We start from the raw sequence: 72,089 nt of genomic DNA, 5'->3' as shown, positions 1-72,089 counted from the left end.
ATAAAATATCTAGAGCTAATTAAGCACTCCGTTGGGTTTGTTGGACTTTTAATGGATCTAAGTAATAAATGAGTGACCAAAATGAAGGAAGGGATGAAATGGGCTTGAACATAGGTTGGTTTTGTGCTTGCCTCTCCTCAAGACAAGGTTTTGGGCTCCACACTTCATGTAGGGCCGAATTTAACAAGTGATGAGGTTAGACTTGGTATTGTTCTATTGGTCTTGATTGGATTGCACTTGATGGAGTCTTGGATGGACTATGGACTGAGCATGGACCTTTCATTGGATTTGGGTTTGGATCATCCCCCCCCCCCCCCCCCCCTCCCCCCCGAAAAGGATTTGCCCTTAAATCCTCTAATGCCATGTCTTCAAGATATGGGGATAAATCTCCCACATTGAATGTAGCGACATAACCCCAAATTCATCTGGTAGTGCAATTTTGTAGGCATTGTCATTCACCTTTGCAATCACCTCAAAAGGACCATCGGCTCTTGGTGTAAGCTTACTCTTTTATTTTGATGGAAACCTCTCCTTCCTCAAATGCAGCCATACTAAGTCACCAGGTTGGAAAAGTGTTAGCCTCCTATGCTTATTAGCTTTCTTTTTGTAGGCTTCATTTGCTTTCTCTATTTACACCTTTATGCTTTCATGGAACTTCTTCATAGCCTTCACCTTTTCTTGTGCATCCTTATGAACTTGCAAATCAATAGGTAATGATGTTAGCTCAATAGGAGTAAGAGGGTTAAGACCATATACCACTTCAAATGGAGAATGCCAGGTTGTTACACTTGGCACCCTATTGTAAGCAAATTCAGCATGAGGGAGCTTCAAATCCCAATCTCTTAGATGTCGATTCACTATTGTTCTTAAGAGAGTCCCCAATGTATGGTTGTTTACTTCTGTTTGCCCATCAGTTTGAAGGTGATGGGAGGTGCTAAGCATTAGTTTTGTCCCTAGTTTTCCCCAAAGTGTCTTCCAAAAGTAGCTAAGGAACTTGGTGTCCCTATCCGAAACAATGGTTCTTGGAACTCTATGAAGCCGAACCACCTCCTTGAAGAAAAGATCTGCTACTTTGCTTGCATCATCGGTTTTGTTGCATGGAATGAAATGTGCCATTTTGGAGAACCTATCAACAACCACAATGATGGAATCTCTCCCTCTTTGTGTCCTTGGCAATGCCATAATAAAGGCCAAGCTCAAGTCTTCCCATGGGTGATCCAAAATAGGAAGAGGGGTGTAAGGCCCCGGTTTAAAGTGAGACTTTGCTCTTTGACATGCTTCACACCTAGAAATAATGGCTTGAACATCTCCCAACATCCGTGGCCAATAAAAGTGATCTTTGAGTACCTCTAACGTCTTATGGATGCCAAAGTGCCCAGCCAAGCCGCCACTATGAGCTTCCCTAATTAAGAGCTCCCTAAAGTTGCCTTGTGGAATACATATTTTACTCCCCTTGAAAAGAAAACCATCTTGTAAAACATAGTCACCTTGAGTTCCTCTTGTGCATTCATTGATAATGCTGGACATTTCTTCATCTCCATCATAGTGTTCCTTCATTAATTGGAATCCAAGTACCCTAGCATCAAGGATGGAAAGTAACAAATGCCTTCTTGACAAAGCATCAACAACCATATTAGTAACCCCTTGTTTGTAAGAAGAAACAAATGAAAAAGATTGAAGAAATTCTACCCATTTAGCACGTCTTGGATTGATTTTATGCTGCCCATTTAGAAACTTCGAGGCTTGATGGTCTGAGTGCAACACAAATTGCTTAGGCCTCAAATAATGGCTCCAATGGTCAAGGGCCCTTACAATAGCATAGAATTCCTTATCATAGGTGGAATACCTCCTCCTTGTTTCATTAAGCTTCTCACTGAAATAAGCAATTGGTTTCTTGGATTGAGTCAATACAACACCTATCCCAACCCCACTTGCATCACATTCAACCTCAAATAATTGATCAAAATTCGGTAAGGCCAAAATGGGTACTTCACAAAGTCTTTGCTTGATCTTTTCAAATGCATCATTAGCTGCCTTTGTCCACTCAAAATTCCTTTTCTTCATGCACTCGGTGATGGGTGCCATAATTTAGTTGAAGTTTGGAACAAAACGCCTATAAAAGGAGGCAAGACCGTGGAATCTCCTAGCTTCGGTGATTGTCTTTGGTTGCGGCCAGGTCTTGATGGCTTCAACCTTGGTTTGGTCTACCATGACTCCCTCACTTGATATTACATAGCCAAGGAATACCACACTTTCTTTGAAGAACTCACACTTCTTATGCTTAGCAAAGAGTTTCTGTTTTCTCAACACTTTAAAAACTGCCCCCAAGTGTTCCAAATGATCTTTATGATTTTTGCTATACACAAGGATGTCATCAAAATAAACAACCACAAATTTACCAAGAAAGGATTTGAGTACCTCATTCATTAGCCTCATAAAAATGCTTGGTGCATTGGAGAGTCCAAAAGGCATGACCATCCATTCATAGAGTCCACTCTTGGTTTTAAATGTTGTCTTCCATTCATCTCCTTCCCTCATTCGAATTTGGTGATAACCACTTCGGAGATCAATCTTTGAAAAGGTTGTGGCACCATGGAGTTCATCAAGCATGTCATCTAATCTTGGGATGGGGTACCTATATTTGATGGTGACGTTGTTAATTGCCCTACTATCAACACACATTCTATATGTCCCATCTTTTTTTGGTACTAATAAGGCTGGAACAGAACATGGACTCATACTCTCCCTTACAAACCCTCAACAATTAGTTCCTCCATTTTTTTTTGGTAAGTAATGATTTTATACCAATAGAAAAGAATGTATAAATGGCTTATCTAGGACAAAGCCCCTAGATTAAGCCTAACACAAGCATTCCATAGAATAAGCCTCTAGGTTATGCCAAAAATGCCATGTAAACACTTGAAATACTCAAATTGGAACAAAGGAACCAAAGCTACAACACAATTACAAACTTACTAAAAGGAGTACAATCACAAGAAAACTAAATCCATCATATTACAATCTGAAAACTGAAACTAAGACACCATACTAGCATGAACTAGAAACAAGAATCACATATGACACACCACATACATATTTGGCAATTTTGAAGTGCTAATGGAAGATTGATCTTGGCAAGTCCCATATCGAAGCAATGAAGTCATTTATGTATGAACTTGGGATGTTTGTTAAGGGCGAAATTCTAGCCTTCACACAATCCTTTATAGAGGCAATGATTCTTTCTTGCGGAGATTTACTTCTACCAAAGAGAACATGGTTTCGCTCACACCAAATGTGGTACATAGTGACCCCAAAACATAACTTGCAAATGATGTGGAGTAGAGTATCACCCTTCCATTTGTTTGCACAATAAGGAACAAGAAAGCCCTAATGTTGAGGGGCATTATCCAAATGGCAAAGATTGGCAACATAATTCCAAATGGGGGCAGAATAGAAGCATTGAAAGAATAGGTGGTCCATGCTTTCCGGAGCCAAATTGCAAAGACCACATATATTGTTTGGAATGATGCCGAGGTTATGAAGTTTATCCTTGGTTTTCATACCACCCTTAATACCCATCCATGCAATGAATGAGTGTCTAGGGAAGTGTCTTTTGAACCAAATGATATTATACCATGGAACTTTAGCTTTTGACTCCCTTATACTGTTCCAAGCCGATTTGATAGAGAATTTACCATTAGTGCTTGGTTTCCACCATAGGATATCTTCATCAAATGAAGGGGCTGGAATTATGGTATTTTTGATCTCCAAAAGGGTTGTGGAATTTATCAATGGCCATTTCCAAGCATCTTCCTCAATCACCTCCTTTACCTTGCAATGCAACGGTAGTCTTGAGTCATATACCACCCTAGGACCATATTTGTCAAAGAGGGGTCCTAAAGGATGCCAATTGTCATGCCAAAGATGAGTATTCTACCCATTCCCCACAATTTTCTGGATTTTACCTCTTATGCTTTTCCTAAGCAAAAGCAATTTTCTCCAAACCCAAAGTTCCTCCATTTGCCTTTGAAGTTCTTTGGTCTCCATTGGGTTACACGTATAGGTAGCTCTATTAGCTCTATTAGGAAGTTCTTTGGTCTCAATATGGTGTTCAATACCCCTAAGTGGTGGCAAACCAGGTGGAAGATCACTAGGGAAGACATCCTCAAATTCGGCTAATAAGGGTTTCACCTTAGGACTTGGTTCACTCACCCTTTTTTCTTCTCTCCTCTCAACCATCAATAAGGCTAGCACTGGTTTTTGAATGGCCAAGGCTCTCTCAATTCTATTTCTATTCAAAAACAAGTTATCTTTCTTCTTCTCATGTTCAGGTGGTATGGAAGCTAGTTGACTAGGCTTAAGAGGTGTCAAGATAATGAGTTTGTTCTGAAATTTAAAAGAATAGGTATTCTTCCTACCATCATGTCTAACATTTCTATCATATTGCCATGGCCTTCCCAAAAGTAAATGACATGCATCCATAGGAATAACATCACAAAGCACCTCATCAATATAATGGTTGCCAATTGAAAAGGAAATAAGTACTTGCCTAGTAACTTGAAGGCTGGTTCCATTGCTCAACCATTGCAACTTGTAAGGTTGAGGATATGGTATGGAAGATAACTTGAGTTTGTCCACCAATGTCGTTGAGGCAACATTGGCACAACTCCCACTATCAATTATCAAAGAACATACTCTCCCACTAATGGTACACCTTGTTTGGAAAATGTTGAGTCTTTGGTCTTTATAGGGCAAATTCTTGGCATGTAAAGTTCTCCTAATGACCATCAAGTTCCCCTCATCGGCATCTTGAATGATCTCTTCATCTTCGGCCTCATCATCTCCATGGCAAAGAACCTCATCTTGTTCCTCCTCTTCTTGATCTTGAATAGCTTCTTCAATGGCTTAGATCTCCTCGATAGTCATAACCCTCTTATTGGGGCAATTTGCTTGGAAGTGACCATAACCATGGCACTTGAAACATTTCTTCTCCATCGGTGCATTCTTTCCCGGCGTAGGTCTTTCTCTAGGAAATTCGCTCAATTTTTCCTTGCCCTTATCCTTGTAAGTGGGCACAGATTTGGTGAAAGAAGGAGAACCTTTGGTAAAGGAGGTTCCCTTATTGAATGGTTTGGTGGATAAGGGTTTCATGTTCTTTCCTTGCCATTCCACCTTGATGGCTAATTTACATACATCTTCAAATGAGCAATATGGCTGGAGATCAACCATATTGGCTATATCTTGCCTTAGGCCCCCAAGGAACCTAGCAATAGTTTGCTCCTTAAGTTCGGGAAGTTCACTCCTCATCATGAGTTTCTCAAACTCCTTAATGTATACCTCTACATTATTGTCTCCTTGTTTGAGTGTGTGAAGTTTGAGGTAGAGATCTTGCTTGTGGTTCTCCAGCAAAAATCTCTTTTTGAGGAGTTTCTTTAACTTCTCCCATGTCTTCACTCTACTCTTACCCTCCCGATCTCTTTGTTTTCTCAAATTTTCCCACCAAAGAGATGCATAATCCTTAAACTTTAAAATAGCTACCTTGCACTTCTTCTCTTCAGAATACCCTTTATAATCAAATACCCTCTCAATAGCATGTAACCAATCCATGAAGTCATCCGGACTAAGGCTGCCTTCAAACTCCGGTATGTCTATTTTAAGTCCTTGGTCATCATCAAAGTTTCTTCTCCGAGTTGTAAATCGCTCCCCTTCACTAGAATCACTATCAATTATCAACTCTTCTCCATGGTGTACGGGTGGAGGGGGTTGTCTTAAGTGTCTTCGTGGTGGGGGTTGTGGGATGGCTGGAGGTGTGGTAGTTCGGTTTTGGTGTGGATGTTGGTTTTGGGTTACAGCAAGGTTGCTAAGTATTTGCGTTAGTCGGGTCATTTGATCTTTAAGTTCTTGGATCTCCCCTTCAAGTTTTTGGTGCCCAAATACCCATGGGTGAGGTGGTGAGGATCAGCCACTTTCTCTAGACATGACGAAATGGTTCAATGAGCGATAGGTATTTAGTGTGCGGTGTTTGGATTTTGGAGTAGTGTTTAAGGTGTAAACTAAGTTTAAGGTTTTGTTTTGGGTGCTAGAAGTTTATAAAGGTAAGAAATGTAGGAGAAGAGCCTTACTCACACAAAGAGTTCAACAACAACCACCGGCCTTTGCATCCGGGAACAACCAAGTAAAAGAAAACTCACCTTGCTCCAACCTAGTGCTCTGATACCAAATGATATGGTTTTAGTTCAAGTTCAACTAATAGGTGAGTTATATTAGGATGATCAAGCAAGTTCAATCCCAAGCACAACTTTAAACTACCAAACTCAATAGAAAAAGAATAAGTTCCAGCCAAATAGAATTCAAGAGAGATTTTGGCCAAGGAAGAAAATAATAATCAATGAGATTAAGAACAAACAAACAACAATCTAACCAATAAACCAAGGCCTAAAGGGAAACCCACCAGCCTTGAATCACCACCAACCCCTTGGTCAAGAGTTGGATAAAGAGAAATTGCAACAATTGCAAGAAAGACTTTCTTTAATATTCAAGCTAAGTGAAAAAACGTACATCAACCAAGGATAGTTTAAATAGGTTTCAAACTATAATTAAATGAAACCTAAATGAAGCTACATTACATTCCAAGCTCATTTCAAAGACATTTGGCTCTAATCTTCATGTTAATCCCAAAGAAGAATGTAAGGCAAGGGAAGGCCAAATTGTCATTAATTGTCTTGCCAAAAGAAGTAATTCCTAGAGCCATGTGATATGTCAACTCTTGCCTCTTTCTTTGAGCTTCTTTGACTTGCTTAGCTTCACCCAAGGCAACTAACAAACTGAATTAAACATAATCTAGCACAAACAATAAGTAAAGTGCATAATTAGACAATAAAATATCTAGAGCTAATTAAGCACTCCATTGGGTTTGTTGGACTTTTAATGGATCTAAGTGATAAATGAGTGACCAAAATAAAGGAAGGGATGAAATGGGCTTGAACATAGGTTGGTTTTGTGCTTGCCTCTCCTCAAGACAAGGTTTTGGGCTCTACACTTCATGTAGGGCCGAATTTAACAAGTGATGAGGTTGGACTTGGTATTGTTCTATTGGTCTTGATTGGATTGCACTTGATGGAGTCTTGGATGGACTATGGACTGAGCATGGACCTTCCATTGGATTTGGGTTTGGATCATCCCCCCCCCCCCCCCCCCCTTGAAAAGGATTTGCCCTCAAATCCTCTAATGCCATGTCTTCAAGATATGGGGATAAATCTCCCACATTGAATGTAGCGACACAGCCCCAAATTCATCTGGTAGTGCAATTTTGTAGGCATTGTCATTCATCTTTGCAATCACCTCAAAAGGACCATCGGCTCTTGGTGCAAGCTTACTCTTTTGTTTTGATGGAAACCTCTCCTTCCTCAAATGCAGCCATACTAAGTCACCGGGTTGGAAAAGTGTTAGCCTCCTATGTTGTTAGCTTTCTTTTTGTAGGCTTCATTTGCTTTCTCTATTTACACCTTTATGCTTTCATGGAACTTCTTCATAGCCTTCACCTTTTCTTGTGTATCCTTATGAACTTGCAAATCAATAGGTAATGATATTAGCTCAATAGGAGTAAGAGGGTTAAGACCATATGCCACTTCAAATGGAGAATGTCAGGTTGTTACGCTTGGCACCCTATTGTAGGCAAATTCAGCATGAGGGAGCTTCAAATCCCAATCTCTTAGATGCCAATTCACCATTGTTCTTAAGAGAGTCCCCAATGTACGGTTGGTTACTTCCGTTTGCCCATCGGTTTGAGGGTGATGGGAGGTGCTAAACATTAGTTTTATTCCTAGTTTTCCCCAAAGTGTCTTCCAAAAGTAGCTAAGGAACTTGGTGTCCCTATCCGAAACAATGGTTCATGGAAGTCCATGAAGCCGAACCACCTCCTTGAAGAAAAGATCTGCTACTTTGCTTGCATCATCGGTTTTATTGTATGGAATGAAATGTGCCTTTTTGGAGAACCTATCAACAATCACCATGATGGAATCTCTCCCTCTTTATGTCCTTGGCAATGCCATAATAAAGTACAAGCTCAAGTCTTCCCATGGGTGATCCAGAATAGGAAGAGGGGTGTAAGGCCCCGGTTTGAAGTGAGACTTTGCTCCTTGACATGCTCCACACCTAGAAATGATGGCTTGAACATCTGCCAACATTCGTGGCTAATAAAAGTGATCTTTGAGTACCTCCAATGTCTTGTGGATGCCAAAGTGCCCAGCCAAGCCGCCACTATGAGCTTCCCTAATTAAGAGCTCCCTAAAGTTGCCTTGTGGAATACATAGTTGATGTATTTTCGGCTACCTCTCCAACCCTAGCTTCCAAGTCTCTATCAAATCTCCATTTGGCTCAAGCCACCATTGAGAATGAAGAATTAGCTCCATGCAAGCCCAAAGATTCATTGCTTTTTCCACCTTGGCTCAACTTTACTTTTGGGTGCAATCTCATTACTTGCATCCAAGGCCTTAATGAAACAGAAACTTAAATGAGTCCAAGAAGCCAACTACAAGCCCACTTGAAGCCCAAGCAGATGAGGCAACCCTTCATCACTTAAATGGAGCCCAAGATGCCATGAAGCCCATTTAGTTGGATTGCAACTAAAAGGGAAGCAAGTAACTTTAGTTGGTGGACATAGTTCCACCTTTTAGGGAAAAGTTGTTCCCTTTTGTTGTTTTCTTCAATTAATATGGTATGGCCTTAGTATTGAATGAATGGTTAAGCTTAAATGAAGGGAAAAGCTTCCATGTCAAATTAATGCCCAATTTTTGCCACCACTTGCTCTTGTATATGAAAGTGGATTTTCACTTGTAAAGGCCTAGACTTCTTTGATAATGAAATATTCAAGTAAAGCTTTGTAGCTTTTCTTTAGTTGCTTTTTCCTTTATCCAATTCATCTTGGAGGAAGAATTGGTGGTGGAAGACCCCAAGGTTGGTGGAAATTTCCTTTATGCCTTGGTTAACTTTCTTGTTACCCTTGAAATTCAAAGTGTGAATATGTGTTGTATGTCCGGATACTGTTCACAGTGTGTGATTTTGCCATCAAACTTTGAAACAAGTTTTGAATGTCTTGTTGATTGAGTTGTGATTGCTATAATATACCATTAGAAAGCTCTTTGAATACCCTTTTCCAATGAACTATAATTTATATGTTTTAGAGGTCATTTGATTGGTTAAATGAGAAGACAAAGTGCTATTGTGCCATATGAACAATAATTTCCAGATTTGAGTTTGTGACTTGCTGCATTGCCTTGAAGAATATGCACCATTTGGTATCAGAGCCTAGGTTGTTTGTGTGATTTTTTGAGTGATTTCTATCTCCCGGAGCTACTGTTCACCTCCCGGAAAATACTGTTCACAGAACCTTATTTTGCCTTAAACACAAACCTTCCTTAACCTAAACACTTACCAATACTCACCCCAACCCTTAAACACTTATAACCATTAACCTTTACCTACTAGCCAGTACCACAAATGTCCCATAAAAGAACTTCATCCTCATCCTTGGGAATTTGCCCACATGGCATTAAAAGAAGAGGTCAAAGGAGAACTTAAGGCCATTAAGGACCAAATGAATCAAATGATGCAAATGATGAGGGACTTGACCCTCACTCAAAGTCGGGCACCCTTATCACAGCCCCAAACTTCAACACAAAGACCAATACCCCCTCCTCCACCTCACCCAACCCAACTACATCAACCAAGAAGACATATTAGACCTTTCCCTCCTCCTAGACATCATAGGGAGGAATTGATGTTTCATGATTATTCAAGTGAGGAAGAACAAGAGAGGCCACCTAGGAGAGAAAAGGATGATGATAGGGGTTTAAGGATTGAAATTCTGGAATTCGAAGGGAGCATGAGTCCGGATGATTTTGTTGATTGGTTACATGCTATAGAGAGAGTTTTTGAATATAAAGGCTATTCGGATGAGAAGAAATGTAAACTTGCCATCTTGAAATTCAAGGATTATGCATCCTTGTGGTGGGAAAATCTTAAGAAGCAAAGGGAAAGGGATGGTAAAGAAAGAGTGAGATCTTGGGAGAAACTAAAGAAGCAAAAGAAGGCCATGAAGTCTACGGTTGCCAAGCCATTTACCAAGGGGACTTCATTCTACAAAAGTCCTCCTTTCAACAAGGGAACCACCTTTCAAAAGGGTTCCCCATCCAACTAAAAGGCTGTCGAAATCACTTCCAAGGAGAAAGGGAAAGAAAAGGTGGTAGAACCTAGCAAGAACAAACCAATTATGGGAAGACTTGATCTCTCCAATAAAAAGTGCTTCAAATGCCAAGGCTATGGACACTTCCAAGCCAAATGCCCAAATAGAAGAACTTTGTCATTGATGGAGATTCAAGCTATTGAAGAATCTCTTCAAGAAGATGAAGAAAATGTAGATTATGGCCATGAAGATGGAGTTGCCGAAGAAGAAGAAGAGGAGGTCATATAAAGGGCTGATGAAGGAGAGATGTTAGTGATTAGAAGAGCATTGCATTCTAAGTCCTTTCCACATGAGGAACAAAGGCTCCAAATTTTCTAATCAAGATGCACCATTGGAGGTAAGGTGTGTTCTTTGATTATAGATAGTGGAAGTTGTGCAAATGTGGCTTCATCTACATTAGTGGAGAAACTTGGATTGTCTACCATACCTCATCCTCAACCATATAAGCTCCAATGGTTGAGCAATAGGACCAGCCTCCAAGTAGCCAAACAAGTACTTGTTTCCTTCTCCATTGGCAAGCATTACTAAGATGAGATTGTGTGTGATGTAGTTCCCATGGATGCATGCCATTTGTTGCTAGGGAGACCTTAGCAATTTGATAGAGAAGTAACTCATAATGGTGAAAAGAACACTTATTCCTTCAAATTCAAGGGGAAGACCATTACTTTGCTATCTCTTAGTCCCCAAGAAGCTAACAAGGCTATCAAAGGGAAAGAAGCTAAAAGGGAGAGTATGTATATGAATGGGCAGCAAGTAGAAAGGGCTCTTTTAAGTTTGCAACCTATCTTTGCATTACTTATACTTGAAGGGGAGCTCAAACATGAGAAGAAAGAAGCTCATCCCTTAGTTCAATCTCTCTTGGCTGAATTTGAAGATGTGTTCCCATTAGAGCTTCCATCCGGCCTCCCTCCTTTAAGAGGCATTGAGCATCAAATTGACTTGGTTCCAGGTGCACCATTGCCTAATAAGCCAGCCTATAGATGCAATCCCATGGAGACTAAAGAGTTGCAAAGGCAAGTGGAAGAATTGATTGAAAAGGGCTTTGTAAAGCCTAGCATGAGTCCATGTTCCGTTCCAGCCTTACTTGTTCCTAAGAAAGATGGCTCATATAGGATGTGTGTGGATGGTAGAGCCATTAACAATATAACCATCAAGTATAGGTATCCCATCCCTAGACTTAATGACATGCTTGATGAGTTACATGGTGCTTGTGTCTTCTCCAAAATTGATCTAAGGAGTGGCTACCATCAAATAAGGATGAAAGAAGGCGATGAATGGAAGACAGCCTTCAAGACTAAAGGAGGCTTATATGAATGGTTGGTTATGCCCTTTGGCCTTTCAAATGCTCCAAGCACTTTCATGAGGCTTATGAATGAGGTACTCAAACCTTACATTGGTGCATTTGTTGTTGTTTATTTTGATGACATATTAGTATATAGCAAAACTCTTGATGATCATGTCTTGCATTTGAGAAGTGTTTTTGATGTGCTGAGGAAAAATAAGTTATATGCAAAAGAAGAGAAGTGTGAATTCTTTGTAGACCAAGTTGTGTTCCTTGGATAGGTAGTTTCTAAGGATGACATTCAAGTAGATCAATCCAAGGTAGATGCCACTAAAACTTGGCCCCAACCAAAGACTCTCACTGAAGTTAGGAGCTTCCACGGCCTTGCTTCTTTTTATAGGCGTTTTGTGCCTAATTTTAGCACTCTCATGGCTCCCATCACTGAATGTATGAAGAAAAATGGGTTTGAATGGTCCACGGTAGACTCCAAAGCATTTGAAGAGGTTAAAAAGAAGTTATGTGAAACCCTCATTCTACCTGATTTTGATGAGGTATTTGAAGTGGAATGTGATGCAAGTGGAGTTGGCATTGGGGCAGTCCTAACTCAAGCCAAAAGGCCCATTGCTTACTTTAGTGAGAAGCTCAATGAGTCCAAGAGAAGATACTCCAACTATAACAAAGAATTCTATGCAATTGTTGGAGCCCTTGATCATTGGAGTCATTACCTAAGGCCTAAACAATTTGTGCTTCATTCCGATCACCAAGCCTTAAAGTTTCTTAGTAGCCAACATAAGATAAGTTCAAGGCATGTTAAATGGGTAGAATTCCTTCAGTCTTTCTCCTTTGTTTCAGCATATAAACAAGGTTCTTCCAATGTAGTTGTCGATGCTCTTTCAAGAAGGCATTACTTGTTATCCGTTCTTAATGCAAGAGTTCTAGGTTTCCAGCTTATGAGACAATATTACACTGAAGATGATAAGCTTTGGGAGATCATGAAGAAGTGTTCTAGAGGGGCATATGAAGACTATTCTGTCCATAATGGTTTTCTTTTCAAAGGAGCTAAATTATGCATCCCTAAGAGCTCTTTTAGGGAACTTCTCATTAGGGAGACACATGGTGGTGGATTAGCAGGTCATTTTGGCATAAATAAGACCTTAGACATGCTTAAAGAGCATTTCTATTGGCCTAAGATGGTGAGTGACATCCAAGCCATTATTGCAAGGTGTGGCACATGTCAAAGGTCCAAGTCTCATTTCAAACCTGGTCTTTACATGCCTTTACCTATTCCGGAGCAGCCATGGGAGGATCTTAGCATGAATTTTATTGTGGCTCTTCCAAGAACTCAAAGAGGAAAGGATGCTATAATGGTGGTAGTAGATAGATTCTCTAAAATGGTCCACTTCATCCCTCGTTCCAAGACTGAAGATGCTAGCAAGGTGGCTGAATTGTTCTTCAAGCAAGTGGTGAAGCTACATGGAATTCCAAGAACCATAGTTTCAGATCGAGACACCAAGTTCTTGAGCCACTTTTGGAGGACATTATGAAGCAAAATGGGAACCAAGCTCATGTTTAGCACCTCTCATCACCCTCAAACTGATGGTCAAACCAAAGTAACTAATAGGACTTTGGGAACAATCTTGAGGACTTTGGTTAACAAGCACTTAAGGGATTGGGACTTAAAGATTGCTCAAGCTGAATTTTCCTACAATAAGAGTCCAAGCGCAACAACCGATCACTCTCCGTTTGAGGTAGTCTATGGCCTTAATCCCTTAACTCCTTTGGATCTAACTTCCTTACCTCTTGATGTGCAAGTTCACAAGGATGCCAAGGAGAAAGCTGCTACCATGAAGAAGCTCCATGAAACCATCAAATGTCAAATCATGAAGGCCAATGAAGCTCACAAGAGGAAGATCAACAAGCATAGGAAGCCATCCATTTTCAAACCGAGTGACTTGGTTTGGGTGCATTTGAGAAAAGAGAGATTTCCAAGCAAAAGGAGAAGCCACCATTGAGAATGAAGAATTAGCTCCATGCAAGCCCAAAGATTCATTGCTTTTTCCACCTTGGCTCAACTTTACTTTTGGGTGCAATCTCATTACTTGCATCCAAGGCCTTAATGAAACAGAAACTTAAATGAGTCCAAGAAGCCAACTACAAGCCCACTTGAAGCCCAAGTAGATGAGGCAGCCCTCCATCACTTAAATGGAGCCCAAGATGCCATGAAGCCCATTTAGTTGGATTGCAACTAAAAGGGAAGCAAGTAACTTTAGTTGGTGGACATAGTTCCACCTTTTAGGGAAAAGTTGTTCCCTTTTGTTGTTTTCTTCAATTAATATGGTATGGCCTTAGTATTGAATGAATGGTTAAGCTTAAATGAAGGGAAAAGCTTCCATGTCAAATTAATGCCCAATTTTTGCCACCACTTGCTCTTGTATATGAAAGTGGATTTTCACTTGTAAAGGCCTAGACTTCTTTGATAATGAAATATTCAAGTAAAGCTTTGTAGCTTTTCTTTAGTTGCTTTTTCCTTTATCCAATTCATCTTGGAGGAAGAATTGGTGGTGGAAGACCCCAAGGTTGGTGGAAATTTCCTTTATGCCTTGGTTAACTTTCTTGTTACCCTTGAAATTCAAAGTGTGAATATGTGTTGTATGTCCGGATACTGTTCACAGTGTGTGATTTTGCCATCAAACTTTGAAACAAGTTTTGAATGTCTTGTTGATTGAGTTGTGATTGCTATAATATACCATTAGAAAGCTCTTTGAATACCCTTTTCCAATGAACTATAATTTATATGTTTTAGAGGTCATTTGATTGGTTAAATGAGAAGACAAAGTGCTATTGTGCCATATGAACAATAATTTCCAGATTTGAGTTTGTGACTTGCTGCATTGCCTTGAAGAATATGCACCATTTGGTATCAGAGCCTAGGTTGTTTGTGTGATTTTTTGAGTGATTTCTATCTCCCGGAGCTACTGTTCACCTCCCGGAAAATACTGTTCACAGAACCTTATTTTGCCTTAAACACAAACCTTCCTTAACCTAAACACTTACCAATACTCACCCCAACCCTTAAACACTTATAACCATTAACCTTTACCTACTAGCCAGTACCACAAATGTCCCATAAAAGAACTTCATCCTCATCCTTGGGAATTTACCCACATGGCATTAAAAGAAGAGGTCAAAGGAGAACTTAAGGCCATTAAGGACCAAATGAATCAAATGATGCAAATGATGAGGGACTTGACCCTCACTCAAAGTCGGGCACCCTTATCACAGCCCCAAACTTCAACACAAAGCCCAATACCCCCTCCTCCACCTCACCCAACCCAACTACATCAACCAAGAAGACATATTAGACCTTTCCCTCCTCCTAGACATCATAGGGAGGAATTGATGTTTCATGATTATTCAAGTGAGGAAGAACAAGAGAGGCCACCTAGGAGAGAAAAGGATGATGATAGGGGTTTAAGGATTGAAATTCTGGAATTCGAAGGGAGCATGAGTCCGGATGATTTTGTTGATTGGTTACATGCTATAGAGAGAGTTTTTGAATATAAAGGCTATTCGGATGAGAAGAAATGTAAACTTGCCATCTTGAAATTCAAGGATTATGCATCCTTGTGGTGGGAAAATCTTAAGAAGCAAAGGGAAAGGGATGGTAAAGAAAGAGTGAGATCTTGGGAGAAACTAAAGAAGCAAAAGAAGGCCATGAAGTCTACGGTTGCCAAGCCATTTACCAAGGGGACTTCATTCTACAAAAGTCCTCCTTTCAACAAGGGAACCACCTTTCAAAAGGGTTCCCCATCCAACTAAAAGGCTGTCGAAATCACTTCCAAGGAGAAAGGGAAAGAAAAGGTGGTAGAACCTAGCAAGAACAAACCAATTATGGGAAGACTTGATCTCTCTAATAAAAAGTGCTTCAAATGCCAAGGCTATGGACACTTCCAAGCCAAATGCCCAAATAGAAGAACTTTGTCATTGATGGAGATTCAAGCTATTGAAGAATCTCTTCAAGAAGATGAAGAAAATGTAGATTATGGCCATGAAGATGGAGTTGCCGAAGAAGAAGAAGAGGAGGTCATATAAAGGGCTGATGAAGGAGAGATGTTAGTGATTAGAAGAGCATTGCATTCTAAGTCCTTTCCACATGAGGAACAAAGGCTCCAAATTTTCTAATCAAGATGCACCATTGGAGGTAAGGTGTGTTCTTTGATTATAGATAGTGGAAGTTGTGCAAATGTGGCTTCATCTACATTAGTGGAGAAACTTGGATTGTCTACCATACCTCATCCTCAACCATATAAGCTCCAATGGTTGAGCAATGGGACCAGCCTCCAAGTAGCCAAACAAGTACTTGTTTCCTTCTCCATTGGCAAGCATTACTAAGATGAGATTGTGTGTGATGTAGTTCCCATGGATGCATGCCATTTGTTGCTAGGGAGACCTTAGCAATTTGATAGAGAAGTAACTCATAATGGTGAAAAGAACACTTATTCCTTCAAATTCAAGGGGAAGACCATTACTTTGCTATCTCTTAGTCCCCAAGAAGCTAACAAGGCTATCAAAGGGAAAGAAGCTAAAAGGGAGAGTATGTATATGAATGGGCAGCAAGTAGAAAGGGCTCTTTTAAGTTTGCAACCTATCTTTGCATTACTTATACTTGAAGGGGAGCTCAAACATGAGAAGAAAGAAGCCCATCCCTTAGTTCAATCTCTCTTGGCTGAATTTGAAGATGTGTTCCCATTAGAGCTTCCATCCGGCCTCCCTCCTTTAAGAGGCATTGAGCATCAAATTGACTTGGTTCCAGGTGCACCATTGCCTAATAAGCCAGCCTATAGATGCAATCCCATGGAGACTAAAGAGTTGCAAAGGCAAGTGGAAGAATTGATTGAAAAGGGCTTTGTAAAGCCTAGCATGAGTCCATGTTCCGTTCCAGCCTTACTTGTTCCTAAGAAAGATGGCTCATATAGGATGTGTGTGGATGGTAGAGCCATTAACAATATAACCATCAAGTATAGGTATCCCATCCCTAGACTTAATGACATGCTTGATGAGTTACATGGTGCTTGTGTCTTCTCCAAAATTGATCTAAGGAGTGGCTACCATCAAATAAGGATGAAAGAAGGCGATGAATGGAAGACAGCCTTCAAGACTAAAGGAGGCTTATATGAATGGTTGGTTATGCCCTTTGGCCTTTCAAATGCTCCAAGCACTTTCATGAGGCTTATGAATGAGGTACTCAAACCTTACATTGGTGCATTTGTTGTTGTTTATTTTGATGACATATTAGTATATAGCAAAACTCTTGATGATCATGTCTTGCATTTGAGAAGTGTTTTTGATGTGCTGAGGAAAAATAAGTTATATGCAAAAGAAGAGAAGTGTGAATTCTTTGTAGACCAAGTTGTGTTCCTTGGATAGGTAGTTTCTAAGGATGACATTCAAGTAGATCAATCCAAGGTAGATGCCATTAAAACTTGGCCCCAACCAAAGACTCTCACTGAAGTTAGGAGCTTCCACGGCCTTGCTTCTTTTTATAGGCGTTTTGTGCCTAATTTTAGCACTCTCATGGCTCCCATCACTGAATGTATGAAGAAAAATGGGTTTGAATGGTCCACGGTAGACTCCAAAGCATTTGAAGAGGTTAAAAAGAAGTTATGTGAAACCCTCATTCTACCTGATTTTGATGAGGTATTTGAAGTGGAATGTGATGCAAGTGGAGTTGGCATTGGGGCAGTCCTAACTCAAGCCAAAAGGCCCATTGCTTACTTTAGTGAGAAGCTCAATGAGTCCAAGAGAAGATACTCCACCTATAACAAAGAATTCTATGCAATTGTTGGAGCCCTTGATCATTGGAGTCATTACCTAAGGCCTAAACAATTTGTGCTTCATTCCGATCACCAAGCCTTAAAGTTTCTTAGTAGCCAACATAAGATAAGTTCAAGGCATGTTAAATGGGTAGAATTCCTTCAGTCTTTCTCCTTTGTTTCAGCATATAAACAAGGTTCTTCCAATGTAGTTGTCGATGCTCTTTCAAGAAGGCATTACTTGTTATCCGTTCTTAATGCAAGAGTTCTAGGTTTCCAGCTTATGAGACAATATTACACTGAAGATGATAAGCTTTGGGAGATCATGAAGAAGTGTTCTAGAGGGGCATATGAAGACTATTCTGTCCATAATGGTTTTCTTTTCAAAGGAGCTAAATTATGCATCCCTAAGAGCTCTTTTAGGAAACTTCTCATTAGGGAGACACATGGTGGTGGATTAGCAGGTCATTTTGGCATAAATAAGACCTTAGACATGCTTAAAGAGCATTTCTATTGGCCTAAGATGGTGAGTGACATCCAAGCCATTATTGCAAGGTGTGGCACATGTCAAAGGTCCAAGTCTCATTTCAAACCTGGTCTTTACATGCCTTTACCTATTCCGGAGCAGCCATGGGAGGATCTTAGCATGAATTTTATTGTGGCTCTTCCAAGAACTCAAAGGGGAAAGGATGCTATAATGGTGGTAGTAGATAGATTCTCTAAAATGGTCCACTTCATCCCTCGTTCCAAGACTGAAGATGCTAGCAAGGTGGCTGAATTGTTCTTCAAGCAAGTGGTGAAGCTACATGGAATTCCAAGAACCATAGTTTCGGATCGAGACACCAAGTTCTTGAGCCACTTTTGGAGGACATTATGAAGCAAAATGGGAACCAAGCTCATGTTTAGCACCTCTCATCACCCTCAAACTGATGGTCAAACCAAAGTAACTAATAGGACTTTGGGAACAATCTTGAGGACTTTGGTTAACAAGCACTTAAGGGATTGGGACTTAAAGATTGCTCAAGCTGAATTTTCCTACAATAAGAGTCCAAGCGCAACAACCGATCACTCTCCGTTTGAGGTAGTCTATGGCCTTAATCCCTTAACTCCTTTGGATCTAACTTCCTTACCTCTTGATGTGCAAGTTCACAAGGATGCCAAGGAGAAAGCTGCTACCATGAAGAAGCTCCATGAAACCATCAAATGTCAAATCATGAAGGCCAATGAAGCTCACAAGAGGAAGATCAACAAGCATAGGAAGCCATCCATTTTCAAACCGAGTGACTTGGTTTGGGTGCATTTGAGAAAAGAGAGATTTCTAAGCAAAAGGAGGAGTAAGCTAGCTCCAAGGGCTGATGGACCATTTGAAGTGCTTGAGAGGGTGAATGACAATGCATACAAGGTGAATCTTTCGGATGAAATGGGAGGAGTCTTGGCCACCTTCAACATTGGAGATCTTTCACCATACATGGAGGATAGCCACCCTGAGGACTTGAGGGCAAGTCCTTCCCAACCCAGGTATTTTCGGCTACCTCTCCAACCCTAGCTTCCAAGTCTCTATCAAATCTCCATTTGGCTCAAGCCACCATTGAGAATGAAGAATTAGCTCCATGCAAGCCCAAAGATTCATTGCTTTTTCCACCTTGGCTCAACTTTACTTTTGGGTGCAATCTCATTACTTGCATCCAAGGCCTTAATGAAACAGAAACTTAAATGAGTCCAAGAAGCCAACTACAAGCCCACTTGAAGCCCAAGTAGATGAGGCAGCCCTCCATCACTTAAATGGAGCCCAAGATGCCATGAAGCCCATTTAGTTGGATTGCAACTAAAAGGAAAGCAAGTAACTTTAGTTGGTGGACATAGTTCCACCTTTTAGGGAAAAGTTGTTCCCTTTTGTTGTTTTCTTCAATTAATATGGTATGGCCTTAGTATTGAATGAATGGTTAAGCTTAAATGAAGGGAAAAGCTTCCATGTCAAATTAATGCCCAATTTTTGCCACCACTTGCTCTTGTATATGAAAGTGGATTTTCACTTGTAAAGGCCTAGACTTCTTTGATAATGAAATATTCAAGTAAAGCTTTGTAGCTTTTCTTTAGTTGCTTTTTCCTTTATCCAATTCATCTTGGAGGAAGAATTGGTGGTGGAAGACCCCAAGGTTGGTGGAAATTTCCTTTATGCCTTGGTTAACTTTCTTGTTACCCTTGAAATTCAAAGTGTGAATATGTGTTGTATGTCCGGATACTGTTCACAGTGTGTGATTTTGCCATCAAACTTTGAAACAAGTTTTGAATGTCTTGTTGATTGAGTTGTGATTGCTATAATATACCATTAGAAAGCTCTTTGAATACCCTTTTCCAATGAACTATAATTTATATGTTTTAGAGGTCATTTGATTGGTTAAATGAGAAGACAAAGTGCTATTGTGCCATATGAACAATAATTTCCAGATTTGAGTTTGTGACTTGCTGCATTGCCTTGAAGAATATGCACCATTTGGTATCAGAGCCTAGGTTGTTTGTGTGATTTTTTGAGTGATTTCTATCTCCCGGAGCTACTGTTCACCTCCCGGAAAATACTGTTCACAGAACCTTATTTTGCCTTAAACACAAACCTTCCTTAACCTAAACACTTACCAATACTCACCCCAACCCTTAAACACTTATAACCATTAACCTTTACCTACTAGCCAGTACCACAAATGTCCCATAAAAGAACTTCATCCTCATCCTTGGGAATTTGCCCACATGGCATTAAAAGAAGAGGTCAAAGGAGAACTTAAGGCCATTAAGGACCAAATGAATCAAATGATGCAAATGATGAGGGACTTGACCCTCACTCAAAGTCGGGCACCCTTATCACAGCCCCAAACTTCAACACAAAGCCCAATACCCCCTCCTCCACCTCACCCAACCCAACTACATCAACCAAGAAGACATATTAGACCTTTCCCTCCTCCTAGACATCATAGGGAGGAATTGATGTTTCATGATTATTCAAGTGAGGAAGAACAAGAGAGGCCACCTAGGAGAGAAAAGGATGATGATAGGGGTTTAAGGATTGAAATTCTGGAATTCGAAGGGAGCATGAGTCCGGATGATTTTGTTGATTGGTTACATGCTATAGAGAGAGTTTTTGAATATAAAGGCTATTCGGATGAGAAGAAATGTAAACTTGCCATCTTGAAATTCAAGGATTATGCATCCTTGTGGTGGGAAAATCTTAAGAAGCAAAGGGAAAGGGATGGTAAAGAAAGAGTGAGATCTTGGGAGAAACTAAAGAAGCAAAAGAAGGCCATGAAGTCTACGGTTGCCAAGCCATTTACCAAGGGGACTTCATTCTACAAAAGTCCTCCTTTCAACAAGGGAACCACCTTTCAAAAGGGTTCCCCATCCAACTAAAAGGCTGTCGAAATCACTTCCAAGGAGAAAGGGAAAGAAAAGGTGGTAGAACCTAGCAAGAACAAACCAATTATGGGAAGACTTGATCTCTGGAAGAAAGTATAGATCCCTAAAAAAACCCGGGTAGCTACCAAAGAGAGAGAAAATGCTCTCCCTTCTCTCTAGGATCTCTACCACCTTTTGTTAATTTTCAATCTGCCACCTTCTTCCTCCACTGGTTGGTGTCCCTTCCGGCACAACCTCCAGCCCGGAGACCCCTTGGTCACCGGTTTTCCTCCTTTCATGGCAGTCCTCTCCTTGCTTCCACCCTCTCGGTTTTTGTTTTCCTAATCTAGTTGTAGTCTCTTCTGTTTTGTGTCCTTGCATTTAGTTTTCAGTTTCGGTCCAGCTTGTTCTTATCATTTCTATTCTATTTGCATCTTCTGGTTGTTTATCTTGGTCCTCCGAAATTTCTTTGTTCATCCTCTTGGCGGTTTACTCATTTTCAGTGTTCAAATTCAAAATTTCAGCTTTCTCTTTCCTCTGTGGTGTTTCTTTCCTTTTTGGTGTTTACAGCAGTCCTTCTTTCTTGTTTCAGAGTGGTCTTTGCCATTTTTGGTGAATTTAGACTGCTGTGCTTTCTTCTTGTCTCCCATTGGCTGTCAAAGTTATGTCTAAAAAGGAAAGCTCCTTACCCTCTCACGTTTCCTCTTGCTTGAACCACCATGAGAGCCTTTCTCACATGTCTAGTAATGCTTCTGAAAATTCCTCTTTTCCCTCCTTAAAAGAGTCTTGCGTTAAAGGTTCTGCTCCTGTGCTCTCCCCCTCCAAGCCTTCTGAACCGTCTATTCCGGCATCCACCTCCCCAGCTCCGGTGAATGATGGTAAACGCCCTTGGAATGTTCTATTCAAGGCGAAACAAAATTCCAACCTTAAGCTGGAATACTTTCCTCCCTCGGATAGCATGGATGGAGGGAAATACTCCATTTCTCCTCCCCTGAAGTTGCGGATGATGGTGCAAAGAGATGGGAGAGGTGTGCTATTGGTTTTTTCATTGGAAGAAGAATGTCGTTCCTCCTTGTGAAAAGGTATGCTTTCCGTCATTGGTCCAACTTTGGGCTTATTGACTTTATATCTACTGGAATGGGAGTTTATCTCCTGAAATTCAAGGATGAGGAAGGTATGTTGAAAGTTCTGGAAGAGGAATCATGGATGATAGGTGGGCAGCCCCTTTTTGTAAGAAGATGGGAAAAGAACCTCTCAATGGTGGCGGAAAACATAAAAAAGATTGCGGTATGGATAAAATTTTATGGTGTTCCCCTGGAATATTGGAGCTTAAAGGGTTTTAGCCATATTGCAAGTGTCCTAGGCCGACCCCTCTATGTCGATTCTGTCACGGAGGAAGGTAGTAGATTGGAGTATGCCCGTATTTGTGTGGAGATCAATGTAAACCATGATTTCCCGGAGAAGTTGGAGCTTGTGCTTCCATCAAAAGAAAGAGTTGAAATTCGGCTGGAGTATGCATGGAAACCTGTCAAATGCAGCTTGTGTAATATATTTGGCCATGGAAATGAAGAGTGTAAAAGGAGAAGTGAAAGAGGAGAAGCTGGAAGAGGAAAACATGTTTCACATAAAGGAAAAAAGGTGAATAACATGGAGGAGGCTTCGGATACAAAAGTGGGGATGGTTACTTCTGAAATTCAGCATACGGCTAGGAACAGCAAGGGGAATGGGCGACTAAACTTAATATTCCCTAGTAATGTGAAGGAGGGAAAGGAAACTCTTGTCAATAGTATGGGGATTATGAATAAAAACAAGTTTGCTGCCTTAGCAAGTAATGAAAACATGGTGACTAATGAAACTCAAACCGAAGGGGAGAATACATTGGTAGATAAAACATATGAGGAGTTAGGCCCTTCAAATAGAGTGGAATCTGTTAGTGGTGCCTCTTCTAGCACTATGACACCAATTGTGGCCGAACTTTCAAAGGTGGAAAAGGTGGGGGGAATTCTCTCTAAAGAGGGTAATTCAGACCTGGAACATTGTGAATCTCCAGCAATTAGTCACTTTGGAGGCAAAATTATGGTTGATGAGGTGGATTTCATAAGGGAGAAAGGTGATACTCTTAGCAAAACTCAACGGAGGAGATTAATGAAGCAAAAGCGAAGTGCTTCCCCCATCAATTCCATCAAATGACCAATATAGCCTGCTAGAATATTAGGGGCCTTAATGCTCCTATTAAGCAAAAGGAGGTTAGTAGATTTATTTTGCAAAATAAGATTGATGTTATGTCCATCCTTGAAACAAAAGTTCGAAGTACAAATATCAATAGAGTGTGTTCTAGCATTTGGGAAGGTTGGGAGCATTGTAGTAATGTGAGTAATGGTTCTATAGGCAGAATTTTGATTGGTTGGAATAAAGCTACTATTAGACTTAATGTTATTGCGGAAGATAGCCAATATATGGCCTATGGCAAACTCTTGTCACCTTATGGAAATAAAGGATAATCTCCCTTGCTGCCCCATTGGTGGAGAGGACTCATTAATTTGGTCCCCCAAATCTAGCGGCATTTTCTCCATCAAATCGGCTTGGGAGGTTATTCGGGTTAGGAAGGAGAAGGTTTCTTGGCACAAGCTTGTATGGTTTAAAAGGCACTTTCTAAGACACTCCTTTATAGTTTGGTTGGGTATTAAAGGTAAAATTATGACAAAGGATAAATTATTGAGATATGGTGTTATAACTCACAATTCGTGCCCTTTGTGCAATGAGGAGTCGGAATGCATGGATCATCTCTTCTTTAGGTGTGTATTTAGTGCCCAAATCTGGAATGAAGTGCTACACCTTTGTAATCAACACTTCAATCTCATGCCGTGGACCAATTTGATTGAGGAATTGGCTAGCAATTGGAAGGAAGACAATTTCAAGAATATTGTGAATAAGGTGTGTTTTGGTGCAACCATTTATCACATTTGGAAGGCTAGGAATGATATTTGTTTTGGAAGAGGAGGTGTGCCAAAGGAGAGAGTCATAATTCTTATTAAAGATTGTGTTAGAGTAAGGACAAGTTGTTTGAAGAGAGTGATTAAGTCTAGTGAGAATGTGTCAATTGCAAATAATTGGGGTGTCTCTAATTCAATATTTGAGTAGGCAAAGTATGGTGTTTTCATTTTGTGATTGTTTGTGAGTTGTATGCTTGGATCAATGAGATCCTTTGTTTGTTTTTGAGATTTCGTTTTTTTTTGTGATGGCATGACCTAGGGCATGTCCTAGGAATGCTTGTGTAAAGCTTAGCTAGGGGTTTGTCCTAGATAAGCATTTGTATATTCTTTATTTGGTATAAATTCATTATTACTTACCAAAAAAAAAAAGATAGCCAATATATGCATTGTGATGTAAAGCTTGTAAAGGAGAACTCTAGCATTGGCTTGACAATAGTCTATGGCAGCAATAATCCTATGGAGAGGAAGGTTCTTTGGCGTAATCTCATAAATCTAGCCCATATGATGCAAAATTCACCTTGGATCATAATGGGAGATTTCAACACCATCAAACACCCACTAGAAAAGATTGGGGGGGCTGCTTGGGGAAATTCCTACTGTGAGGACCTTAGTAATTGTATGAGAGATGCTGAATTGGATGATCTAAGGTACATGGGTCATCTCCTAACTTGGAGCAATTGTAGTGAAGGAGGGAGAAGGATTGCATGCAAACTTGATAGGGCTCTTATCAATGATTCTTGGAAAGATATATTCCCTAATGCCATGGCCCAATTCTTCAACCCCTCCATTTCCGATCATTCTCCATGTTTGGTGAGAATTGGTGCCATTGAGGATAGTAGGAAAGTTCCATTCAAATTCTACAATATGTGGACTCACCATGAAAACTTTCTCAATGTTGTTGCTGAAGTTTGGAACCAAGAAGCACAAGGCAGCCCCATGTTCAATGTGACAAGCAAACTTAAAAAACTGAAAATTGAATTAAGGAAGTTCAATAAGGAGCATTTTGGTCACATATCCGAAAGAGTTTTAGAAGCTAGAAAGCAACTTGAAAATGTCCAAGAGCTTCTCCGGAGAAACCCCTTGGATGAGGATCTTGCTAGGGAGGAAAAAATAAGTCTAGAATGCTATAGATCCATCTCTTTAGCTGAGGAATCTTTGGCTAGACAAAAATCAAGAGTCCATTGGCTTAAGGAAGGTGATCAAAACACTAAATATTTCTTCAAAAGCATTAAAGGCAGAAGAAATAGAAACTCTATCTATGGGATCCAAAGGGAGAATGGCACCTTTGTTTATGGCATGGAGGAGGTGAAGGCGGAATTTGTAGATCACTTCAAATCTTTCCTAAATGTAAAGGAGCATTCAAATGTGAACCTTGAGCAGCTCAAAAAGGTAGTCAAATTCCGGCTTGGTGATGAGGAAAAAGGAATGCTTATCAAAGAAGTTTCAGCGGAGGAAATCAAAGAAACCATCTTTGCCATGGATAATAACAAGGCTCCGGGTCCGGATGGATATGGTGCATGTTTTTTCAAGTCGGCATGGAACATCATTGGTGATGATATTATAAGGGCCATCAAACTCTTCTTCAAAACAGGCCACCTTTTAAAAGAGGTAAATTGCACTATTCTTGCTCTTGTTCCTAAAGTTGCTAACCCTACTTTTTGCAAGGATTTCAGACCTATTGCTTGCTGCAATACAATGTACAAATGCATCACTAAAATCATGGCAAACCACCTCAAGGTCCTTCTTCCGCAGTTCATAAACAAAGCTCAAGGAGCCTTTGTGGGAGGCCGTAGCATTGGTGAAAACATCCTTCTATGCCAAGAGCTTATGCAAGGATACCATAAGGACACTCTTGAAAAGAAATGTGCCATAAAGATTGATATTATGAAAGCTTATGACTCTTTGAATTGGGATTTCTTATTTGCTGCTCTTAATACCATTGACATACCGCAAACTTTCATAACTTGGATAAGGAGTTGCATCACTAGTCCTAAGTTTTCAGTGGGCTTAAATGGTGAACTTGTGGGCTTCTTCAAAAGTACTAGGGGGCTAAGGCAAGGGGATCCGCTCTCTCCTCACCTTTTTGTCATTGCTATGGAGGTGCTCTCTTGCATGCTTAGTGACCTAAAGGAGAATGCTTAGTTTAGCCATCATTGGAAGTGCAAAAAGAATAATATCACCCACTTATGTTTTGCGGATGATCTCATGATTTTTTGTAGGGCGGATGTCTATTCCATATCCCTTATAAAAGAGGTATTAGATTGCTTCCACTCTTGGTCCGGGCTAAAATCAAATCTGTCCAAGAGCAATATTTACCTATCGGGAGTCAATAATGCTGAAGCGGAACACCTAAAATCAATCCTTGGCATTGATTTTGGCTCTCTCCCTTTTAAATACCTTGGTGTCCCTATGATCTCTTCAAAACTAAGGATTGATGATTGCAAACCCCTTATTGATAAGATTGTGGCAAGGATCTCTTCTTGGAAAAGCAAGTTCCTTTCTTATGCTGGAAGACTTATCCTTATCAAGGCTATCCTCTTTAGCATCCAAGTATATTGGTCTTCTACTTTTATCCTCCCTGCAAAGGTGCATAAGGTAATTGATAGCTACCTTAGAAATTTCCTTTGGAGTGGAGACATATCCTGTAGCAAGAAGGCAAAAGTTGCTTGGGATGACATTTGTCTCCCAAAGGAGGAAGGAGGATTGGGCATTATGAAAAGCAAATCTTGGAACAAGGCTGCCATGATGAAGCATATATGGAAGCTCCTTCAAAATGCTGGAACTTCCTTATGGGCCGATTGGATCTATGACAATCACTTGAGAAATAAAAGCTTTTGGGGGATTAATTCAAGTAGCAATTGTTCTTGGGTTTGGAGGAAATTGCTTTCTCTAAGGGAAAGCATCAAGGGAAAAATCAAAAGAATTGTAGGTAATGGGCAGAATACTCACCTTTGGTATGACAATTGGCACCCTCTAGGCCCTCTCATAGACAAATATGGCCATAGAGTGGTATATGATTCAAGACTTCCGTTGTATTGTAAAGTAAAGGAGGTGATTGAAGAAGAAGCATGGAAGTGGCCTTTGACAAATTCCACAGCTCTTTTGGAACTAAAAAATACCATCATTCCTCCTCCTTCTCATGGTGATGATATCCTTTGGTGGAAACCAAGCTCCAATGGTTTATTCTCCATCAAATCGGCTTGGAATAGCATTAGAGGATCCAAAGCCAAAGTGCCATGGTATAGTATCATTTGGTTCAAAAGACATTTCCCAAGGCACTCATTCATCGCATGGATGGGGATCAAGGGTGGTATGAAGACCAAAGATAAGCTTTATGACCTCGGCATCATTCCAAGCAATATGTGTGGTCTTTGCAATGGGGATCCGGAAAGCATGGATCATCTCTTTTTCAAATGCCCTTATTCTGCCGCCATTTGGAGTCATTTTGCTAATCTTTGCTGGTTTGATATTCCCCCCCTTCCTTGGGGCACTCTTGTTCTCTACTATGCCGACAAATGGAAGGGAGATAAACTTCTACACATCATTTGTAAGCTTTGCTTTGGTGCCACTTTATACTACATATGGGTTGAACGCAACAATGTATACTTTGGTAGGAACAAATCTCCGCAAGAAAGGATCATTGCCGCCATCAAGGATTGTGTGAAAGCTAGAACATTGTCCTTATCAAACATTCAAAGATCTTCCGTAAATGACTCCATTGCATTGATATGGGACTTGCCGAGATCCATATTTTGTTAACTTGCTGATTTCCGGATATTGGAATTGTAATGTCTTGTTTTCTTATAGCTAGTTTTATGCTTATGTGATTTCGTATGACTTGTAGTTTTGGTTGTTTGCTTTCCTTATCCGTAGCTTTGAGTTTTTGGTTGTACTTAGCTTGAGCCTATTTGCTTCTTGTTTGTACTCTTGTGTTACTTGCATGATTGTTGGCATAACCTGGGGGCATGTCCTAGGTATGCTTGTGTTAGGTTTAATCTAGGGACATTGTCCTAGATAAACCAATATGTACATTTTGTCTTTGGTATAAAAATCATTAATTACTTACCAAAAAAAAAAAAAGACTTGATCTCTCCAATAAAAAGTGCTTCAAATGCCAAGGCTATGGACACTTCCAAGCCAAATGCCCAAATAGAAGAACTTTGTCATTGATGGAGATTCAAGCTATTGAAGAATCTCTTCAAGAAGATGAAGAAAATGTAGATTATGGCCATGAAGATGGAGTTGCCGAAGAAGAAGAAGAGGAGGTCATATAAAGGGCTGATGAAGGAGAGATGTTAGTGATTAGAAGAGCATTGCATTCTAAGTCCTTTCCACATGAGGAACAAAGGCTCCAAATTTTCTAATCAAGATGCACCATTGGAGGTAAGGTGTGTTCTTTGATTATAGATAGTGGAAGTTGTGCAAATGTGGCTTCATCTATATTAGTGGAGAAACTTGGATTGTCTACCATACCTCATCCTCAACCATATAAGCTCCAATGGTTGAGCAATGAGACCAGCCTCCAAGTAGCCAAACAAGTACTTGTTTCCTTCTCCATTGGCAAGCATTACTAAGATAAGATTGTGTGTGATGTAGTTCCCATGGATGCATGCCATTTGTTGCTAGGGAGACCTTAGCAATTTGATAGAGAAGTAACTCATAATGGTGAAAAGAACACTTATTCCTTCAAATTCAAGGGGAAGACCATTACTTTGCTATCTCTTAGTCCCCAAGAAGCTAACAAGGCTATCAAAGGGAAAGAAGCTAAAAGGGAGAGTATGTATATGAATGGGCAGCAAGTAGAAAGGGCTCTTTTAAGTTTGCAACCTATCTTTGCATTACTTATACTTGAAGGGGAGCTCAAACATGAGAAGAAAGAAGCCCATCCCTTAGTTCAATCTCTCTTGGCTGAATTTGAAGATGTGTTCCCATTAGAGCTTCCATCCGGCCTCCCTCCTTTAAGAGGCATTGAGCATCAAATTGACTTGGTTCCAGGTGCACCATTGCCTAATAAGCCAGCCTATAGATGCAATCCCATGGAGACTAAAGAGTTGCAAAGGCAAGTGGAAGAATTGATTGAAAAGGGCTTTGTAAAGCCTAGCATGAGTCCATGTTCCGTTCCAGCCTTACTTGTTCCTAAGAAAGATGGCTCATATAGGATGTGTGTGGATGGTAGAGCCATTAACAATATAACCATCAAGTATAGGTATCCCATCCCTAGACTTAATGACATGCTTGATGAGTTACATGGTGCTTGTGTCTTCTCCAAAATTGATCTAAGGAGTGGCTACCATCAAATAAGGATGAAAGAAGGCGATGAATGGAAGACAGCCTTCAAGACTAAAGGAGGCTTATATGAATGGTTGGTTATGCCCTTTGGCCTTTCAAATGCTCCAAGCACTTTCATGAGGCTTATGAATGAGGTACTCAAACCTTACATTGGTGCATTTGTTATTGTTTATTTTGATGACATATTAGTATATAGCAAAACTCTTGATGATCATGTCTTGCATTTGAGAAGTGTTTTTGATGTGCTGAGGAAAAATAAGTTATATGCAAAAGAAGAGAAGTGTGAATTCTTTGTAGACCAAGTTGTGTTCCTTGGATAGGTAGTTTCTAAGGATGACATTCAAGTAGATCAATCCAAGGTAGATGCCATTAAAACTTGGCCCCAACCAAAGACTCTCACTGAAGTTAGGAGCTTCCACGGCCTTGCTTCTTTTTATAGGCGTTTTGTGCCTAATTTTAGCACTCTCATGGCTCCCATCACTGAATGTATGAAGAAAAATGGGTTTGAATGGTCCACGGTAGACTCCAAAGCATTTGAAGAGGTTAAAAAGAAGTTATGTGAAACCCTCATTCTACCTGATTTTGATGAGGTATTTGAAGTGGAATGTGATGCAAGTGGAGTTGGCATTGGGGCAGTCCTAACTCAAGCCAAAAGGCCCATTGCTTACTTTAGTGAGAAGCTCAATGAGTCCAAGAGAAGATACTCCACCTATAACAAAGAATTCTATGCAATTGTTGGAGCCCTTGATCATTGGAGTCATTACCTAAGGCCTAAACAATTTGTGCTTCATTCCGATCACCAAGCCTTAAAGTTTCTTAGTAGCCAACATAAGATAAGTTCAAGGCATGTTAAATGGGTAGAATTCCTTCAGTCTTTCTCCTTTGTTTCAGCATATAAACAAGGTTCTTCCAATGTAGTTGTCGATGCTCTTTCAAGAAGGCATTACTTGTTATCCGTTCTTAATGCAAGAGTTCTAGGTTTCCAGCTTATGAGACAATATTACACTGAAGATGATAAGCTTTGGGAGATCATGAAGAAGTGTTCTAGAGGGGCATATGAAGACTATTCTGTCCATAATGGTTTTCTTTTCAAAGGAGCTAAATTATGCATCCCTAAGAGCTCTTTTAGGGAACTTCTCATTAGGGAGACACATGGTGGTGGATTAGCAGGTCATTTTGGCATAAATAAGACCTTAGACATGCTTAAAGAGCATTTCTATTGGCCTAAGATGGTGAGTGACATCCAAGCCATTATTGCAAGGTGTGGCACATGTCAAAGGTCCAAGTCTCATTTCAAACCTGGTCTTTACATGCCTTTACCTATTCCGGAGCAGCCATGGGAGGATCTTAGCATGAATTTTAATGTGGCTCTTCCAAGAACTCAAAGGGGAAAGGATGCTATAATGGTGGTAGTAGATAGATTCTCTAAAATGGTCCACTTCATCCCTCGTTCCAAGACTGAAGATGCTAGCAAGGTGGCTGAATTGTTCTTCAAGCAAGTGGTGAAGCTACATGGAATTCCAAGAACCATAGTTTCGGATCGAGACACCAAGTTCTTGAGCCACTTTTGGAGGACATTATGAAGCAAAATGGGAACCAAGCTCATGTTTAGCACCTCTCATCACCCTCAAACTGATGGTCAAACCAAAGTAACTAATAGGACTTTGGGAACAATCTTGAGGACTTTGGTTAACAAGCACTTAAGGGATTGGGACTTAAAGATTGCTCAAGCTGAATTTTCCTACAATAAGAGTCCAAGCGCAACAACCGATCACTCTCCGTTTGAGGTAGTCTATGGCCTTAATCCCTTAACTCCTTTGGATCTAACTTCCTTACCTCTTGATGTGCAAGTTCACAAGGATGCCAAGGAGAAAGCTGCTACCATGAAGAAGCTCCATGAAACCATCAAATGTCAAATCATGAAGGCCAATGAAGCTCACAAGAGGAAGATCAACAAGCATAGGAAGCCATCCATTTTCAAACCGAGTGACTTGGTTTGGGTGCTTTTGAGAAAAGAGAGATTTCCAAGCAAAAGGAGGAGTAAGCTAGCTCCAAGGGCTGATGGACCATTTGAAGTGCTTGAGAGGGTGAATGACAATGCATACAAGGTGAATCTTTCGGATGAAATGGGAGGAGTCTTGGCCACCTTCAACATTGGAGATCTTTCACCATACATGGAGGATAGCCACCGTGAGGACTTGAGGGCAAGTCCTTCCCAACCCAGGTATTTTCGGCTACCTCTCCAACCCTAGCTTCCAAGTCTCTATCAAATCTCCATTTGGCTCAAGCCACCATTGAGAATGAAGAATTAGCTCCATGCAAGCCCAAAGATTCATTGCTTTTTCCACCTTGGCTCAACTTTACTTTTGGGTGCAATCTCATTACTTGCATCCAAGGCCTTAATGAAACAGAAACTTAAATGAGTCCAAGAAGCCAACTACAAGCCCACTTGAAGCCCAAGTAGATGAGGCAGCCCTCCATCACTTAAATGGAGCCCAAGATGCCATGAAGCCCATTTAGTTGGATTGCAACTAAAAGGGAAGCAAGTAACTTTAGTTGGTGGACATAGTTCCACCTTTTAGGGAAAAGTTGTTCCCTTTTGTTGTTTTCTTCAATTAATATGGTATGGCCTTAGTATTGAATGAATGGTTAAGCTTAAATGAAGGGAAAAGCTTCCATGTCAAATTAATGCCCAATTTTTGCCACCACTTGCTCTTGTATATGAAAGTGGATTTTCACTTGTAAAGGCCTAGACTTCTTTGATAATGAAATATTCAAGTAAAGCTTTGTAGCTTTTCTTTAGTTGCTTTTTCCTTTATCCAATTCATCTTGGAGGAAGAATTGGTGGTGGAAGACCCCAAGGTTGGTGGAAATTTCCTTTATGCCTTGGTTAACTTTCTTGTTACCCTTGAAATTCAAAGTGTGAATATGTGTTGTATGTCCGGATACTGTTCACAGTGTGTGATTTTGCCATCAAACTTTGAAACAAGTTTTGAATGTCTTGTTGATTGAGTTGTGATTGCTATAATATACCATTAGAAAGCTCTTTGAATACCCTTTCCAATGAACTATAATTTATATGTTTTAGAGGTCATTTGATTGGTTAAATGAGAAGACAAAGTGCTATTGTGCCATATGAACAATAATTTCCAGATTTGAGTTTGTGACTTGCTGCATTGCCTTGAAGAATATGCACCATTTGGTATCAGAGCCTAGGTTGTTTGTGTGATTTTTTGAGTGATTTCTATCTCCCGGAGCTACTGTTCACCTCCCGGAAATTACTGTTCACAGAACCTTATTTTGCCTTAAACACAAACCTTCCTTAACCTAAACACTTACCAATACTCACCCCAACCCTTAAACACTTATAACCATTAACCTTTACCTACTAGCCAGTACCACAAATGTCCCATAAAAGAACTTCATCCTCATCCTTGGGAATTTGCCCACATGGCATTAAAAGAAGAGGTCAAAGGAGAACTTAAGGCCATTAAGGACCAAATGAATCAAATGATGCAAATGATGAGGGACTTGACCCTCACTCAAAGTCGGGCACCCTTATCACAGCCCCAAACTTCAACACAAAGCCCAATACCCCCTCCTCCACCTCACCCAACCCAACTACATCAACCAAGAAGACATATTAGACCTTTCCCTCCTCCTAGACATCATAGGGAGGAATTGATGTTTCATGATTATTCAAGTGAGGAAGAACAAGAGAGGCCACCTAGGAGAGAAAAGGATGATGATAGGGGTTTAAGGATTGAAATTCTGGAATTCGAAGGGAGCATGAGTCCGGATGATTTTGTTGATTGGTTACATGCTATAGAGAGAGTTTTTGAATATAAAGGCTATTCGGATGAGAAGAAATGTAAACTTGCCATCTTGAAATTCAAGGATTATGCATCCTTGTGGTGGGAAAATCTTAAGAAGCAAAGGGAAAGGGATGGTAAAGAAAGAGTGAGATCTTGGGAGAAACTAAAGAAGCAAAAGAAGGCCATGAAGTCTACGGTTGCCAAGCCATTTACCAAGGGGACTTCATTCTACAAAAGTCCTCCTTTCAACAAGGGAACCACCTTTCAAAAGGGTTCCCCATCCAACTAAAAGGCTGTCGAAATCACTTCCAAGGAGAAAGGGAAAGAAAAGGTGGTAGAACCTAGCAAGAACAAACCAATTATGGGAAGACTTGATCTCTCCAATAAAAAGTGCTTCAAATGCCAAGGCTATGGACACTTCCAAGCCAAATGCCCAAATAGAAGAACTTTGTCATTGATGGAGATTCAAGCTATTGAAGAATCTCTTCAAGAAGATGAAGAAAATGTAGATTATGGCCATGAAGATGGAGTTGCCGAAGAAGAAGAAGAGGAGGTCATATAAAGGGCTGATGAAGGAGAGATGTTAGTGATTAGAAGAGCATTGCATTCTAAGTCCTTTCCACATGAGGAACAAAGGCTCCAAATTTTCTAATCAAGATGCACCATTGGAGGTAAGGTGTGTTCTTTGATTATAGATAGTGGAAGTTGTGCAAATGTGGCTTCATCTACATTAGTGGAGAAACTTGGATTGTCTACCATACCTCATCCTCAACCATATAAGCTCCAATGGTTGAGCAATGGGACCAGCCTCCAAGTAGCCAAACAAGTACTTGTTTCCTTCTCCATTGGCAAGCATTACTAAGATGAGATTGTGTGTGATGTAGTTCCCATGGATGCATGCCATTTGTTGCTAGGGAGACCTTAGCAATTTGATAGAGAAGTAACTCATAATGGTGAAAAGAACACTTATTCCTTCAAATTCAAGGGGAAGACCATTACTTTGCTATCTCTTAGTCCCCAAGAAGCTAACAAGGCTATCAAAGGGAAAGAAGCTAAAAGGGAGAGTATGTATATGAATGGGCAGCAAGTAGAAAGGGCTCTTTTAAGTTTGCAACCTATCTTTGCATTACTTATACTTGAAGGGGAGCTCAAACATGAGAAGAAAGAAGCCCATCCCTTAGTTCAATCTCTCTTGGCTGAATTTGAAGATGTGTTCCCATTAGAGCTTCCATCCGGCCTCCCTCCTTTAAGAGGCATTGAGCATCAAATTGACTTGGTTCCAGGTGCACCATTGCCTAATAAGCCAGCCTATAGATGCAATCCCATGGAGACTAAAGAGTTGCAAAGGCAAGTGGAAGAATTGATTGAAAAGGGCTTTGTAAAGCCTAGCATGAGTCCATGTTCCGTTCCAGCCTTACTTGTTCCTAAGAAAGATGGCTCATATAGGATGTGTGTGGATGGTAGAGCCATTAACAATATAACCATCAAGTATAGGTATCCCATCCCTAGACTTAATGACATGCTTGATGAGTTACATGGTGCTTGTGTCTTCTCCAAAATTGATCTAAGGAGTGGCTACCATCAAATAAGGATGAAAGAAGGCGATGAATGGAAGACAGCCTTCAAGACTAAAGGAGGCTTATATGAATGGTTGGTTATGCCCTTTGGCCTTTCAAATGCTCCAAGCACTTTCATGAGGCTTATGAATGAGGTACTCAAACCTTACATTGGTGCATTTGTTGTTGTTTATTTTGATGACATATTAGTATATAGCAAAACTCTTGATGATCATGTCTTGCATTTGAGAAGTGTTTTTGATGTGCTGAGGAAAAATAAGTTATATGCAAAAGAAGAGAAGTGTGAATTCTTTGTAGACCAAGTTGTGTTCCTTGGATAGGTAGTTTCTAAGGATGACATTCAAGTAGATCAATCCAAGGTAGATGCCATTAAAACTTGGCCCCAACCAAAGACTCTCACTGAAGTTAGGAGCTTCCACGGCCTTGCTTCTTTTTATAGGCGTTTTGTGCCTAATTTTAGCACTCTCATGGCTCCCATCACTGAATGTATGAAGAAAAATGGGTTTGAATGGTCCACGGTAGACTCCAAAGCATTTGAAGAGGTTAAAAAGAAGTTATGTGAAACCCTCATTCTACCTGATTTTGATGAGGTATTTGAAGTGGAATGTGATGCAAGTGGAGTTGGCATTGGGGCAGTCCTAACTCAAGCCAAAAGGCCCATTGCTTACTTTAGTGAGAAGCTCAATGAGTCCAAGAGAAGATACTCCACCTATAACAAAGAATTCTATGCAATTGTTGGAGCCCTTGATCATTGGAGTCATTACCTAAGGCCTAAACAATTTGTGCTTCATTCCGATCACCAAGCCTTAAAGTTTCTTAGTAGCCAACATAAGATAAGTTCAAGGCATGTTAAATGGGTAGAATTCCTTCAGTCTTTCTCCTTTGTTTCAGCATATAAACAAGGTTCTTCCAATGTAGTTGTCGATGCTCTTTCAAGAAGGCATTACTTGTTATCCGTTCTTAATGCAAGAGTTCTAGGTTTCCAGCTTATGAGACAATATTACACTGAAGATGATAAGCTTTGGGAGATCATGAAGAAGTGTTCTAGAGGGGCATATGAAGACTATTCTGTCCATAATGGTTTTCTTTTCAAAGGAGCTAAATTATGCATCCCTAAGAGCTCTTTTAGGGAACTTCTCATTAGGGAGACACATGGTGGTGGATTAGCAGGTCATTTTGGCATAAATAAGACCTTAGACATGCTTAAAGAGCATTTCTATTGGCCTAAGATGGTGAGTGACATCCAAGCCATTATTGCAAGGTGTGGCACATGTCAAAGGTCCAAGTCTCATTTCAAACCTGGTCTTTACATGCCTTTACCTATTCCGGAGCAGCCATGGGAGGATCTTAGCATGAATTTTAATGTGGCTCTTCCAAGAACTCAAAGGGGAAAGGATGCTATAATGGTGGTAGTAGATAGATTCTCTAAAATGGTCCACTTCATCCCTCGTTCCAAGACTGAAGATGCTAGCAAGGTGGCTGAATTGTTCTTCAAGCAAGTGGTGAAGCTACATGGAATTCCAAGAACCATAGTTTCGGATCGAGACACCAAGTTCTTGAGCCACTTTTGGAGGACATTATGAAGCAAAATGGGAACCAAGCTCATGTTTAGCACCTCTCATCACCCTCAAACTGATGGTCAAACCAAAGTAACTAATAGGACTTTGGGAACAATCTTGAGGACTTTGGTTAACAAGCACTTAAGGGATTGGGACTTAAAGATTGCTCAAGCTGAATTTTCCTACAATAAGAGTCCAAGCGCAACAACCGATCACTCTCCGTTTGAGGTAGTCTATGGCCTTAATCCCTTAACTCCTTTGGATCTAACTTCCTTACCTCTTGATGTGCAAGTTCACAAGGATGCCAAGGAGAAAGCTGCTACCATGAAGAAGCTCCATGAAACCATCAAATGTCAAATCATGAAGGCCAATGAAGCTCACAAGAGGAAGATCAACAAGCATAGGAAGCCATCCATTTTCAAACCGAGTGACTTGGTTTGGGTGCTTTTGAGAAAAGAGAGATTTCCAAGCAAAAGGAGGAGTAAGCTAGCTCCAAGGGCTGATGGACCATTTGAAGTGCTTGAGAGGGTGAATGACAATGCATACAAGGTGAATCTTTCGGATGAAATGGGAGGAGTCTTGGCCACCTTCAACATTGGAGATCTTTCACCATACATGGAGGATAGCCACCTTGAGGACTTGAGGGCAAGTCCTTCCCAACCCAGGTATTTTCGGCTACCTCTCCAACCCTAGCTTCCAAGTCTCTATCAAATCTCCATTTGGCTCAAGCCACCATTGAGAATGAAGAATTAGCTCCATGCAAGCCCAAAGATTCATTGCTTTTTCCACCTTGGCTCAACTTTACTTTTGGGTGCAATCTCATTACTTGCATCCAAGGCCTTAATGAAACAGAAACTTAAATGAGTCCAAGAAGCCAACTACAAGCCCACTTGAAGCCCAAGTAGATGAGGCAGCCCTCCATCACTTAAATGGAGCCCAAGATGCCATGAAGCCCATTTAGTTGGATTGCAACTAAAAGGGAAGCAAGTAACTTTAGTTGGTGGACATAGTTCCACCTTTTAGGGAAAAGTTGTTCCCTTTTGTTGTTTTCTTCAATTAATATGGTATGGCCTTAGTATTGAATGAATGGTTAAGCTTAAATGAAGGGAAAAGCTTCCATGTCAAATTAATGCCCAATTTTTGCCACCACTTGCTCTTGTATATGAAAGTGGATTTTCACTTGTAAAGGCCTAGACTTCTTTGATAATGAAATATTCAAGTAAAGCTTTGTAGCTTTTCTTTAGTTGCTTTTTCCTTTATCCAATTCATCTTGGAGGAAGAATTGGTGGTGGAAGACCCCAAGGTTGGTGGAAATTTCCTTTATGCCTTGGTTAACTTTCTTGTTACCCTTGAAATTCAAAGTGTGAATATGTGTTGTATGTCCGGATACTGTTCACAGTGTGTGATTTTGCCATCAAACTTTGAAACAAGTTTTGAATGTCTTGTTGATTGAGTTGTGATTGCTATAATATACCATTAGAAAGCTCTTTGAATACCCTTTCCAATGAACTATAATTTATATGTTTTAGAGGTCATTTGATTGGTTAAATGAGAAGACAAAGTGCTATTGTGCCATATGAACAATAATTTCCAGATTTGAGTTTGTGACTTGCTGCATTGCCTTGAAGAATATGCACCATTTGGTATCAGAGCCTAGGTTGTTTGTGTGATTTTTTGAGTGATTTCTATCTCCCGGAGCTACTGTTCACCTCCCGGAAATTACTGTTCACAGAACCTTATTTTGCCTTAAACACAAACCTTCCTTAACCTAAACACTTACCAATACTCACCCCAACCCTTAAACACTTATAACCATTAACCTTTACCTACTAGCCAGTACCACAAATGTCCCATAAAAGAACTTCATCCTCATCCTTGGGAATTTGCCCACATGGCATTAAAAGAAGAGGTCAAAGGAGAACTTAAGGCCATTAAGGACCAAATGAATCAAATGATGCAAATGATGAGGGACTTGACCCTCACTCAAAGTCGGGCACCCTTATCACAGCCCCAAACTTCAACACAAAGCCCAATACCCCCTCCTCCACCTCACCCAACCCAACTACATCAACCAAGAAGACATATTAGACCTTTCCCTCCTCCTAGACATCATAGGGAGGAATTGATGTTTCATGATTATTCAAGTGAGGAAGAACAAGAGAGGCCACCTAGGAGAGAAAAGGATGATGATAGGGGTTTAAGGATTGAAATTCTGGAATTCGAAGGGAGCATGAGTCCGGATGATTTTGTTGATTGGTTACATGCTATAGAGAGAGTTTTTGAATATAAAGGCTATTCGGATGAGAAGAAATGTAAACTTGCCATCTTGAAATTCAAGGATTATGCATCCTTGTGGTGGGAAAATCTTAAGAAGCAAAGGGAAAGGGATGGTAAAGAAAGAGTGAGATCTTGGGAGAAACTAAAGAAGCAAAAGAAGGCCATGAAGTCTACGGTTGCCAAGCCATTTACCAAGGGGACTTCATTCTACAAAAGTCCTCCTTTCAACAAGGGAACCACCTTTCAAAAGGGTTCCCCATCCAACTAAAAGGCTGTCGAAATCACTTCCAAGGAGAAAGGGAAAGAAAAGGTGGTAGAACCTAGCAAGAACAAACCAATTATGGGAAGACTTGATCTCTCCAATAAAAAGTGCTTCAAATGCCAAGGCTATGGACACTTCCAAGCCAAATGCCCAAATAGAAGAACTTTGTCATTGATGGAGATTCAAGCTATTGAAGAATCTCTTCAAGAAGATGAAGAAAATGTAGATTATGGCCATGAAGATGGAGTTGCCGAAGAAGAAGAAGAGGAGGTCATATAAAGGGCTGATGAAGGAGAGATGTTAGTGATTAGAAGAGCATTGCATTCTAAGTCCTTTCCACATGAGGAACAAAGGCTCCAAATTTTCTAATCAAGATGCACCATTGGAGGTAAGGTGTGTTCTTTGATTATAGATAGTGGAAGTTGTGCAAATGTGGCTTCATCTACATTAGTGGAGAAACTTGGATTGTCTACCATACCTCATCCTCAACCATATAAGCTCCAATGGTTGAGCAATGGGACCAGCCTCCAAGTAGCCAAACAAGTACTTGTTTCCTTCTCCATTGGCAAGCATTACTAAGATGAGATTGTGTGTGATGTAGTTCCCATGGATGCATGCCATTTGTTGCTAGGGAGACCTTAGCAATTTGATAGAGAAGTAACTCATAATGGTGAAAAGAACACTTATTCCTTCAAATTCAAGGGGAAGACCATTACTTTGCTATCTCTTAGTCCCCAAGAAGCTAACAAGGCTATCAAAGGGAAAGAAGCTAAAAGGGAGAGTATGTATATGAATGGGCAGCAAGTAGAAAGGGCTCTTTTAAGTTTGCAACCTATCTTTGCATTACTTATACTTGAAGGGGAGCTCAAACATGAGAAGAAAGAAGCCCATCCCTTAGTTCAATCTCTCTTGGCTGAATTTGAAGATGTGTTCCCATTAGAGCTTCCATCCGGCCTCCCTCCTTTAAGAGGCATTGAGCATCAAATTGACTTGGTTCCAGGTGCACCATTGCCTAATAAGCCAGCCTATAGATGCAATCCCATGGAGACTAAAGAGTTGCAAAGGCAAGTGGAAGAATTGATTGAAAAGGGCTTTGTAAAGCCTAGCATGAGTCCATGTTCCGTTCCAGCCTTACTTGTTCCTAAGAAAGATGGCTCATATAGGATGTGTGTGGATGGTAGAGCCATTAACAATATAACCATCAAGTATAGGTATCCCATCCCTAGACTTAATGACATGCTTGATGAGTTACATGGTGCTTGTGTCTTCTCCAAAATTGATCTAAGGAGTGGCTACCATCAAATAAGGATGAAAGAAGGCGATGAATGGAAGACAGCCTTCAAGACTAAAGGAGGCTTATATGAATGGTTGGTTATGCCCTTTGGCCTTTCAAATGCTCCAAGCACTTTCATGAGGCTTATGAATGAGGTACTCAAACCTTACATTGGTGCATTTGTTGTTGTTTATTTTGATGACATATTAGTATATAGCAAAACTCTTGATGATCATGTCTTGCATTTGAGAAGTGTTTTTGATGTGCTGAGGAAAAATAAGTTATATGCAAAAGAAGAGAAGTGTGAATTCTTTGTAGACCAAGTTGTGTTCCTTGGATAGGTAGTTTCTAAGGATGACATTCAAGTAGATCAATCCAAGGTAGATGCCATTAAAACTTGGCCCCAACCAAAGACTCTCACTGAAGTTAGGAGCTTCCACGGCCTTGCTTCTTTTTATAGGCGTTTTGTGCCTAATTTTAGCACTCTCATGGCTCCCATCACTGAATGTATGAAGAAAAATGGGTTTGAATGGTCCACGGTAGACTCCAAAGCATTTGAAGAGGTTAAAAAGAAGTTATGTGAAACCCTCATTCTACCTGATTTTGATGAGGTATTTGAAGTGGAATGTGATGCAAGTGGAGTTGGCATTGGGGCAGTCCTAACTCAAGCCAAAAGGCCCATTGCTTACTTTAGTGAGAAGCTCAATGAGTCCAAGAGAAGATACTCCACCTATAACAAAGAATTCTATGCAATTGTTGGAGCCCTTGATCATTGGAGTCATTACCTAAGGCCTAAACAATTTGTGCTTCATTCCGATCACCAAGCCTTAAAGTTTCTTAGTAGCCAACATAAGATAAGTTCAAGGCATGTTAAATGGGTAGAATTCCTTCAGTCTTTCTCCTTTGTTTCAGCATATAAACAAGGTTCTTCCAATGTAGTTGTCGATGCTCTTTCAAGAAGGCATTACTTGTTATCCGTTCTTAATGCAAGAGTTCTAGGTTTCCAGCTTATGAGACAATATTACACTGAAGATGATAAGCTTTGGGAGATCATGAAGAAGTGTTCTAGAGGGGCATATGAAGACTATTCTGTCCATAATGGTTTTCTTTTCAAAGGAGCTAAATTATGCATCCCTAAGAGCTCTTTTAGGGAACTTCTCATTAGGGAGACACATGGTGGTGGATTAGCAGGTCATTTTGGCATAAATAAGACCTTAGACATGCTTAAAGAGCATTTCTATTGGCCTAAGATGGTGAGTGACATCCAAGCCATTATTGCAAGGTGTGGCACATGTCAAAGGTCCAAGTCTCATTTCAAACCTGGTCTTTACATGCCTTTACCTATTCCGGAGCAGCCATGGGAGGATCTTAGCATGAATTTTAATGTGGCTCTTCCAAGAACTCAAAGGGGAAAGGATGCTATAATGGTGGTAGTAGATAGATTCTCTAAAATGGTCCACTTCATCCCTCGTTCCAAGACTGAAGATGCTAGCAAGGTGGCTGAATTGTTCTTCAAGCAAGTGGTGAAGCTACATGGAATTCCAAGAACCATAGTTTCGGATCGAGACACCAAGTTCTTGAGCCACTTTTGGAGGACATTATGAAGCAAAATGGGAACCAAGCTCATGTTTAGCACCTCTCATCACCCTCAAACTGATGGTCAAACCAAAGTAACTAATAGGACTTTGGGAACAATCTTGAGGACTTTGGTTAACAAGCACTTAAGGGATTGGGACTTAAAGATTGCTCAAGCTGAATTTTCCTACAATAAGAGTCCAAGCGCAACAACCGATCACTCTCCGTTTGAGGTAGTCTATGGCCTTAATCCCTTAACTCCTTTGGATCTAACTTCCTTACCTCTTGATGTGCAAGTTCACAAGGATGCCAAGGAGAAAGCTGCTACCATGAAGAAGCTCCATGAAACCATCAAATGTCAAATCATGAAGGCCAATGAAGCTCACAAGAGGAAGATCAACAAGCATAGGAAGCCATCCATTTTCAAACCGAGTGACTTGGTTTGGGTGCTTTTGAGAAAAGAGAGATTTCCAAGCAAAAGGAGGAGTAAGCTAGCTCCAAGGGCTGATGGACCATTTGAAGTGCTTGAGAGGGTGAATGACAATGCATACAAGGTGAATCTTTCGGATGAAATGGGAGGAGTCTTGGCCACCTTCAACATTGGAGATCTTTCACCATACATGGAGGATAGCCACCTTGAGGACTTGAGGGCAAGTCCTTCCCAACCCAGGTATTTTCGGCTACCTCTCCAACCCTAGCTTCCAAGTCTCTATCAAATCTCCATTTGGCTCAAGCCACCATTGAGAATGAAGAATTAGCTCCATGCAAGCCCAAAGATTCATTGCTTTTTCCACCTTGGCTCAACTTTACTTTTGGGTGCAATCTCATTACTTGCATCCAAGGCCTTAATGAAACAGAAACTTAAATGAGTCCAAGAAGCCAACTACAAGCCCACTTGAAGCCCAAGTAGATGAGGCAGCCCTCCATCACTTAAATGGAGCCCAAGATGCCATGAAGCCCATTTAGTTGGATTGCAACTAAAAGGGAAGCAAGTAACTTTAGTTGGTGGACATAGTTCCACCTTTTAGGGAAAAGTTGTTCCCTTTTGTTGTTTTCTTCAATTAATATGGTATGGCCTTAGTATTGAATGAATGGTTAAGCTTAAATGAAGGGAAAAGCTTCCATGTCAAATTAATGCCCAATTTTTGCCACCACTTGCTCTTGTATATGAAAGTGGATTTTCACTTGTAAAGGCCTAGACTTCTTTGATAATGAAATATTCAAGTAAAGCTTTGTAGCTTTTCTTTAGTTGCTTTTTCCTTTATCCAATTCATCTTGGAGGAAGAATTGGTGGTGGAAGACCCCAAGGTTGGTGGAAATTTCCTTTATGCCTTGGTTAACTTTCTTGTTACCCTTGAAATTCAAAGTGTGAATATGTGTTGTATGTCCGGATACTGTTCACAGTGTGTGATTTTGCCATCAAACTTTGAAACAAGTTTTGAATGTCTTGTTGATTGAGTTGTGATTGCTATAATATACCATTAGAAAGCTCTTTGAATACCCTTTCCAATGAACTATAAATTATATGTTTTAGAGGTCATTTGATTGGTTAAATGAGAAGACAAAGTGCTATTGTGCCATATGAACAATAATTTCCAGATTTGAGTTTGTGACTTGCTACATTGCCTTGAAGAATATGCACCATTTGGTATCAGAGCCTAGGTTGTTTGTGTGATTTTTTGAGTGATTTCTATCTCCCGGAGCTACTGTTCACCTCCCGGAAATTACTGTTCACAGAACCTTATTTTGCCTTAAACACAAACCTTCCTTAACCTAAACACTTACCAATACTCACCCCAACCCTTAAACACTTATAACCATTAACCTTTACCTACTAGCCAGTACAACAAATGTCCCATAAAAGAACTTCATCCTCATCCTTGGGAATTTGCCCACATGGCATTAAAAGAAGAGGTCAAAGGAGAACTTAAGGCCATTAAGGACCAAATGAATCAAATGATGCAAATGATGAGGGACTTGACCCTCACTCAAAGTCGGGCACCCTTATCACAGCCCCAAACTTCAACACAAAGCCCAATACCCCTCCTCCACCTCACCCAACCCAACTACATCAACCAAGAAGACATATTAGACCTTTCCCTCCTCCTAGACATCATAGGGAGGAATTGATGTTTCATGATTATTCAAGTGAGGAAGAACAAGAGAGGCCACCTAGGAGAGAAAAGGATGATGATAGGGGTTTAAGGATTGAAATTCTGGAATTCGAAGGGAGCATGAGTCCGGATGATTTTGTTGATTGGTTACATGCTATAGAGAGAGTTTTTGAATATAAAGGCTATTCGGATGAGAAGAAATGTAAACTTGCCATCTTGAAATTCAAGGATTATGCATCCTTGTGGTGGGAAAATCTTAAGAAGCAAAGGGAAAGGGATGGTAAAGAAAGAGTGAGATCTTGGGAGAAACTAAAGAAGCAAAAGAAGGCCATGAAGTCTACGGTTGCCAAGCCATTTACCAAGGGGACTTCATTCTACAAAAGTCCTCCTTTCAACAAGGGAACCACCTTTCAAAAGGGTTCCCCATCCAACTAAAAGGCTGTCGAAATCACTTCCAAGGAGAAAGGGAAAGAAAAGGTGGTAGAACCTAGCAAGAACAAACCAATTATGGGAAGACTTGATCTCTCCAATAAAAAGTGCTTCAAATCCAAGCCACTTCCAAGCCAAATGAAATAGAAAACTTTGTCATTGATGGAGATTCAAGCTATTGAAGAATCTCTTCAAGAAGATGAAGAAAATGTAGATTATGGCCATGAAGATGGAGTTGCCGAAGAAGAAGAAGAGGAGGTCATATAAAGGGCTGATGAAGGAGAGATGTTAGTGATTAGAAGAGCATTGCATTCTAAGTCCTTTCCACATGAGGAACAAAGGCTCCAAATTTTCTAATCAAGATGCACCATTGGAGGTAAGGTGTGTTCTTTGATTATAGATAGTGGAAGTTGTGCAAATGTGGCTTCATCTACATTAGTGGAGAAACTTGGATTGTCTACCATACCTCATCCTCAACCATATAAGCTCCAATGGTTGAGCAATGGGACCAGCCTCCAAGTAGCCAAACAAGTACTTGTTTCCTTCTCCATTGGCAAGCATTACTAAGATGAGATTGTGTGTGATGTAGTTCCCATGGATGCATGCCATTTGTTGCTAGGGAGACCTTAGCAATTTGATAGAGAAGTAACTCATAATGGTGAAAAGAACACTTATTCCTTCAAATTCAAGGGGAAGACCATTACTTTGCTATCTCTTAGTCCCCAAGAAGCTAACAAGGCTATCAAAGGGAAAGAAGCTAAAAGGGAGAGTATGTATATGAATGGGCAGCAAGTAGAAAGGGCTCTTTTAAGTTTGCAACCTATCTTTGCATTACTTATACTTGAAGGGGAGCTCAAACATGAGAAGAAAGAAGCCCATCCCTTAGTTCAATCTCTCTTGGCTGAATTTGAAGATGTGTTCCCATTAGAGCTTCCATCCGGCCTCCCTCCTTTAAGAGGCATTGAGCATCAAATTGACTTGGTTCCAGGTGCACCATTGCCTAATAAGCCAGCCTATAGATGCAATCCCATGGAGACTAAAGAGTTGCAAAGGCAAGTGGAAGAATTGATTGAAAAGGGCTTTGTAAAGCCTAGCATGAGTCCATGTTCCGTTCCAGCCTTACTTGTTCCTAAGAAAGATGGCTCATATAGGATGTGTGTGGATGGTAGAGCCATTAACAATATAACCATCAAGTATAGGTATCCCATCCCTAGACTTAATGACATGCTTGATGAGTTACATGGTGCTTGTGTCTTCTCCAAAATTGATCTAAGGAGTGGCTACCATCAAATAAGGATGAAAGAAGGCGATGAATGGAAGACAGCCTTCAAGACTAAAGGAGGCTTATATGAATGGTTGGTTATGCCCTTTGGCCTTTCAAATGCTCCAAGCACTTTCATGAGGCTTATGAATGAGGTACTCAAACCTTACATTGGTGCATTTGTTGTTGTTTATTTTGATGACATATTAGTATATAGCAAAACTCTTGATGATCATGTCTTGCATTTGAGAAGTGTTTTTGATGTGCTGAGGAAAAATAAGTTATATGCAAAAGAAGAGAAGTGTGAATTCTTTGTAGACCAAGTTGTGTTCCTTGGATAGGTAGTTTCTAAGGATGACATTCAAGTAGATCAATCCAAGGTAGATGCCATTAAAACTTGGCCCCAACCAAAGACTCTCACTGAAGTTAGGAGCTTCCACGGCCTTGCTTCTTTTTATAGGCGTTTTGTGCCTAATTTTAGCACTCTCATGGCTCCCATCACTGAATGTATGAAGAAAAATGGGTTTGAATGGTCCACGGTAGACTCCAAAGCATTTGAAGAGGTTAAAAAGAAGTTATGTGAAACCCTCATTCTACCTGATTTTGATGAGGTATTTGAAGTGGAATGTGATGCAAGTGGAGTTGGCATTGGGGCAGTCCTAACTCAAGCCAAAAGGCCCATTGCTTACTTTAGTGAGAAGCTCAATGAGTCCAAGAGAAGATACTCCACCTATAACAAAGAATTCTATGCAATTGTTGGAGCCCTTGATCATTGGAGTCATTACCTAAGGCCTAAACAATTTGTGCTTCATTCCGATCACCAAGCCTTAAAGTTTCTTAGTAGCCAACATAAGATAAGTTCAAGGCATGTTAAATGGGTAGAATTCCTTCAGTCTTTCTCCTTTGTTTCAGCATATAAACAAGGTTCTTCCAATGTAGTTGTCGATGCTCTTTCAAGAAGGCATTACTTGTTATCCGTTCTTAATGCAAGAGTTCTAGGTTTCTAGCTTATGAGACAATATTACACTGAAGATGATAAGCTTTGGGAGATCATGAAGAAGTGTTCTAGAGGGGCATATGAAGACTATTCTGTCCATAATGGTTTTCTTTTCAAAGGAGCTAAATTATGCATCCCTAAGAGCTCTTTTAGGGAACTTCTCATTAGGGAGACACATGGTGGTGGATTAGTAGGTCATTTTGGCATAAATAAGACCTTAGACATGCTTAAAGAGCATTTCTATTGGCCTAAGATGGTGAGTGACATCCAAGCCATTATTGCAAGGTGTGGCACATGTCAAAGGTCCAAGTCTCAAACCTGGTCTTTACATGCCTTTACCTATTCCGGAGTAGCCATGGGAGGATCTTAGCATGGATTTTATTGTGGCTCTTCCAAGAACTCAAAGGGGAAAGGAAGTTATAATGGTGGTAGTAGATAGATTCTCTAAAATGGTCCACTTCATCCCTCGTTCCAAGACTGAAGATGCTAGCAAGGTGGCTGAATTGTTCTTCAAGGAAGTGGTGAAGCTACATGGAATTCCAAGAACCATAGTTTCGGATCGAGACACCAAGTTCTTGAGCCACTTTTGGAGGACATTATGAAGCAAAATGGGAACCAAGCTCATGTTTAGCACCTCTCATCACCCTCAAACTGATGGTCAAACCAAAGTAACTAATAGGACTTTGGGAACAATCTTGAGGACTTTGGTTAACAAGCACTTAAGGGATTGGGACTTAAAGATTGCTCAAGCTGAATTTTCCTACAATAAGAGTCCAAGCGCAACAACCGATCACTCTCCGTTTGAGGTAGTCTATGGCCTTAATCCCTTAACTCCTTTGGATCTAACTTCCTTACCTCTTGATGTGCAAGTTCACAAGGATGCCAAGGAGAAAGCTGCTACCATGAAGAAGCTCCATGAAACCATCAAATGTCAAATCATGAAGGCCAATGAAGCTCACAAGAGGAAGATCAACAAGCATAGGAAGCCATCCATTTTCAAACCGAGTGACTTGGTTTGGGTGCTTTTGAGAAAAGAGAGATTTCCAAGCAAAAGGAGGAGTAAGCTAGCTCCAAGGGCTGATGGACCATTTGAAGTGCTTGAGAGGGTGAATGACAATGCATACAAGGTGAATCTTTCGGATGAAATGGGAGGAGTCTTGGCCACCTTCAACATTGGAGATCTTTCACCATACATGGAGGATAGCCACCTTGAGGACTTGAGGGCAAGTCCTTCCCAACCCAGGTATTTTCGGCTACCTCTCCAACCTAGCTTCCAAGTCTCTATCAAATCTCCATTTGGCTCAAGCCACCATTGAGAATGAAGAATTAGCTCCATGCAAGCCCAAAGATTCATTGCTTTTTCCACCTTGGCTCAACTTTACTTTTGGGTGCAATCTCATTACTTGCATCCAAGGCCTTAATGAAACAGAAACTTAAATGAGTCCAAGAAGCCAACTACAAGCCCACTTGAAGCCCAAGTAGATGAGGCAGCCCTCCATCACTTAAATGGAGCCCAAGATGCCATGAAGCCCATTTAGTTGGATTGCAACTAAAAGGGAAGCAAGTAACTTTAGTTGGTGGACATAGTTCCACCTTTTAGGGAAAAGTTGTTCCCTTTTGTTGTTTTCTTCAATTAATATGGTATGGCCTTAGTATTGAATGAATGGTTAAGCTTAAATGAAGGGAAAAGCTTCCATGTCAAATTAATGCCCAATTTTTGCCACCACTTGCTCTTGTATATGAAAGTGGATTTTCACTTGTAAAGGCCTAGACTTCTTTGATAATGAAATATTCAAGTAAAGCTTTGTAGCTTTTCTTTAGTTGCTTTTTCCTTTATCCAATTCATCTTGGAGGAAGAATTGGTGGTGGAAGACCCCAAGGTTGGTGGAAATTTCCTTTATGCCTTGGTTAACTTTCTTGTTACCCTTGAAATTCAAAGGGTGAATATGTGTTGTATGTCCGGATACTGTTCACAGTGTGTGATTTTGCCATCAAACTTTGAAACAAGTTTTGAATGTCTTGTTGATTGAGTTGTGATTGCTATAATATACCATTAGAAAGCTCTTTGAATACCCTTTCCAATGAACTATAATTTATATGTTTTAGAGGTCATTTGATTGGTTAAATGAGAAGACAAAGTGCTATTGTGCCATATGAACAATAATTTCCAGATTTGAGTTTGTGACTTGCTGCATTGCCTTGATGAATATGCACCATTTGGTATCAGAGCCTAGGTTGTTTGTGTGATTTTTTGAGTGATTTCTATCTCCCGGAAATTACTGTTCACAGAACCTTATTTTGCCTTAAACACAAACCTTCCTTAACCTAAACACTTACCGATACTCACCCCAACCCTTAAACACTTATAACCATTAACCTTTACCTACTAGCCAGTACCACAAATGTCCCATAAAAGAACTTCATCCTCATCCTTAGGAATTTGCCCACATGGCATTAAAAGAAGAGGTCAAAGGAGAACTTAAAGCCATTAAGGACCAAATGAATCAAATGATGCAAATGATGAGGGACTTGACCCTCACTCAAAGTCGGGCACCCTTATCACAGCCCCAAACTTCAACACAAAGCCCAATACCCCCTCCTCCACCTCACCCAACCCAACTACATCAACCAAGAAGACATATTAGACCTTTCCCTCCTCCTAGACATCATAGGGAGGAATTGATGTTTCATGATTATTCAAGTGAGGAAGAACAAGAGAGGCCACCTAGGAGAGAAAAGGATGATGATAGGGGTTTAAGGATTGAAATTCTGGAATTCGAAAGGAGCATGAGTCCGGATGATTTTGTTGATTGGTTACATGCTATAGAGAGAGTTTTTGAATATAAAGGCTATTCGGATGAGAAGAAATGTAAACTTGCCATCTTGAAATTCAAGGATTATGCATCCTTGTGGTGGGAAAATCTTAAGAAGCAAAGGGAAAGGGATGGTAAAGAAAGAGTGAGATCTTGGGAGAAACTAAAGAAGCAAAAGAAGGCCATGAAGTCTACGGTTGCCAAGCCATTTACCAAGGGGACTTCATTCTACAAAAGTCCTCCTTTCAACAAGGGAACCACCTTTCAAAAGGGTTCCCCATCCAACTAAAAGGCTGTCGAAATCACTTCCAAGGAGAAAGGGAAAGAAAAGGTGGTAGAACCTAGCAAGAACAAACCAATTATAGGAAGACTTGATCTCTCCAATAAAAAGTGCTTCAAATGCCAAGGCTATGGACACTTCCAAGCCAAATGCCCAAATAGAAGAACTTTGTCATTGATGGAGATTCAAGCTATTGAAGAATCTCTTCAAGAAGATGAAGAAAATGTAGATTATGGCCATGAAGATGGAGTTGCCGAAGAAGAAGAAGAGGAGGTCATATAAAGGGCTGATGAAGGAGAGATGTTAGTGATTAGAAGAGCATTGCATTCCAAGTCCTTTCCATATGAGGAACAAAGGCTCCAAATTTTCTAATCAAGATGCACCATTGGAGGTAAGGTGTGTTCTTTGATTATAGATAGTGGAAGTTGTGCAAATGTGGCTTCATCTACATTAGTGGAGAAACTTGGATTGTCTACCATACCTCATCCTCAACCATATAAGCTCCAATGGTTGAGCAATGGGACCAGCCTCAAAGTAGCCAAACAAGTACTTGTTTCCTTCTCCATTGGCAAGCATTACTAAGATGAGATTGTGTGTGATGTAGTTCCCATGGATGCATGCCATTTGTTGCTAGGGAGACCTTAGCAATTTGATAGAGAAGTAACTCATAATGGTGAAAAGAACACTTATTCCTTCAAATTCAAGGGGAAGACCATTACTTTGCTATCTCTTAGTCCCCAAGAAGCTAACAAGGCTATCAAAGGGAAAGAAGCTAAAAGGGAGAGTATGTATATGAATGGGCAGCAAGTAGAAAAGGCTCTTTTAAGTTTGCAACCTATCTTTGCATTACTTATACTTGAAGGGGAGCTCAAACATGAGAAGAAAGAAGCCCATCACTTAGTTCAATCTCTCTTGGCTGAATTTGAAGATGTGTTCCCATTAGAGCTTCCATCCGGCCTCCCTCCTTTAAGAGGCATTGAGCATCAAATTGACTTGGTTCCAGGTGCACCATTGCCTAATAAGCCAGCCTATAGATGCAATCCCATGGAGACTAAAGAGTTGCAAAGACAAGTGGAAGAATTGATTGAAAAGGGCTTTGTAAAGCCTAGCATGAGTCCATGTTCCGTTCCAGCCTTACTTGTTCCTAAGAAAGATGGCTCATATAGGATGTGTGTGGATGGTAGAGCCATTAACAATATAACCATCAAGTATAGGTATCCCATCCCTAGACTTAATGACATGCTTGATGAGTTACATGGTGCTTGTGTCTTCTCCAAAATTGATCTAAGGAGTGGCTACCATCAAATAAGGATGAAAGAAGGCGATGAATGGAAGACAGCCTTCAAGACTAAAAGAGGCTTATATGAATGGTTGGTTATGCCCTTTGGCCTTTCAAATGCTCCAAGCACTTTCATGAGGCTTATGAATGAGGTATTCAAACCTTACATTGGTGCATTTGTTGTTGTTTATTTTGATGACATATTAGTATATAGCAAAACTCTTGATGATCATGTCTTGTATTTGAGAAGTGTTTTTGATGTGCTGAGGAAAAATAAGTTATATGCAAAAGAAGAGAAGTGTGAATTCTTTGTAGACCAAGTTGTGTTCCTTGGATAGGTAGTTTCTAAGGATGACATTCAAGTAGATCAATCCAAGGTAGATGCCATTAAAACTTGGCCCCAACCAAAGACTCTCACTGAAGTTAGGAGCTTCCACGACCTTGCTTCTTTTTATAGGCGTTTTGTGCCTAATTTTAGCACTCTTATGGCTCCCATCACTGAATGTATGAAGAAAAATGGGTTTGAATGGTCCACGGTAGACTCCAAAGCATTTGAAGAGGTTAAAAAGAAGTTATGTGAAACCTTCATTCTACCTGATTTTGATGAGGTATTTGAAGTGGAATGTGATGCAAGTGGAGTTGGCATTGGGGCAGTCCTAACTCAAGCCAAAAGGCCCATTGCTTACTTTAGTGAGAAGCTCAATGAGTCCAAGAGAAGATACTCCACCTATAACAAAGAATTCTATGCAATTGTTGGAGCCCTTGATCATTGGAGTCATTACCTAAGGCCTAAACAATTTGTGCTTCATTCCGATCACCAAGCCTTAAAGTTTCTTAGTAGCCAACATAAGATAAGTTCAAGGCATGTTAAAAGGGTAGAATTCCTTCAGTCTTTCTCCTTTGTTTCAGCATATAAACAAGGTTCTTCCAATGTAGTTGTCGATGCTCTTTCAAGAAGGCATTACTTGTTATCCATTCTTAATGCAAGAGTTCTAGGTTTCAAGCTTATGAAACAATATTACACTGAAGATGATAAGCTTTGGGAGATCATGAAGAAGTGTTCTAGAGGGGCATATGAAGACTATTCTGTCCATAATGGTTTTCTTTTCAAAGGAGCTAAATTATGCATCCCTAAGAGCTCTTTTAGGGAACTTCTCATTAGGGAGACACATGGTGGTGGATTAGCAGGTCATTTTGGCATAAATAAGACCTTAGACATGTTTAAAGAGCATTTCTATTGGCCTAAGATGGTGAGTGGCATCCAAGCCATTATTGCAAGGTGTGGCACATGTCAAAGGTCCAAGTCTCATTTCAAACCTGGTCTTTACATGCCTTTACCTATTCCGGAGCAGCCATGGGAGGATCTTAGCATGGATTTTATTGTGGCTCTTCCAAGAACTCAAAGGGGAAAGGATGCTATAATGGTGGTAGTAGATAGATTCTCTAAAATGGTCCACTTCATCCCTCGTTCCAAGACTGAAGATGCTAGCAAGGTGGCTGAATTGTTCTTCAAGGAAGTGGTGAAGCTACATGGAATTCCAAGAACCATAGTTTCGGATCGAGACACCAAGTTCTTGAGCCACTTTTGGAGGACATTATGAAGCAAAATGGGAACCAAGCTCATGTTTAGCACCTCTCATCACCCTCAAACTGATGGTCAAACCAAAGTAACTAATAGGACTTTGGGAACAATCTTGAGGACTTTGGTTAACAAGCACTTAAGGGATTGGGACTTAAAGATTGCTCAAGCTGAATTTTCCTACAATAAGAGTCCAAGCGCAACAACCGATCACTCTCCGTTTGAGGTAGTCTATGGCCTTAATCCCTTAACTCCTTTGGATCTAACTTCCTTACCTCTTGATGTGCAAGTTCACAAGGATGCCAAGGAGAAAGCTGCTGCCATGAAGAAGCTCTATGAAACCATCAAATGTCAAATCATGAAGGCCAATGAAGCTCACAAGAGGAAGATCAACAAGCATAGGAAGCCATCCATTTTCAAACCGAGTGACTTGGTTTGGGTGCATTTGAGAAAAGAGAGATTTCCAAGCAAAAGGAGGAGTAAGCTAGCTCCAAGGGCTGATGGACCATTTGAAGTGCTTGAGAGGGTGAATGACAATGCATACAAGGTGAATCTTTCGGATGAAATGGGAGGAGTCTTGGCCACCTTCAACATTGGAGATCTTTCACCATACATGGAGGATAGCCACCTTGAGGACTTGAGGGCAAGTCCTTCCCAACCCAGGTATTTTCGGCTACCTCTCCAACCCTAGCTTCCAAGTCTCTATCAAATCTCCATTTGGCTCAAGCCACCATTGAGAATGAAGAATTAGCTCCATGCAAGCCCAAAGATTCATTGCTTTTTCCACCTTGGCTCAACTTTACTTTTGGGTGCAATCTCATTACTTGCATCCAAGGCCTTAATGAAACAGAAACTTAAATGAGTCCAAGAAGCCAACTACAAGCCCACTTGAAGCCCAAGTAGATGAGGCAGCCCTCCATCACTTAAATGGAGCCCAAGATGCCATGAAGCCCATTTAGTTGGATTGCAACTAAAAGGGAAGCAAGTAACTTTAGTTGGTGGACATAGTTCCACCTTTTAGGGAAAAGTTGTTCCCTTTTGTTGTTTTCTTCAATTAATATGGTATGACCTTAGTATTGAATGAATGGTTAAGCTTAAATGAAGGGAAAAGCTTCCATGTCAAATTAATGCCCAATTTTTGCCACCACTTGCTCTTGTATATGAAAGTGGATTTTCACTTGTAAAGGCCTAGACTTCTTTGATAATGAAATATTCAAGTAAAGCTTTGTAGCTTTTCTTTAGTTGCTTTTTCCTTTATCCAATTCATCTTGGAGGAAGAATTGGTGGTGGAAGACCCCAAGGTTGGTGGAAATTTCCTTTATGCCTTGGTTAACTTTCTTGTTACCCTTGAAATTCAAAGTGTGAATATGTGTTGTATGTCCGGATACTGTTCACAGTGTGTGATTTTGCCATCAAACTTTGAAACAAGTTTTGAATGTCTTGTTGATTGAGTTGTGATTGCTATAACATACCATTAGAAAGCTCTTTGAATACCCTTTCCAATGAACTATAATTTATATGTTTTAGAGGTCATTTGATTGGTTAAATGAGAAGACAAAGTGCTATTGTGCCATATGAACAATAATTTCCAGATTTGAGTTTGTGACTTGCTGCATTGCCTTGATGAATATGCACCATTTGGTATCAGAGCCTAGGTTGTTTGTGTGATTTTTTGAGTGATTTCTATCTCCCGGAAATTACTATTCACAGAACCTTATTTTGCCTTAAACACAAACCTTCCTTAACCTAAACACTTACCGATACTCACCCCAACCCTTAAACACTTATAACCATTAACCTTTACCTACTAGCCAGTACCACAAATGTCCCATAAAAGAACTTCATCCTCATCCTTAGGAATTTGCCCACATGGCATTAAAAGAAGAGGTCAAAGGAGAACTTAAAGCCATTAAGGACCAAATGAATCAAATGATGCAAATGATGAGGGACTTGACCCTCACTCAAAGTCGGGCACCCTTATCACAGCCCCAAACTTCAACACAAAGCCCAATACCCCCTCCTCCACCTCACCCAACCCAACTACATCAACCAAGAAGACATATTAAACCTTTCCCTCCTCCTAGACATCATAGGGAGGAATTGATGTTTCATGATTATTCAAGTGAGGAAGAACAAGAGAGGCCACCTAGGAGAGAAAAGGATGATGATAGGGGTTTAAGGATTGAAATTCTGGAATTCGAAAGGAGCATGAGTCCGGATGATTTTGTTGATTGGTTACATGCTATAGAGAGAGTTTTTGAATATAAAGGCTATTCGGATGAGAAGAAATGTAAACTTGCCATCTTGAAATTCAAGGATTATGCATCCTTGTGGTGGGAAAATCTTAAGAAGCAAAGGGAAAGGGATGGTAAAGAAAGAGTGAGATCTTGGGAGAAACTAAAGAAGCAAAAGAAGGCCATGAAGTCTACGGTTGCCAAGCCATTTACCAAGGGGACTTTATTCTACAAAAGTCCTCCTTTCAACAAGGGAACCACCTTTCAAAAGGGTTCCCCATCCAACTATAAGGCTGTCGAAATCACCTTGCTCCAACCTAGTGCTCTGATACCAAATGATATGGTTTTAGTTCAAGTTCAACTGATAGATGAGTTATATTAGGATGATCAAGCAAGTTCAATCCCAAGCACAACTTTAAACTACCAAACTCAATAGAAAAAGAATAAGTTCCAGCCAAATAGAATTCAAGAGAGATTTTGGCCAAGGAAGAAAATGATAATAAATGAGATTAAGAACAAACAAACAACAATCTAAGCAATAAACCAAGGCCTAAAGGGAAACCCACCAGCCTTGAATCACCACCAACCCCTTGGTCAATAGTTGGATAAAGAGAAATTGCAACAATTACAAGAAAGACTTTCTTTAATATTCAAGCTAAGTGAAAAAACGTACATCAACCAAGGATAGTTTAAATAGGTTTCAAACTACAATTAAATGAAACCTAAATGAAGCTACATTACATTCTAAGCTCATTTCAAAGACATTTGGCTCTAATCTTCATGTTAATCCCAAAGAAGAATGTAAGGCAAGGGAAGGCCAAATTGTCATGAATTGTCTTGCCAAAAGAAGTAATTCCTAGAGCCATGTGATATGTCAACTCTTGCCTCTTTCTTTGAGCTTCTTTGACTTGCTTAGCTTCACCCAAGGCAACTAACAAATTGAATTAAACATAATCTAGCACAAACAATAAGTAAAGTGCATAATTAGACAATAAAATATCTAGAGCTAATTAAGCACTCCATTGGGTTTGTTGGACTTTTAATGGATCTAAGTGATAAATGAGTGACCAAAGGAGGGCTTGGGACCCCAAAATGAAGGAAGGGATGAAATGGGCTTGAACATAGGTTGGTTTTGTGCTTGCCTCTCCTCAAGACAAGGTTTTGGGCTCTACACTTCATGTAGGGCCGAATTTAACAAGTGATGAGGTTGGACTTGGTATTCTTCTATTGGTCTTGATTGGATTGCACTTGATGGAGTCTTGGATGGACTATGGACCGAGCATGGACCTTCCATTGGATTCGAGTTTGGATCACTACTATAGATTGAGACATCTCATCAATTGACCTATGTATCCTTAAGACCAAGACATCCTATCAGTTGGCCTGTAACATCACTCATAACTATCTATGTACATAACTATGGCTACATTTTTAAAAATCCAATTCTTTACCAACCCTTGCGGCCACCTAACCCATTCCTTGTGCTTCTAAATAAGGTGAAAGTTATATTTCAAGGTTTTTGACACGTGTGCTAAAGATTCACAGTGCACAAGCATGTAATTAACTTACACCATTGGCACCTTGGGCACACAAGTGTGCTATGGGCTACATGGGTCCACCACAGATGACCTAGATGTGCATACTACACATCAGGAAGTTAAACAAGTGCCCAATGTGCATGTTGCATGTCTGGTAGTTAGGTGCATGCCCAACATGCAAGTTGCACGCCCGACAACTAAACACCTACTCAACCTACACGTTGTATTATGCCCGATAACTAAATGCATGCCTATTATGCATACTATAGGTATGTCACCTGTACGCATGCTCGACATTCATGTGTTTCATGTTTGGCCCTTTGTAATACCCAGAAACGACTTAGCCAAGGTACAGTCGTGCATCTCCTATGCATAAGCATGCCTAGAGTCTGTAACTATGCATTCCTATTGATTTTCAGTTTTAAACAAACGTAAACACAAATCTAAGGGTTCTTACACATACGACTTGATCCCAAAAATAAAACCAATCATTCTAATCAATTTAACAAGCATAAGATTGAATCTAAAACCACCTAAGAATCATACATCATTCTAACCATAATTTATCCAAATAATACTTAATAATCCAATATGGAAAACAAAGGGAGGGTGGAGGATGCCTAACTCTCCTTCTATGAAACGTTGGTCTTTAGGTGGCTATGAACTTCCAACGATTTCCTTCCCTTCATAATGCTTGAAACTTTCTGCTCTCTCCTTAGTTTGCTTTATGTGTGCTATAAATTATGAAAGAGTGTTAGTTTTTTTCTTCCAAGCACGACTAGCCTTTTAAATAAAACACACAGATAATTTAATACTAGCCCATGCTTATCCAATAACCAAAAATTGTAGGATCATGATTTCAAATTCGATAACATCACATATAAAGACTATAATGCCCCTATGGGCTCACTCAAGTGCATACAATCTCTATATATACATACACATAATACTAATCGATAAATAAAACAATAATTATAACACTGAGTTGAAGAGAAATTATTGAAATAACCTTCACACTTACCCAAGGTATTACATTTCTCCCCCTATAAAAGAATTTTGACCTTGAAATTCACTTAAATAACTAGGGAAATCTTTATCTCATATCATCTTCTATCTCCCAAGTAGTCTCCTTAACTCAATGATTCTGTAATTGAACCTTGACTAGAAGAATCTACCAATGTTTGAGTATCTTAATCTACAAATCTACAATTCATACCAATTATTCCTTATATACCAAACTATCTTCCAATTGAACATAACCATTTAGGATGGATCCCCAAGATACTTATGTAATAGTGTCATATGAAACACATTATGAATATGCCTCATGCTTACTGGCAATACAAGCCAATAAGCCACCTTACTAATTCTCTCAATGATTTCATACGACCCAATATATTGAGGTGCCAACATTCTCTTCTTACCAAACTCATCACTTATCGATAAGGGGTAATCCTAATAAACATATAGTCACCAACCTTAAAATCTAAGTCACATCTCCTCTAACCGACATAGCTCTTTGGTCGATCTTAGGTTTGTTTCATCCTCTCTTAAATTAACCTCGCTTGATTAATCATTTGGTAAGCCACCTTAAGCTCCAAAGCTCTGGCAAATTCATCTCTCTCCCCAATCTCATCCTAATACAATGGTGATTAACATTTCATCCTATAGAGTGCCTCATACAGGGCTATCTGAATGGTTGCCTAATAACTATTGTTATAGGCAAACTCAATAAAGGTAGAACGTCAATCCAACTTGCCCCATGATCCAAGCAATATTCCTTTAGCATATCCTCTCTCACTTGATTGACCCATTTGTTCTAACTGTTGGACTGAGGGTGGTATGTTATATTGATAAATAATCGAGTATATAATGTCTTCGATAGTTCTTGCCAAAAAGTTGAAACAAATTGTGTATCTCTGTCTGACTCAATCCTCTTCGATACCTTATAAAGTTTGACTATCTCTCTCACATAAATTTGTCCTAACTAATCTATGCCCATATTATCTTTGACTAGAAAGAAGTATATTAACTTGGTCAATTAATTCATAATGACCCATAAAGCATTGAATCCACCTATGACCCATGGCAATCCTACCATAAAGTTTATCAAAATCTTATCCCATTTCCACTCAAGAATGGTTAAAGGCTGCAATAATCCCGATGGTCATTGATGCTTGGTTTTGACTTGTTGACAAATCATGCACCTTGACATGAATTTTGCCATTACCTTTTTCATACTAGATCACTAATAAAATCTTCTCACATCATGGCATATCTTTACACTCTTGGGGAGGACAACATAAAATGCACTGTACCCTACTATCAAAATCTGAGTCCTCAAGTCATCATCTTGGAAAACACAAACTCGGTCATTGAATCTCAAAACCTTATTAACCACTTATAAATCAGTTTGAGTCTATCACTTATTGTATCATCTAGGCGCACCACTTATCAATAACCTACCTAATCCTAATCTCATCCAATAAAGTCAATCTGATGTCCAGTCCGGCTAACAACCTGATGACCACCTCAATTTACTCATAAGAGATATCTTGTTTAACTCAGGAAATACAGTTATTTAAGACAATGTTACCTTCATACCTAAAGCATCGACCACTACATTCACTTTACCTGGATGGTACCTAATTCTACATCATAATCTTTGACAAATTCTAATCACTAACGCTGCCTCATATTTAATTCCCTTTGAATGAAAAAACGTTTCGAACTTTTATGATCAATGTATACATTGGTCTTCACCTCATACAAATAATAGCGCTAGATCTTAAAAGTAAATACCATTGTAGTCAACTCTAAATCATGGGTTAGATACCTGTTCTCATAATCTTTTAGTTGGTAGAAAACATATGCAATCATCTTACCTCCTTACTTCAAGACTGCACAAAGTCCCTAATGTGATGCATCTATATACAGATCATACTCATCAATAAAGTCAAGACCAAAACTATAGTTAGTCTTTTTTTCAAGGCTTGAAAACTATCTTCACAATCTGAAGACCATTGAAAGGGAATATCCTTACGAGTCAACTCAATCAACAATCAACAATCAATCCAATTTGGAAAAACATTCAATAAACTATTGATAATAGCCAACCAATCCTAGGAAACTCCAAACCTCTTTAATTGATCTTAGCCTTTTCCATTTCATCACAGTTTCAACCTTACTAGAGTCTATTGAAATATTGTCAATTGAAACCACATGCCTTAAAGACATTACAAAATCTAACTAGAACTCACATTTGAAAATTTTGGCATACAATTATCGATCTCTTAATCTCAGAAAATTTTGGCAACACAAATCTAAGATATTATTGATACTTCTGAGTTTTGGAATATAATAAAATGTCATCAATGAAAACTATGTTGAAACTATCCAACCAATCTTGAAACACCCTATTCATAAGATTTATGAAAACTGATGAAGCATTGGTTAAGCTGAAAGGTATCACTACAAACTCATAATATCCATGTCTAGTTTTAAATATAGTATTCGAAATGTCCCTCTTAGCAACCCAAACCTGATGATACCCAAATCTCAAGTCTATCTTTAAAAACATTGTAGTTCTTCTTAATTGATTGAACAAATCATCAATTCTCTATAGTGGGCACTTATTCTTTATTGTCTTCTGGTTGAGTTCCCTGCAATTGATACACATAAGCATTTATCCATCTTTGTTTTTGACAAGACGATCAGTGTACCTCATGGCAAATGACTAGACTGAATAAACCCACTATCAAGTGGTTCTTATAATTGTTTTAATTCTTAGAGCTCTAATAAAGCCATACAGTAAGATACCTTTAATATCGATATTATCCTCAAAGCCAACTCAATGCTAAACTTTATCTCTCTCTCATATGCTAGTCTTGACAAACTATTCGGGAATACATCCTAAAACTCATAAACCATCAGAATGTTTCCCATACTCGGAGTTGACTCAAAATTAGATTTGTTTACCACATGTACTAGATACCTGATATACCTCTTACACAACATTTATGGGTTTTGACGCTACTAATCATCATGTTGAGTAGTCAACCCTCACCAAAAAAGAACTCATTACATTCTCTAAGCTAAACTTAACATTTTTCCTTTTACAGTCATTTCAGCCTCATACCTACTAAGGAATTCCATACCCAAGATCATATTAAAATTGGGCACTTCAAACACAATTAAGTCAATTGTCGTTTCTTTGTCCTTTAACGCCACTATTTGACTAATAACATGTTGTCACTCAATATATTGTCACCATTAGGCATCTTGATACTAATATGACTTACCACTATGGCCTCTAGCCCTAATCTTTGCACCAATCCTCAAGCTACAAAACATATAAAGGAACAGTATGAAAAAGTAACTAACTCATCACAATAGATGGGTTGGCTTTAGCCTATGCTTGAGTAATTATGTACATCCTAGCCTAACCCCATCTTATGGGTTGTTCTAGTCTCGTTAGAGTCATATTAGCCCTTGAATGACACTCCCTAGCAAAATGCTTAGGCTAACTTCATCTGTGACAAACCCTTTGCCTAGGCTTACACTCACCTTGATGTTTGTTACCATACTTCTAATGTACAAGAGGCTCCTTTTGACATACAAAAGGTTTTTCCTGATAAGACATCTTATCTTTGTTGTCTCTCATGGAACCTTTTGATTCAAAAGCTTTTATTCCTTTTTTGTCTTTGTCCTTGTCCTTGCTAGTCCCCTAACTAGTAGTATCTTTCTTAATAGGACCCTAGCCGACTCTTCTGATGCTAACAATGAATCCATTTCTCTACCCATGTGATCGAATCTAATTTGGGCCTTATGGCCCTGTTTAGAGCCTTAGAATAAGTAGTGAGGGCATGGTCCCCTACTATCACCTCTTTATCGAGGTCAGCTTGAGATCCTTAAACAAACATCTCTATCCTACCCTGAACTGTATTGATTACTCCCACAACATACACAACAAGAGCATTGAATTAGGCGGAATACTCTTGAACTGTCATACTACCCTATTTCAAGCTAAAGAACTCTTAGGACTGGGATCTCATGACATCTACTAATTTATACTCCTTATCAAACATCTATCTAAAATCAACCTATGACATGCCTCTATAGGGTGAGTAAAGCAAATGAGTTTCCACCAAGCTTGGCATCACCTTTGAGAAAGTAAGTAACATACTTGACTTTTTCCTAGTCAGTTATAATGAATATCATTATAGCCCTTTCCATGACCTCCATCCACTTGAAAGGCATAACTAGATTCATGGAAACCCTGAACTCTAGTAGCTAATATATGCTTGCTAGCCCATATATCGGATGCATTTGGCCTCTATGTTGGTTATTTATAGGTCTAAGGGCTAAATAAGCTGTTGTGTCGATAGTGGTTGAACTGAAGTTATTAGTGCCTTCACTGACTGCCCTATAATGGCAAATAGCTTATGGTGCTCTCTCAACACTTCTTGCATGATATTCTTGATCTTTGTCACTTTAATCATCCTTAGTGTTAGTGTTTGTAGTAGTGTTAGTACTAGCGCCAATGCCAATGCTAATACAAGAGTCTTAGAATGACTCTCCTTTAAGATAGGAGCATTAAATCGGTTAGACCTCCCTATTCTGTAAAACCACATAGAACTCAAAATGAAGTATACCCATTATAACAACAGGTAAATTACTTATAGCAGTCAGGGTGCGGGAATGATTAGCACTTCTTTGACTACTAATTTATGCACATTATGAGTGTTTTTGTGTGTGTGTATATATATGTGTGTGTGTGTGTATAAACTATTTTCAACATTTAAGGTTCCCAAAATCATGCTTTAATACCAAAATGTAATACCACACCCAAGGTATTTGCTCTAATCGGTCAAATTATTGAAATGATGTGTCACCTAATTTTAATTAATGTAAAAATATTTAAAAAAACATAATGTCAACATAAATTAATGAAAGAACCTCAAGCACTTATCATTAATGAAAAGCATGCCAAAAGGTGTTTTTACAAAAAGAATGAAAAACATTATTCAAATTTCAATATGTATATGAGTGGGTTCCAATTATCAAAAAAAAAAAAATCAATGTGCACAAAATTAAAGAAATCCAAATCAAATGCATAATAAAACGTTAAGACAATTATAGATGAGTACGCAACTCAGTATATTGATTTGCTTTTCTCTCTGCTTGCCCCATTGTTTCCTACCTGTAAAACCAAGAATACGCGAGTCATAACTCTCAGTAGGCATTCATAATAAGCTTGGTGTTCTTTATGAATATCCTTGATAGATCTCACTATCATATACGACCCCAATGCATCCGATCATATACCTATCCTAAGTGTCCCCTATACCTTCATGACAGAATAAGCATCCATCTCAGATATCTTTTACATCTATGTCTATTGGATTGGACACCTATCTTAGGTGCCTCCTACATTTATAACCAGGATAGACACCCATTTTAAGTGTTGTTTACCTCCCCATGGAAATAGTCTAAAAGGACGCCCTTCTCAATCATTGCTTACATCATCAATACCTATCAAGTTAATTCTACTTCCACTACTAAGAACCAAGATATCTCATCAATTGGCTTGTGTATTCTCAAGATTAGGATGTCCTATCAACTGACCTGCAACATGACTTATAACCATCTATGTACACAACTATGACTACGTTTTTGAATTTGATTCTTTACGAACCCTTATGGCCAACTAACCCATCTCCCAGCCTTATAAATAAGGTGAAAGTTACTTTCAGAGTTTTTAACATAGGTGTGACAAATTCGAGCATAAGTGTGCCAAAGATTCGTAACTCACAGGTGTGCGCTTGATTGGCATTACTAAGCACTTTAGGCACACAAGTGTGTCATAGGTTGATAGGTGCACCAAAGGTCACACAGGTGTATCATAGGCTAAACAGTGCATCACAAACTATGTGGGTATACACGTTACACATTGGGCAACTGAGTGCGTGCATAGTGTGCAAGTTACATGCCCTATAATTAAGCATATGCCCATATGTACACTACACATCTAGTAACCTTGTGCATGCCTAGCCCTTCGCAATGTTGGGCAAAAATCCAACAAGGCACAATCATGTACCTCCTATGCACAAGTGTGCCTAAAGTCTGCAATGTTGCATTTTGTTTAATTTTCGGTTTGTAACATACACAAACACAAATCTAGGATTTCTACGTATACAACTTAATCCCAAAAGTAAAACCAATCATCCCAATCAATTTAGTAGGTGTAAGATTGAATCGAAAACCACCCAAGTATCATACATCATTCTAATTATAATTTATCCAAATAATACTTAATAATACAATATGGGAAACAAAGGGAGGGTAGAGAATGCCTACCTCTCCTCTGATGAAACACAAGTCTTCATGTGGCTATATACTTTTGACGATCTTTTTCCCTTCACAGCGCTTGAAACTCTCTTCTCTCTCTCTCTCTAGTTTACTTTATGTGTGTATTGTGTATTATGAAAGAGCATTAGTTCTTTCTTCCAAGCGCAATTGACCTCTTAAATAAAACGTAAAGATAACACAAGGCTAGCCCATACTTATCTAATCACCAAAAATTGTGGTATCACGATTTCAAATCCCATAACATCACATATAAAGACCATAACACCCTTCTGGGCTTACTCAGGTGCATACAATCTTTATATACATACACATAATACTAACCAATAAATAAAGCAATAATTATAATGTCGAGTCAAAAGGAAATGATCGAAATGCCCTTCACACTTAACTAGGGTATTACATTATAGATCTCACTTGAGACTTTGATAAGCTCTCAATAAAATCAATCATAATATCCATAAACACTTATGTTCTAATAGGTAAGGGTTATAAGAGACCATCAAATGTAATGTTCTCTAGCTTGAACCTTTGACAAACATCAAAACTTCGAACGAAATTCTTAACATCTTTCCAAATATCTCTTCAATAAACAATTAAATTGATTTTCCTTGCTCTAACACTTATTCTAGAATGCCCTTATATGGCTAATGAATGGAACAAGGCAATTAAATCATTTCTGCGGTTGGAATCATAATTATATTGATCAATTACCTTGATGCCAAAAGTAGTCTTCGTAAGCATTAGTATCTTGCTGTTTTGCAGAGATAATAGTCTGTAGGTTCTCATCAGTTAAACATGAATCCTTAAGTCTTTTCAACAGTTCAAATAGCCATAAACTTGTACTAAAACAATTAGATTCAACCCCACGTAACCTAGATAAAACGTCTATAGCCAAATATTCTTTGTCCTTTTTGTATATGATGTCATAACTATATTGCATCAACTTTGCCACTATGCTTGCTATAAAGGGGTTATAAAATTTTGCTTCAAAAGATTTTTAAGGCTTTGGTGGTCTATCTTTATAACAAAGTGTTGATTGACTAAGTATGGCTTCTATTTCTTAATTGCATTAAAGATTGCAAGTATTTCCTTTTCATAAATAGAGAGCAACTGGTTCTTGGGGAAAAGAGCTTTGCTTGTATAAGTTATAGGGTATCCTTCTTGCATTAGTACAAACCCAATTCCATCTTTGTAAGCATCTATTTCTATCATGAACCTTTTGGAAAAATTTGATAAAGCCAGAACAAAGGCAATGAACATAGCCTGTTTCAATAGATTAAAAGTTGTCTATGCCTTATTTTCCCACTAAAATGAACTACCCTTGAAGAGGTCCAGTAATGGTCTTGCCAAGTGCCCATAATCCTTAACGAATCTTCTATAATAGCTCATCAATCCTAAGAAGCCCTTAAGTTGTTTAATGGATTCTGCAATTGGTCATTCTTCAACTGCCCTTACCTTGGTTAGATTAGTCATGACATCTTGGCTAGAGATTATATATCCCAAGTATAAAATTTGGTCACCCCCAAAGAAGCACTTTCTTTTCTTGGCAACCAGGTTGTTACTCCTTAACAACTCAACCACTGTTTCCAAGTGGATTAAATGTTCAACTTTGTCCTTGCTATATATAAGGATATCATTGAAAAAAACTAGTACAAATCTCCTTAAGTGAGACTTGAATATGGAGTTCATTAAATCCTAAAATGTTGATGGGGTATTAGTTAGGTCGAATGGCATAACAATGAATTCGTAATAGTCTTTGTGTGTTTTGAAAGTTGTTTTCTTAATAGAGTTGACATATGTGCGAATTTGCCAATAGTTAGGCCTTAAGTCGATTTTTGAAAACACCTTGGCTCCTCCAAGTTCATCCAAGCTTAGCATGATTGATAATTGATAGTCCTTCACCCTTTTGCCCTTATAGAACCTATTGTTAGCCTCTTTGTGTAAAGACCATTTTAAGTGCCATAAAGTTCCATAGGATATCACTAAGAGTGGCTAACCACTATGCACCTAGAATCAAATCATAGTTCTCTAGAGACAATATATTTGCATCAACCTTAAAGACTCGTCCTTAAGTTTTCCATTCAAATCCCTCACATATGCAGTCACATGGCAATTGATGACCATTAGTTAGTAACACTCTAGTCCTTTCCACAGGTTTCAAACAACACCCTAACTTCAAAGTAGTATCATTGTTGAGAAAGTTATAAGTGCTACCAGAGTCAACCAATCTAAAATGGCCTTCTTCCTATGTATACCTTGTAGTCATATAACTTTAGACCTTCTCTTTCTATCTTCTTTGCTAGTTGCCCTTTCTCACCAGTATCCACTTGAAGTTGGAGAGTGTACAATTGTTTCTTTTTACATTTATGCCCAAAGGCATATTTTCCATTACACTAAAAGCACAAACCTCTTACCCTCTTTTCATCTAGTTCTTTGCTTGTCAATGGTCTATTTCCCCCTAGGTAAAGGTGAGTTCTATATTTTAGGAACATTTGGAGTTGGTAGGATGTCAAACTGTGAGTGAGATCTTATGCACAATGATGCAATGGTAGTGTTAGATTGACTATTATTTGTTGAATGCTTATAAGTTTATCCTAACTATAGAGTTCAACTAAGGGGTTTGGACTGGCTTTTCGTTGTTACTACAATGATTTCTTGTAACTTGGCTAAGCGTAAGCCTTTGCCAATGACTTTGGTTAGAAAATCCAGGTTAACGTTTGGAGAACATCCATCAATCTAGAGAGGAAAAGGTTGAAAGCTTGGTCTTCATAAATACTAGCTCTTAGATATAGTTCATTGAAAGTGTCAAAGTAATCTTGAAAAGGACCTACCTATTGTAAGTTTCCTAGATCAAATAAAAGGTCATTGTAGAGAAGGGATCCAAATCTGATGGTAGGAACTAGACATACTCTTTCCGTATCCCTGATTGGCTTTCTCTAGATTTGATGAATCTCTAGTGCTATTGGATGGTTTTTCCCTTCAGATGAACTGTGGCCACCTTAACCTAATTTTCTAGAGTCATCCCATCTACCTCAAAGAAATACTTAACTCGTAATAGCCAACTATTAAGTCTTTGAACCATCCTTCATTTAAGTTCTTAAGTTTAAGTGTCATCTGTTATGATTAGGAACATTTTCCCTAATACCACTTGATACGCCTTAACGCTAAATACACAAGGACTTGTAGAAAGGATATGAACAAACATGAACAACTAATTTCATTCTTTTTTTTCCAAATTTGTTCACATGGGATATTATAGTGATGTCAATAGATGCCATACACATCAACAATGTATTATAATATTTATTCATTTAAACATCACGGTTTATTTTAGTTCCATAAGTTGTGTTTTATATGGATATTAGTCGTTGCCAATGTCAATTCAAATCCACAACATAGGCATAGTTTGTTCATGCATGAAAAAGCTTGTGAATTGTTTAAAATTAAGCAAAACCCTAGAATTCTTACTGATGTTATTGAAGTGTATAAGAAAGAAGAGTGTGATGTTAGTGTTAAGATAATGAAAATGCCTTTAAAATTATGTGAAAACACTAGGCTTACTAATGAGGCTTTGTGTGTATTAAGGAAAATGCCTGAATTCAATTTAAGAGTTGATACAATCATGTATAATACTGCTATTAGGTTATTTTGTGAAAAAGTGCTATGGTTATGTCTGATAATTTAATGAAAGAGATGGGTTTGATTGATCTTTACCTGGATATGATCACAAATATGTTAATGATTAAAAGGTTTTGCAATACAGGTAAGTTAGAGAATGCTTGTAGGGTGCTTAAACTCTTCTTGATGGAATTTGTAAGTTTGGGAGTGTGGAGATGGAATTGGAATTGTTAGGGGAAATAGAGAAAGAAGGTGGGGATTGTAGTCCTAATGTTGTCACGTATACATCCGTTATTCAAAGCTTTTGTAAAAAAAGGTATGGTAACAGAAGGATTGGGGGTCTTGGATAGAATGGAAGCTTATAGTTGTGCTCCCAATTGTGTATAAGTACTTTAATTAAGGGTCTTTGCCTTGACAATAATACAAATGAGGCATATAAGTTGATTGATAGAGTTGTTGTTAGGGGTAGTGTTTCATATGACGATTGTTACAGTTCTCTGGTAGTGGCATTAACTAGCATTAAAAGAATTAAGAAGGCAGGTAAGCTCTTTAGGAAGATGTTAGCTAGTTAGTCCTAGCCACGACTCATAGTTCAAAAAAAATAAGAACCCTGAACCAAAACCATAATAGGACAATTCAGAACTGGTTTGAAACCGACGGTTCTGGTTCATGACCCCGGTTCGAAACTGATATTGAACCGTCAATTCTAATACACGATCTTGATTTATTATTTAAATTATTAATTACAATAATTGAAAATTAAAAGAGAGGCTTGGACTTAATTTTTCAATTAAGCTTCCTACGCATCTTCTTGGGGTCTAGAAGAATCAAAGCCTACATAGTTTTCTTACCTTTGCATATCCAATAGCCGGCAGTACCCCCTTACCTTATCATTCACCTCCGTTATCTTGACTATTATTTTTCATCATCGAACTATCCGTAGTTAAATCAAGCGATTCTTCATTGAAGTCCACTTTTATATCTTGTTGGCGTAATTTGGCCCTTGTCCAATCGTCCATGCATACTTGGGCTTCAATATATTTGGGAGCCAAACTTGATCGCCTCTCATCCAATATATTACTTCTTTGATTAAAAGTTTGTTCTACTGTGGCAGTTGATACTGGTGCTGCTAGGACTTATTTACCAATAGCTGCTAATGTTGGAAAGGTTGATGCATGTCGACTCCACCATTCTAGAACTGGAAAGTCTTTACCAATATTGTTGTCACCAAACTCAAAAATAATAGTTAAATAAATATCAAGCTCCGAGGTGGAGCCTAATTTTCCCCTTGGTCTTTTACCCCTTTGCATCATAATACAATCACCATAACTCATATTTTGGATTGATGATGGGGCAATAGGTGGTAAAAAGGAAGAATAACCACCTTGTTACCATAAATTAATGAATATTCAGCATAAATTTCTTTAATTAAATTCATAATGTTAATTATAGTTAATGAAATATTAACTTTATCCTCACAATCTAATTGCAAACATTCATAATATAATGTTAAATAATTTGTCACACAATCTAATTTAAATGTAGGATCAAAAAAACAAGCAACAAGAAAAATTTCTTGAATTGTTTTATAATAAGTTAACCATTTTGTTTTCATTAAAAAAAATAGTGTATTGTAGAATAATATCTTGTTCAGCTTCTTGTAAAGCCTCAATAATATTAACAACTTCATTTAAAAACAAATGAGAATTGAGATAATAAACCCCACTTAAAGTATAAATTGCATTATTAAAATTTCTCAATACATTTAAAATTGTTTTACAAATATCCCAATGTTGGGGACATAATATAACTTATGACATATTTTGTGAAATAAATGAGCATAATAAATCTCTATAATCAAAAGACTCATTGAATAATTCATATGTTGAATTCCAACGAGTCGGCACGTCTTTAAAAAATCTTTTTGGTCTTCTATTATATTGTTTACAAAATTTACCCCATTCTTTCCTAGTTTGGAGATGTGTCCATAAAAATGAAATTTTTGTTTTTATTGGATTAATATAATTATTAAGACAATATAAACCATCTTGTACACATAAATTTAATACATGACATGCACATCTAATATGAAAAAATCTACTACCTAAATTAGGTTTACAAATCTTAATTAAATCATTTATTGAGACAATATTTGAACGTGCATTATCAAATGAAATTGAAAAAATTTTATAAACTAATTTATATTCTTTTAATATTCCTTTAATTATTCTATAAATATTATCGGTCGTATGTCGATCATCAAACACCCTAAATGCTAAAATTCTTTTTTGTAATTGAAAATTGGCATCTATCTAATGACGAGTTATACCCATATAAGAGTGAACTTGTCAATGGTCACTCCAAATATCATTACATATAGATATACGTCTATCAAAATTTGTAAAAAATTGAATTAATTCTTTTTTTTGTTTTTTATATAAACTAAATAATGTTCTTTTTAATGTGTTTCTTGGAATAGTTTTATATGTAGGATTTAATGTAGTTTTACAATAATTATTAAAACCTAAATTTTCACTAAAACTTGCTATCATTTTTGCAAATTCTTCTTTACTTTTATTATCACTATACATAAATAAAGATTTATGTGTAGAACCATACCTAGTTATTTGTGTTTGACCTCTACTTTGCCCCATTTTTTCTAGATGCTTTGACTTCAAGTGCTTTTTGAATGTCCTGTATCCACCTTCTTGTTTGAATTTATAAATTTGCTTATAATAATTGCAAACAACTTCGAAATTACCGTTTTTCTTTTGTATTTTCTTGAAATAAATTTTGAAAATATCGGATGTAGGAATCTTTTGGGAATGTTGTTTCATCTCCATCTATTGTTGATGTTGTTGTTGCTGCTCCACCTTTACATATTGGCTTTCACTTTCTTGTGTTGAAAAATTATCTATAAATTGATTTTCATTCACATTTGATATATGTGAATATTGACCAAATCTTCTATTACTAGAAGAATTTCCACTACTTGCCATTTTTTATAATAAATAAAATTAATTATATAAATAAATTATATGATTAATTATGAAAGATAATAAAAATAATAAATAAATAATAAATAAAATTAATTATAGAAATAAATTCTATAATTAATTATGAATTGTATAATAGAAATAGAAATTAGAATTAATAAAAAATAAAAAAATTAATTAAATTTGAGAGAATTTGATTGAAAGATTGAGAGAGTATTAAGAATTAAAAGAACGAGAATGAGAGTTTGAAGGATTGAGTGAGAGAGTTGAGAGATTGAAATTTGAATGGATATATATATAGGAAAAATTTTTTTAAAATAAGGGGTGAAAAGGAAATTAAGAACTTTTGCACCTGCAAAAGTTCTACAAAATGTAGGGGACCAACAGTCCCTTGCATAAATTTTGAAATATGCAGGGGACCGTTGTCCCCTGCATATTTGCAGTGTCTGCATTGGTTCCTTTTTTAAATTCAAAAAAAATTTAAAATTTCCAGTTCATAATAGTAAATCGCCGGTTTACATGTCAGATCATAAACCGAATGTGAACCAACGGTTTTACAGTTCAAAATTAGGTAAATCGAAATCGAACCGCTAAAATCCGATTTTAGTTTCGGTTCATTCTGGTTCCGGTTTTACCGGTTTCAGTTTTATCCAAACCGGTTTCAGTCCAGTTCACAGGCCAAACTGGCCCGTGGCCAGGTCTATAGCTAGTGGAGTGAAGCCTTATGGTTTGGCATGTAGTGTTATGATTAAAGAACTTTGTTTGGAGGGACAAGTGGTGGATGGTTTTTACTTATATAAGGAAATTGAGAAGATTGAATGCTTATCTTCAATTAACTGACATTCATTCGATCCTTTTAGATGGGCTTTGCGAAAAAGGCCATTCACTGGAAGCTTCAAAGCTTTCAAGATCTATGCTGGAAAGAAGAATTCAATTGCAAGCTCCATATGCTAATAAAATAGTTGAACACATGAAGAAATCTTGAGACAAGGATCTGCTTACACGTCTTACTAAGATTGGAGGGTGTTGTTATGCAAACAAACAAAATCTTGAATTGCTGTGAATGTATTAGCTATAAACTGATTACTTGGTTTGTGTTTTTCTTTGTAACAATGTAAAATTGTTTCGTAGTGAGTAAGAGTTGGTGAAGAAACTTTCTGAAATGCAATACAATGCAAAGCGAGATCCTTGTTCTAGTTAATTCATTGCTGACACTAATCCTAGAGAAGCTTCTGTATAAATGTGCTATTATGGTTTGCATACGTGAAAATTTTGAAAGAATTACGCTGCTTTATACTGTAAATGAAATCTTCCTGTAGCATGCCACGTTTAAAGTTTAAGTTGGAGCTGTAGCTTTTGCCGAGGCTGATGTGAGATCTACTTTAAGCCACATTTATGGGCTGGGATGCAAACGGACCACTTGTAGAAGCTTTTAGGAAGAGCTGGGATGCAGGATGTTAAAGTCAAAGCAGCAGAAAGTGAGGAATTTGCTTTTATCCTTCTACAAACTTCAAAAGCAGCACGATAATACATACTAAAACCATGGACCATTTTTTATGTTAAATGTTGCATGCAAGTATTTATGCAATGGTTCCTTTCCTAGAAGTCAAAAGGTTTCATCTGAAAAAATGACATCTCACATCTACCTTTTAATTATTTTGTCATCCAGATGATGTAATGTGGATTCTTTGCAAGGACTAATGAAGAGACCAGGCAACAAATTTTTTTATAATTCTAATTATTTTCCCACCCTAGGTTTGAGAAAAAAAATTACAAAATAAATAGTTTAGAAAAAGTAAATTACTATATTAGATTAACCAATTCGGTTTTTACCATTTACCAAAATATGATAAATTAATTAATATTATAGATGATATGCAACAAAATTGATAAAAGCTTTTTTCATCCTTCCATGCTTTTCATATTCTATAAAGTTGATTTCTTAAAATTTTCTTTCATCACCACTAGCAATGGTGGTGGGCCGATGTCGACACAATAGCAAGCCTTACGGGTTTGGCCAACCTGAAAAAAGCATGAGGCCCGCATCCCAACCCTATGTATATAAGGCTAGGCCAAACCCTATAGTAACAAGTCAGGCCATGCCCTCCAATAACGAGCCAACCTATTAACTTTAATAAAAAAATAATTTTTTATTAAGTAATTTATATAAAAGAAAACATATTAGAAAATTAAATTGTGATTAAAAAAAACAAATTTATTTATAATAGGTGAATTGAG

General features: G+C 38.8%; 1 protein-coding gene and 1 pseudogene across 1 annotated transcript; both read left to right on the top strand.

The window, feature by feature from the left end:
• The first annotated feature begins 21,859 nt into the window (after positions 1 to 21,859).
• Positions 21,860 to 22,912, top strand: LOC123199632. Its single transcript, XM_044614657.1, has one exon. The coding sequence runs from the start codon at positions 21,860 to 21,862 to the stop codon at positions 22,910 to 22,912; it is 1,053 nt and encodes a 350-aa protein (XP_044470592.1).
• Positions 22,913 to 25,434: 2,522 nt separating this feature from the next.
• On the top strand, positions 25,435 to 70,914 carry LOC123199631 (annotated as a pseudogene).
• Positions 70,915 to 72,089: the final 1,175 nt, after the last annotated feature.

The sequence above is a fragment of the Mangifera indica genome, chromosome 16, assembly GCF_011075055.1.
Source record: "Mangifera indica cultivar Alphonso chromosome 16, CATAS_Mindica_2.1, whole genome shotgun sequence".
Classification (NCBI taxonomy): Eukaryota; Viridiplantae; Streptophyta; class Magnoliopsida; order Sapindales; family Anacardiaceae; genus Mangifera; species Mangifera indica.
Note: the sequence above shows the minus strand (reverse complement) of the source record. Positions and strands in the feature narration are given on the sequence as shown.

Coding starts and splice junctions, on each gene's coding strand:
- LOC123199632 (XM_044614657.1), top strand. CDS start 21,860: ATGGGAGTTTATCTCCTGAAATTCAAGGATGAGGAAGGTATGTTGAAA.